Source organism: Theropithecus gelada, chromosome 7b (assembly GCF_003255815.1).
Source record: "Theropithecus gelada isolate Dixy chromosome 7b, Tgel_1.0, whole genome shotgun sequence".
Taxonomy (NCBI): domain Eukaryota; kingdom Metazoa; phylum Chordata; class Mammalia; order Primates; family Cercopithecidae; genus Theropithecus; species Theropithecus gelada.
In genome coordinates this window covers 37,508,479-37,579,875 of record NC_037675.1, presented here as the reverse complement: position 1 = coordinate 37,579,875, position 71,397 = coordinate 37,508,479, and the positions used below count along the sequence as shown (strand labels likewise).

General features: G+C 43.1%; 2 protein-coding genes and 1 long non-coding RNA gene across 5 annotated transcripts; 2 read left to right on the top strand and 1 right to left on the bottom strand.

Annotated features, from left to right (window-relative positions):
- Nucleotides 1–17,598: 17,598 nt before the first annotated feature.
- Nucleotides 17,599–21,300, bottom strand: LOC112628703. The gene is made up of 2 exons (XR_003120467.1): nt 20,899–21,300; nt 17,599–18,937 (listed from the first exon to the last, which is right to left on the bottom strand). It is a non-coding gene; the product is annotated as an uncharacterized LOC112628703 (long non-coding RNA).
- Nucleotides 18,928–24,188, top strand: NKX2-1 (NK2 homeobox 1). The gene is made up of 4 exons (XM_025391857.1): nt 18,928–20,028; nt 20,295–20,528; nt 21,208–21,593; nt 22,556–24,188. Exons 2-4 carry the CDS (start codon nt 20,452–20,454, stop codon nt 23,296–23,298), a joined length of 1,206 nt encoding a protein of 401 aa, XP_025247642.1. The 5' UTR covers nt 18,928–20,028; nt 20,295–20,451; the 3' UTR covers nt 23,299–24,188.
- On the top strand, nt 21,057–67,483 carry SFTA3 (surfactant associated 3). Of its 3 annotated transcripts, XM_025391859.1 has the most exons (5): nt 21,057–21,110; nt 49,124–49,214; nt 62,726–62,892; nt 63,504–63,633; nt 66,890–67,483. In XM_025391859.1, exons 3-5 carry the CDS (start codon nt 62,875–62,877, stop codon nt 67,018–67,020), a joined length of 279 nt encoding a protein of 92 aa, XP_025247644.1. In that variant the 5' UTR covers nt 21,057–21,110; nt 49,124–49,214; nt 62,726–62,874; the 3' UTR covers nt 67,021–67,483. The 3 variants fall into 3 exon arrangements, with proteins under 3 accessions (XP_025247644.1, XP_025247643.1, XP_025247645.1); XM_025391858.1 differs by lacking the exons at nt 21,057–21,110; nt 62,726–62,892 and adding an exon at nt 26,718–27,479 and having other exon boundaries at nt 63,509–63,633; XM_025391860.1 differs by lacking the exons at nt 21,057–21,110; nt 62,726–62,892; nt 63,504–63,633 and adding an exon at nt 26,813–27,479.
- Nucleotides 67,484–71,397: the final 3,914 nt, after the last annotated feature.

The following is a 71,397-nucleotide window of genomic DNA, read 5'->3' as shown; positions in this document are numbered from 1 at the left end:
GCCACTGCTAAGTAATCATGCTTTCTATCTCTGAAGACCATTATCATCCCTGCAGCTCAGTTTCCTCTGGCTTAGTGGATGAGACTTTTGTCCCATTATAATGCCCAGGCTGAAATGCAGTGGCTGTTCATAGGTATGATCATAACACCCTACAGGCTCTAACTCCTGGCCTCAAAGGATTCTCCTGTCTCAGCCTCCCAAGTAGCTGGAACTACAGGCATGTGCCATCATGCCCAACTCACAAGATATATGTTTGTGTGAGATTTAAAGGACAAAAATGAAGCAAAAGCCAATTTTTAAAGTGACATACACATTGTCACTTAACTTCTGGCTCACCTATTAGTCTGTAAAAGCTCCACCTTCCCATGAATTCTTCAGCTTCTCTAGTTCCTAGGCTAGGTGTGTCTTCAGCTCCATGACTAAAGGCACCAATTTCTTTTGTAGGGTATCCATGCCATCAAGATCAGCGTCAGTAAGAACTAACACAAATTTTAACTTATCCTTTCAGGTTTCAGGATGTGCCTGTTGGTTCTGGCTTGTCCTTTCTCTCTTGCACTTTACATCCCTTCCTAACTGCCTGTCCTGAGAAACTTCAAGCTCTAATATCACTTTACAAAGACTTCTTGACCGGTTTTCACAATTGAGATCAAATCCCTGTAACAAAGTTCTGTGTGTGTGCATGTATGTATGTGTGTTAAATATGTATCTGGGATATATGTCTCAATATTATCTATATTTATACCAATCAATCAGTCATCTCTCTCTATCTATATTTTCTAGTAGTCCTGCTTCTCTAATTGAATCTTGACTAAAAAAGCTTCTCATCTGATCCATGACCCACTTTGCTTCCTGTTACTTCATTGCAAAGTTTGAGAATATTGGTTAGTTTCTCTCAAAGTCTCTTTGATTTAATTCTCTGGTAATTTTGTTGTTTCTCAGAAGGGGCTTTTGCTTCAACATTCAATGACTTTTTTCAGTCTTATTGAATATATACTTTATTTAGCAGAAATTTATTTACTTTTCTGGCACATATTATCTTTGCTTAGTAAATTAGAAATAACAATCATTCCATAAAAGATTTAGGTGCTGGGGCTTATGTAACCATTTTCTCCAGCTGCCTCCTAGGAAAAAAAGATTGTCAACCCAAGTCCAATTTTGTCTGTTCTATGCTCATACAAATGTGACTCCATTAACTCTAGCTCTTGGTTTGAAGAAAATTGCTGGAGGTAAAAATAATTAGGTCACTGGTGCCACTTCCAGCTATGACTAACTAGTGACAAACATCTCCAACCACTGTAGGCAAGCAGAAAACTAGATAAAAAATATAAAACAACTTTTCAGACATTAGGTCACAAATAGTTCAGGACTATGGTCCCTGAGAAAAGAGAAACACATGACGAGAGCCTTACAATCACCCAAGCTTTCTGTCTGCAAGAAGAACCTGGACAATGACACAGGAAAGGAATCCCAAGAGTATATGGCAGTCTTGCTAAGTTGAGAAGACAGGGATCAGAGTTTGAGGAGGGTGAGGTGGGTGGAATGTGTGAGACAGAGCACTAGAAGAGAGCTATGCCAACAAAAGAGCTCCAGAAATATTCACAGTGTCCTCTTGAGTCTTTGAATATAAGTAGCACATAAATAGGATGAGATTCCAGAAGGCTAGGCAATGAATGAAACTGTAAATTAAAAATTTCCCATAGCTTACACTGGGCTGGGAAGTGTTTGGGTTCTAATAAGACAGAGTGAAGAGCTCTTGTTTGCACTGGTCATTCAGTAGAGATCCTAGAAATGTCACACTTTAGTAGTAGAGTTGAGCTAATCATATAGGGTAAGGCTAGTCTAGCTTTGTTCTAAAAGCTTAAAAGTAAGTCCTCAAATGACCAAGCTGATCAGCAAGAAAGTTGTCTGTCTGATCAAACAAAATCCAACACTCATTGAGGAAAGTAACAAAATCTTAACACTCAACGATGTAATATTCACAATATTTAAAACCCAATTTTAAAATGACAGCATGTAAAGAAGCAGGAAAATGTTACCCAAAAGAAAAAATTGGACAATAGAGAGAAACCCAGAAATAATGGAGATGATAGGATCAGTAGATAGGACTTTAAAATAGCTATTATAGGGCCTGGTGCTGTGGCTCACAACTATAATCTCAGCACTTTGGGAGGCCAAGGTGGAGGAATCGCTTGAGGCCAGGAGTTCAAGACCAGCCTGGGCAACATAGTGAAATCAAAAAATTAGCTGGACATAGTGGCACATGCCTATAGTACCAGCTACTCAGGAGACTGAGGCAAGAGGACCACTTGAGCCCAGGAGTTTGAGGTTACAGTGAGCTGTGATTGCACCACTGCACTCCAGCCTAGGTGATACACTGAGACTCTGTCTCAAGAAACAAATAAATAGGGCCAAGTGCAGTGGCTCATGCCTATAATCCTGGCACTTTGGGAGGCCAAGGTGGGCAGATCACCTGAGGTCAGGATTTTGAAACCACCATGGCCAACATGGCAAAACACTGTCTCTACTAAAAATACAAAAATTAGCTGGGCATGGTGGCAGGCACCTGTAATCCCAGCTACTCAGGAGACTGAGGTATGAGAATCACTTGAACCTGGGAGGCAGAGATTGCGGTGAGCCAAGATTGTGCCACTGCACTCCAGCCTGGGCAACAGAGTAAGACTCCATCTCAAAAACAAAAAACAAACCAAAAAACACACACACACAACAGATATTACATAAGTGTTCAAAGATTTAAAGAAAAACATAAACATAATGAGTGAAGAAATAGAAGACATGAAAACCAACAAATAGAACTTCCAGACAGGCAAAACAAAATATCTGAAATTACAAATTTACTGGAAGCTTAAAACAAGATTAGACGGATTAGGGGGAAAAATCAATAAACTTGAATGCATGGCGATACTATTCAAACTAAAGCACAAAGAAGACAAAAAAAAGAACAAATATTTGATGAACTGTAAGAAAATTTCAAGCAGTCTAGTATCCTTATAATTGAAGCCCACAAAGAGAAGGGACAGAAAAAATATTTAAATAAATAATGGCCAAAAACATTTCAAATTTGTTGAGAACTATAAGCCCACAAATCCAATATATTCAACAAAGTTCAAGCATGATAATCACAAAGAACCATGAAGGCACATAATATGCAACTGCTGAAAATAAAAACAAGAAAAATTTAAAAACAGTCAGAAAACGAAAGATAAGGATGACAGAAGCCAGGTCTGGGGCATATGCTTGTAGTCCCAACTACTTGGAAGGCTGAGGCAAGAGGATCACTTGAACAATGGAGTTAGAAGTTATAGTATACTATGATTGCACCTGTGAATAGCCAATGAACTCCAGCCTGGTAAACATAGCAAGACCCTGTTTCACAAAAAGAATACAGGTGAATTCTCATCAAAAATAATAAAGGCAGAAGAAAATAGAACAACATCTTTAAGTTTCGGAAATAAAAGAAATTTTCAACCTAGAATTCTATATTAAACAAAAATATTCTTCCAAATGGAACGCAGGAGAAAACATTGTTTGACAAACAAAAACTTGGTTGTCAGCAGACTTGAACTACAAAAATGTTAAAGGAAGTTCTTCATATTGAGAGAAAATAAAAGCCACACAAACGAATAAAGAGTGCTAGAAATGGCAAATATATGAATAGGAATAAAAGATAGTTTCCCTGGTTTTAAAATTTATTATTTAAAAATAATAGACTGTTTATTATGTATATAGAAGTAAAATGTATGACAATAGAAATATTGAATTATACTGTTATAAGATGTTTACATGATATGTGAAGTGCAATAATATTATTTGAAAGTAAACTATAAGTTAAAGATGTAGATTGTAAACTATAGAGAAATCATTTTTAAAAAGTTAGAGCAATTAACCAATGACAAAGATAAAACTGAATACTAAAGAAATACTGAACTACAAAAGATGGCTGAAAAAAAGGGGTAAAAAGAACAAACAACAGAGAGAACAAATATTAGACAAATGGAAGTATGACAGAATTAAAACTACTGTACTAAAAACTACTTTATATGTGGTCTAAATACCCCAGTTAAAAGGCATGAATTATCAGCCTGGATAAAAAAGCAAGACTCAAGTATCTACAAGAAAAAAATAAAGACACAGACAGATCAAAAGTAAAGCTAGACACAGAGCTGGGCATGGCGGCTCACACCTGTAATCCCAGCACTTTGGGAGGCTGAGGCAGGTGGATCACCTGAGGTCAGGAGTTCGAGATCAACCTGCCCAACATGGCGAAACCCTGTCCCTACTAAAAATACAAAAAATTAGCCGAGTGTGGTGGTGGGAGCCTGTAATCCCAGCTACTTGGGAGGCTGAGGCAGGAGAGTTGCTTGAACCTGGGAGGCAGAGCTTGCAGTGAGCCAAGACTGCACCACTGCACTCCAGCTGGGCAATGAGCGAAACTGTCTCAAAAAAAAAAAAAAAAAAAAAAGCTAGGCACAGTGGCACATGCCTGTAGTCCCAGCTACTCAGGAAACTGAGGCAGAAGGATCACTTGAGGCCAGGAGTTGGAGGCTGCAGTGCTCTTTGATCATGCCTATGAGTAGCCACTGCATTCCAGCCTGCTCAACATAGTGAGACATCACATCTAAAACAACAACAAAGATGAAAAGTTAAAAAAAAAAAAAATGTTTCTCATAATGGCAAAGTAGCTTCTATTTAACCAAATCTTTTTCAGATAACTATAAATTCCAGACAAAATATAAAAAGACTACCTAAAAGTCCCAGAGAATAACTAAAAGCAGACAAAAAGCATAAGAGAGTCAACGGTTAGATGAAGAGAATGGAATTGGAGAAGTGTCTCTCTTTTATGGCTTTTTCTTGAAGAGATTCCACACAGTAGCAAACTCACAGAGCCTCCACAATGAATCATTCACAAGGACCAGATGCAATCCAATGTTACTAGAAATATGAAGAAAAAGGAAAATGAGACCCATACACAATCAATACCAACCCCAAGATGATCCAGATGTTAAATTTAGCAGACAAGAATTTTAAAGCTGCTATTATAACTATGCTCAAAGGACATAAAGGAAAATATGCTTGTAATAAATGAAGAAATAGAAACTATAAAAGGAACCAAGTGGCCTGGAATGGTGACACATGCCTGTAGTCTCAGTTACTCAGGAAGCTGAGAAAGGAGGATCACTTGAATGAAATGAATTAAAAAATGAATTCATGAAATTCATTTCATGAATTTCAAAAATATGAGATTCAACTAAAGGAAGTTGAAAAACAAGAGGAGTTCAAGACCAGCCTGGGCAACATGGTGAGATTCCATCTATTAAAAAAAAAAAAAAAGAAAAATTTAAATAAGAATCAAATGTCAAGGCAGTAACCTGAGTACAATGGTAGGAGTGTGGTATTCACATCCAAAGTGACCTTGGAGGTTTCTGGAACAGAGACTGTCCACGCCAACCATTAAGTTTAGCTTGTGATGCTTATGATTAGATTCACTAATTTGGCATTGCCAGCTCACTTGATGGAGTTATATCCTCTTTATCTAATTTCTTAAGGTCTATCTCAGCTTATGACTCTCTTAAAATCATTAATCTTCCAAGATCTGATAATTAAACATTGTGTGGAATAAACTGGATCATTTTGAAATAACTGTCAACTCAACATTGCTGCTGTTTCAAAGTCCAACCACAGGTTTTTTTCCCATTAAATCATGTGATGCTGACCAAAATATCAAGATAAAGTACAACCTATACTGTGCTTCCAGCGCTTGGGCTTTAACTTTCACATAAAGGCACATTAATGATGATGAGGAAAGACCCATGAGCTCAGCTTTAAAATGTATGAGAGTTACTCTTTTCTGTTGCATGCATCAGGTTGATAAAGTCCACCAGTTTAAGCAAGAACCAGCTCAATACCTACTGAACTTTGCTTAACTTCTGTTGGAAGTTCTCCAACCTCAACAGAATGGAAGACATTGACTGAACAGGCATCAAACTGGTAAGTCTTTTTTTTTTTTTTTTTTTTTTTTGGAGACGGAGTCTCGCTCTGTCGCCCAGGCTGGAGTGCAGTGGCCGGATCTCAGCTCACTGCAAGCTCTGCCTCCCGGGTTCACGCCATTCTCCGGCCTCAGCCTCCCGAGTAGCTGGGACTACAGGCGCCCGCCACCTCGCCCGGCTAGTTTTTTGTATTTCTTAATAGAGACGGGGTTTCACCGTGTTAGCCAGGATGGTCTCGATCTCCTGACCTCGTGATCCGCCCGTCTCGGCCTCCCAAAGTGCTGGGATTACAGGCTTGAGCCACCGCGCCCGGCCTGGTAAGTCTTTTAATAGAACTTCCACTGAGTTCTGTGACCATGCATGGCAGCTTCTGCAGCAAACACTTAATGGTATCATGGTAACTAGGAATCAAATACCATAGCAATCAACCTGTGAGATACAATCATATATGAAGAGAATATAATTGGAGGAGTGTCTGTCTCTAAGAATTTCTTTCTTCTTGTTGAAGATATGTTGGGGAATATTAACTAGCTATTAATATATAGCTACAGACAGATCACTGTGGCGTTACTAATGGTTATATCCATTATACTGAAAACAAAATTCCTAGGTAGACTTTCAAGGCAAAAAGTAGATCTAGACAACTGATGAAAGAAGCATTTCATGAATTTCAAAAATATGAGATTCAACTAAAAGAAGTCAAAAAACGAGGTGAGATGACTTACTTTAACAAGTTTCCCCACTCCCCCAGAAAAAAGAGAAATCTATACAGCCTATTTAACAAAGGTGTTAATTTTCTGCTGGAAGGAGAAGCCAAGCTAAGCAAAGCAATAATGATTTCTGTTTGGTTAGCTAGTGAAGCAAGTAGAAGACTCTCTTTTGAGGTATATTGTCTAGAAGTGTGTTAAATTTTATTCTTGAAGCTTAATCAAGGCAGCCATACATGAAAGGACTGATCTTGCTGGTGAGGTATTTGCCACATTGGTGGAGTGATTGAATCTCTTCCATGCTATAACCAATCCAGTGTTAAGAAATACCTTTATTCAAAGGTAAAAATTTTGATGGCCATGCAAACAACAATAATAATATTCACTGAAAGATATAAACAATTTATTAATGTAAAATTCATCTCTGCATTTTTTTTTCTTTTTTTAAGACAGAGTTTCACTCTTACTGCTCAGGCTAGAGTGCAATGGCATGATCTCTGCTCACTGCCACCTCTGCCTCCTGGGCTCAAGTGATTCTCCTGCCTCAGCCTCCTGAGTAGCTGGGATTACAGGCATATGCCACCATGCCTGGCTAATTTTTGTATTTTTAGTGTAGACGGGGTTTCTGGCCAGGCTGGTCTGGAATGTCTGACCTCAGGTGATCCGCCTGCCTCAGCCTCCCAAAGTGTTGGGATTACAGGAGTGAACCACCGCACCGGACCGATATCTGCATGTTTAATGATCTAATAGGGGATAAAATAAATCTTTGCTTTATGTTTGCACTCATTTGATATTGTCCCTCAGATCACTGGGGCTGTTTTTCTTTTGATTCTTTATTCCTTCTGCTTCTCAGACTGGATAAATTCTATATTCAAGTTGGCTCTTTCTTCTGCTGTTGCCAGTCTTCTTTCAGCTCATCCCAGAGATTTTTCTTTTCCATTTCAGATGTTATAGCTCTTTAGTTAGAGAATTTTCAATTCTTTTTTTTTTTTTTTTTTTTTTTGAGACGGAGTCTCGCTCTGTGGCCCAGGCTGGAGTGCAGTGGCGCGATCTCCACTCACTGCAAGCTCCGCCTCCCAGGTTCACGCCATTCTCCTGCCTCAGCGTCCCGTGTAGCTGGGACTACAGGCGCCCGCCACCAGGCCTGGCTAATTTTTTGTACTTTTATTAGAGACGGGGTTTCACCGTGTTAGCCAGAATGGAATTCATTCTTAAAATAGCTTCCATTTCTCTGATAGACTTCCCCAATGTGTTCAGTTATTGACATAATATTTTAATTTGTCTTTGAATATATATATATACACATCTATTTAAATGTACTTTTCTGCTAATTCCAAACCTAGAGATTTGTTTCTATTGATTGCATTCTCTTCAGATTTTGGAAATTATCTTCTATGTCTTCACATGCCTAGTAATTTTTTATTTTAATCTGCCATTGTGAATAATACATTTTAGAGTCTCTAGATTCCTCTGTTCTAGGACTTCCCTACCTTAATCTCTCAGATATTCTTTCAGCCCCTAACTCCATCCTCTGACACTTCAAATAAAAAACACTAGACCTTTTTGCTTACCTTCCATTTGCCCTGTGCTGTGTGGTATGAGTATTATCCTCAGTGGAATATCCTCGTAAGCTTAATTTTTACCCAGTGAGTAGTTACATTAATGACTAGAAACTTCTTCAGTTTCTTTCTGCTTTTGACCATTTTTTGGTGCCTTCAAATAATTGTTTGTTTATGTGTGTGTGTGTGTGATATGTGTGTGTGTGTGTTGTCCAGAGTTTATAATTGTTATCTGAAAAAGGCATAGTCAGATAAGGTACTTTTTATTACTGGACTCAGAACTCCCGTCCAAGAATATACACTTAAAACAAGCTTTTTTGGTTATTCTTATGCACTCCAAAGTTTGAGAGCTGCTGTCTTAGATTAAACTTCCATGCTTACCTTTGTCTTTCGAGAAGTCATCTTCCTCACCACAAAGAAGAACTTAAACTCTTCAGGTACATTAATCACACTCCCTTAAATCTAAAAGTCATATAAACTTGGTAAATATACTCTTTCCCACAGTGTTTTCCTTATTACTACATTTTCCCAAAAGGACTGGAAACTATGTGTTGAAAATTAGAGAAACATTGAATATAGTGGAAAAATACAGTGTGGTCCCAAAACAATTAGTTGTTAGGTTTAAAATATGACACTTCTTAAGGTAAAAATGTAATCATACCAAAAGTACCCTAGAAAACTCATAAAATGGTAACAAAAATGGAGTTTATACTTTGATAGAGTAATTTTTGTGCACATTAAAGTTTGACATCTATGGAGCTAGACAAGGGAGTAATAAAAAGAAACTCCCCAAGCAGATGAGTAGGCATTGAACTATCTTGCTGTCAAAATAACTATAAAATTCTAAGATGTTAATTGGGGGATAGGTAGAGAATTCTTTAAAGGTCTGATTATTTAGGCAATGTCTCCTCTTGTGGTTTGGAATATGACACGCTGACAATCAAAACTTAGTTCTACTACTTACTAGTCATGTAATCTTCAGCAATTTACTTAACCTTTCTGGGCTTTGGTTTCCTCATCTATAAAAATAGGGAATATATTACCTCTCTCTTGTGATATGAATGCCAAAATGCCTGGAATGTATCTTGCCAGAAGGAAGGGTCCAGCCGAGACTATTCCTTTATCTAAGAGTGTTCCCCAAGCTTTGGTCTCAAAAGGCCCAGGCTAATGCATTTCTTACTATTGGTCTGGAATTCTATGTTCTCCTAAGACATAGTTTGTAAGATTTTAATGAATAACTTTAATTAAGCACAAGGTAACCTCTTAAAAACATATGCTGTAATTCTCTCCTTACATCCTTAAAAGAGTGCATCTTCATGGATAATTTATAAGTCTTAGGTAATAAAAAATAACCATTTAATAATGGCAGTTATATCCTCGAAGGGGCTCAAAATTGGGATTATAGTATATCTAACTCTGATATGTGCCACTGCTCTGGAAGCAATTGGTGGAAGTTCCACAATTTCCATATACAGTGAGGATACAATGATGGAAAACAATCTTGTGTGCCATTTGGGTGGAAGGGAAGCAGGGCTATAAAACTTCACTTACACAACCTACTACAAATTAACTTTCCATATCAGAGACTAGAGGGAGTTTGCGAAGACTGTTGAGGTAGAGGTAAAGCCCTCCCAATGCTCCACACTTTTGTGCTGTCCCTGGAAACAATGTAAGCCAGAAAATAGTGGGACAACATCTTCAAAGTGCTGGGGGGAAAAAAAAACCCAAAAACATTGTGAACCTATAATTCTATACCTAATGAAAATATCTTTGGAAAATGAGGATGAAATAAAGACATGCAAAGCTGAAAGAATTAATCACCATCAGACTGGTACTATAAGAAATGTTCAAAAGAAATTCTTTGTAAGAAAACAATACTAGATGGAAATATGGACCTACACAAAGGGGTGAAGAGCACCAGAAATAGTAACTATATGTGAAATATAAAAGAATTTTTTTTAGTATTTACATCTCTTTAAAAGATTACTGACTGTGTAAAACAAAAATAATAAACATTTATTGTGCATATATTTAGAAGTAAAATATAAGACAATAGCACAAAAACCAGAAGAGAAACAAATAGAAGTGTGCAGTTGTAAGGGTCTTCTATTATACATGAGGTGGTATAGTATAATTTGAAAGTAGACTGTGATGTTAAATTAAATCTCAAAGCGACCACTAAAATAACACATGAAAATGTTTTGTTAATATGCAAAAAGGAGATTTAATGAAATTGTAGAAAACGCTCAATCCCCCAAAAAGGCATAAAAAGAGGAAAAGGAATACATAGTTGAAGTCTCATATAGAACACAAACAACAAGATAGTATATTTAAACTCAACAGTATCAATAACCATATTAAATGAAACTGGTCTAAATAATCAGAAAAAGACTTCAGAACATGGAATATTAGCAGAGATTTAAAAAGATCATTTCATAATGATAAAATATTGAATTCAAGAGGACATAACAATCCTAAATGTTTATAAACCTAGTAACAGAGCTTCAAAATACATGAAGCAAAAGCTGATAGAACTATAAGGAGAATAGTGAAACCCACAATTATAGTTGAAGATTTCAACACATCTCTCTCAATAAGTAGACAAAATAACAATAAGGGCATGGAAGCCTTGAGTAACACTATGGAACAAGTTGACCGAATTGACATTTATACACACTCTACTCAACAACAGCAGAGCAAGCATTTTTCTCAAAGGTGCATATACATCCACCAAGACAGATCATTTTCTGGGCCATCAAACACGCCTCAATAAATTTCAAAGGATTCCTGTCATACCAAGTACCTTGATCATAACAGAATCAAATTAGTAACCAATAGCAGCAAGATTTCTAGAAAACTGCCATTTAAAAATTAAAGAACATAAGTCTCTATAACTCAAGAGTCAAAGAAGACATTTAAAGGGAAATATGAACATGTTTTCACTGATTTGAAAATGAAAATGAAAACATAACCTATAAAGATGTATGGGATGCAGCTAAAGTAGTGCTTGGAGGGAAATTCTGAGTACTAAATGCCTGTTTGGAAAAGAAGAAAGGTCTCTGTGTGGACTGAATTGTGGCTTCCAGAAAGATAAGTCCACACCCTAATCACTAGAACCTTTGAATATTACCTTATTTGGAAAAAGAGTCTTTGCAGATATAATTAAAAATCTTGAGATAAGATCACCCTGGATTATCTGAGTGGACCTTCAACGTCATCACAAGCATCTTCATAAGAGACAGACAAAGAGAAACACATACAAAGAAGAAGGCCATGTGGAAATGGAGACAGATTGGAGTAATGTGTCACAAGCCAGTGAATGCCAAAAGCCTCCAGAAGCTAGAAGAAGCAAGGAACAGAATCTCCCCAGAGCCTCTGGAGAGAGTACAACCTGCAGACACCTTGATTTCAGACTTCTAGCTCCCATAACTGTGAGAGAATACATTTCTGATCTTTTAAGCCTCTGAGTTTGTGGTAATGTGTTACAACAGCCACAAGAAGCTACTGTAGCCTCAAATCAGTGACCTCAGCTTATACGTTAAGAAACTAGAAAAAGAAGAGCTAATTAAACACAATGTTAGCAGAATAAAAGAAATAGAAATGAGACCAGAAATCACTGAAATAAAAAACAGAAAAACAATAGAGAAAATCAAGCTGGGCACAGTAATTCACACCTGTAATCCCAGTGCTTTAGGAGGCTGAGGTGGGAGGATTGCTTGAGGCTAGAAGTTTAAGACCAGCCTGAACAACAAAGTGAGACACTGTCTCTACAAAAAAAAAAAAAAAAATTTAAACTTAACTGTGCATGGTGGGGTGCACCTGTAGTTCCGCCATTCAGGAGGCTGGGGAAAGAGGATCTCTTGAGCCCAGTAGTTCAAGGCTGCAGTGAGTTATGATCTGGCCACTGTACTCCAGTCTGGGTGACAAAGCAAGACTGTGTCTCAAAAAACAAAACAAAACAAAACAAAACAACAACAACAAACAATAACTCCCTCTCTCTCTCTCAGTTATATGTTAATGAAGTTGTACAAAATGAAAAAAAAAAAGTGAGAAGTTTAGAGTAGTTAAAAAGTAGGTTGTGAGGGGATAGGCGGGAGGCAGGAAGAAATTAGTTTGGAAAGATAGGTTGGACTCTGTCCTGTGGACAGGATTGTGGACTAGACTGGGAGAGCCTAGGGTAGGAATAAGAGCTAGACGATTAGGTAGTAGATGATGGATGGCCTCGGTTGAGGCAGCGAACAGAGAGAAGAACTGGTGAGGAAGAAGTGGGGCTGGATTTGGGAAACTTCTAAGATGTGGAATGGAAATGACTTTATGACCAGTTGGATGAGGGAAAGGAAAAGGATATCGAGGTATTTGGCTTCAGAGCAGGTATTGAATTGTGTTCCCTTAAAATTCAGATGTTGAAGCCCTAGCCCCCACAATGTTACTCTCTCTGGAGATAGGATGTTTAGAAGGTATCTTAATCCATTTATGCTGATATAACGGAATACCTGAGACTGGGTAATTTAAAAACAACAGAATTATTTCTCACAGTTCTGGAGGCTTGGAAGTCCACGGTCGAGACACTGGTACCTGGTGAGGGACTTGTGGGGAGGAACACTGTGTCCTCACATGTGAGAAGAGCAAGACTGCAAGCTAGCCAAATATTTCATGAAGCCTCTTTTATAAGATCCTTAATCTCATTAAGGAAGGAGGATCCCTCATGACCTAATCACATCTTAAAGGCTGCACCTCTTAATACTACCACATTGGCAACACCGGAATTTTGGATGGCACATATGCAAACCCTAGCAGAAGGTTATTAAGGTTAAAAGAAGTCATAAGGGTGGGGCTCTAATCTGTTAGGACTGTGGCTTATATAGAAAAAGATCTCTCTCTCTTTGCTATGCGAAGACATATCAAGAAGGCGTCTCTGCAAGCCAGTAAGAGCGCCCTCACCAGCAAATAAATCCTGCGAGGCTTTGATATTGGACGTTGCAGCCTCCAAAACTGTAAGAAAACCAGTTTTCATTGTGTAAGCCACCCAGTCTGTAGTATTTTGTTATGGCAGACAGAACTGACTAGCTCAGGAGCTTGGTGAAGGAGTGGGGTGGCAGGAATTGGGAGATGTTCATGCCATTCATCTAGATCAAGAACATAGGACAAGAAGCAAATCGGGACAGTGTAAGTTCAGATTTGGATATGTTAAGTTTGGCAGAAATTCACATAAGGAGGTAAACAACTGAAAGTACAGATTGGAAGCTCTGAACAGAGGTTGGCTAGAGGTATGGATTTAGGAGCCATCAAAAACAGGTGGCAGCTGAAGCCACGGGGATGGGTATACAGTGCAGGATGGGAGTTCAACCCTGGTCTCTGAGAAGAAATGTCCAGAGATGGAGGAAGAGAACCATGATAGAGTGGTGAGTCTGCAGCCAATGAGACAATTTCAGAAAGGGGTGATTAACATTGGCAAATGCCTCAGAGCACTGGGCACATTTCTAGGAACATGTCTAAGTATTTTGAAATGGCCCTTAAAATCAAGGAGCTGGCCGGGCACGATGGTTCATGCCTGTAATCCCAGCACTTTGGGAGACCGAGCAGGGAGAATTGCTTGAGCCTAGGAGTTTGAGGTGGCAGTGAGCTATGATTACACCACTATACTCTGGCCTGGGCAACAGAGAGAGACCCTGTCTTGGGGGGAAAAAACAAAACAACAAAAAAACAGAAAATAAGGAGCTTATGGTCTACCTAAAAAGAACACAAACACATGGCAATTAGGAAATCATTCAAGTGGGATGAATTGCTTACTAATGTAACAGAAAATTGTAATAGAGATTCATCCATTTATTCTGCACACATATATTGAGCTCCCACTATGTGTCAGACATTTAGTTGTCGGAAGAGGCAATTGGGTTTTTTAAGAGAAGGGTATGACTTAGTTGTGGGGCTGGAAAGAATGATTTCCTGGCTAAGTGTAAAAGAACAAAAGCAAAGTAACATGAGCATATTGGCTGGGATGGGTTTGGGAGGGTGGAGAGGATCTGGTTTTGACCAGAGTCCAAAGAAGGGGGAATAATTTGGGGGAAAGCCTGCCTGAGTCAATTGGTGCCATAGAATGGAGAGCTGGAAGGCACCCACCGAGTGTAGCTAGTCCCAGAAGTTTTCTTACTCCAATATTTTCTAGGGGTTATGCTCCTACTGCTCCAACACAAGGCAGAAACTCCTTGTGTCAGGCTGTCAAGCTAATAGGGCCACTGCTCCTCCAGAAAGGACATGCAGCAAGTACAAGCTACTCCATTGGTCACCAAATATGCCTCCAAATGCCCTCCGACATGGATAGGACATTCTCATAACGAGATTCCGAGGCAAAGCATAATTAAAAGAGGACTTTAGGCATAAGAGCAGCTTCCAAGCCCTGATCTACACCTGGGCTCTTTCAAATAGCAGGTGCAAGGAGACTGGATGATCCAAAGAGTCAGTCATAACTTATATTGGCTTTGGGTGGACCAAGAGACTGCCTGACATATGGTCGGGTGGATAGTTAGAATGAGCGAATGCGTGGAGGATGTACTACCAGTCTCTGACCACTACCAGTTTTCCCTAGCCCGGGACCTAGTAGCAAAGCTTCCCTGAGACCGCTCTAAGGCTGCAGTTCTCCAGACGGCGGCCGGAAGAGGGCGCTGCGTCTCGCCTCGGTCTGCAACCTTCAGCCCACAAGTCCTAGGCAGCGAGGGGGAATCCAGCCTCTGTCAAGTCCCAGAAAACCTTGGGCCTCGGAGATTCCCCCTCCACCCTTTCCCCACCCCCATCCCACTGGCCTGGGATCGGTACTGCGGCCACCAGAAACTGCCTGGGGCAAGTGTTGGGGATGTCGGGGAGACGGGCTGGGGTGGGAGGTTGGAGAGGAGGAAAGGAGCGGAGGAGGGAACCCCAGCGCTGCTAGCAAGCCCGCGGGAAACGCGAACACCCAAGGCCCAGGGGCTCACACTGTTGGGCCTGAGATCTGTTGGGGAATGGGGGGCAGAAAGAGCTATAGGTTTCGACTACCTGAAGCTGAATGAGGCTGCACAGCTCCTGGGGCGAAAACTGCCGCGCCGCCACCAGGATACTTCCGGAATCTGTCCTTTAATTATCTGGAGCAGCTGCGAAACTTACCTTAGAGCCTCACGAGCCCTAGAGCGCCCCGGAGGGTGTCCCCGCCCCTTCCGACGGGGGCGTCTGGCGGATTCGCCGCGGAGGGCTGCAGCTTGGGCCTCGCAGGGTCGCCTGACCGTTTCAGGCCTGTGCTTCCACCTCCCGTCTCCGTCTTGGTTTAATCGCAGTTCAAAGGGGGCTGCTGAGCAACCGCTACTCTCTGCTTTGTAACCCGCTCCCCAGATTCCCTCCTACCCCAGGCCTCTTCCCGCCAGAGGGCGCCCCTGGAGTCGGTGGAGGAGGTAGGGGCTCTAAATACAAAAATTCAAGACGAGTTGAATCTTGGCTTGAACTGCGTGACAGGAAAATAGGCAAGTTTGGAGACCACAGGTGTTAACTTCTAGTGGGGCTTGACCCGACAGAGGAGCAGATTCTTCAACACCAAAGGCCTAAGGGCTGGACTCTCTTCGGCTGACTCTGGCCCGCATAGGCGCGCCCTCGCCTCGCATTCCCTCCGCAGGGCACGCCTGTGAGGGAAACTGAAAAGCAGAAGCCGCGCTCGGATGTCTCGGCGCCCCGCTCCCAGCCTGCCCACAGGCCACGACTTGAGAAAAGCGTTCCCAAAAGGAAAGTCCCCTCAAAGACTCTAGACAGTCAAGTCGGGAGAGGGAGCAGTAGAGGGATCATTCCTTCCACTGCGTCTGTGAAAGCCGACTGTCTGCACGCCCCGGGCTCCAGCGGTCCCTCCCGAGGCTTTCGGTTCTGGTGCCTGAGAAAGCAGCGCAGAGGGGGCCCTGCGAGACCCCTCCAGAGAGAAATCATCCCCCGGAGGCATTCCTCAGATTTTGGGGTTGCGAAGCAGCGACTCCCAACGCCCATTTGCACTCCTGCCTTCCGCTCCCTGCGCCAGGTTGCCTCGATGGCACTCGCGAGCCCAGCTCAGCCCGGCCTAGAAGCCTGTGCCTAGCTATGGGAGATCGGCGGTAGCAACTGAGGGGCCCAAGTGCTTCTTGTCGAAGGTGGGAGGCCTAGATTCAGTTTCTATAAATCCAAAATACAGAATCAGAAGGAATAACTCCTTCTGTTAGCGACTTTTGTGATCTACAAACTCAGGCACATGATCTTATCCTGAATTGTTTGGATCCCTAGCACAAACCAGGCCAGTACACAGGGCAGGTTGTGACCATTTTTTACACTCAGGAAACAGGTGCTAGGAGGCTGTGTTTCCTTAGCATTTCTCGAGGCACTGGAGGAGGGGGGGGTTCAAAGATAAAAATAGGGCTCACCCTCAAGGAGGGAAGCCAGAAAACACACACTGGTTTACTCTGGCTGTGATGGGCGTGACTCCAGGGTGTGGCAGGAGCCCACAAGGGCGGTACTGCACGGCTGGAAAGAGGCAAAGCCAGGGTTCAAACCTAGGACTGACTTCTACTCAGGGGCTCCTCTCACGACCTTGGAATGCTGGGAGATCAAGAAATGATGCAAAAACACACAAACCTCCATTACAACCCTCTCTATCTCACTGGATCCTGCAGTAACATCTGTCAGAAAGTAACTACATATTATTTGGGTGATTTATTGTGAATGTGTAAACTCCGTGTGAGTAGGAGCTGCACCTAGATTAAGGCTGAATTTTCAGGCCTAGCATAGTCCCTGGCACAGAGCCCTAGCTGAATAAATACTGTTGAGTGAATCAAAAATTGTGATAAAACTTGAAGCAAAATAACACTACCAAGAGACAGAGTCGCTCAGCGCCCTAAAGAGGAGTGGAGGACCACAAAGGGAGTTAGAAAAAGCAGTTGTGGAGGGGGGTGGTGAGACAGGTGGTTCCTCCTCAGTTCCACCCGGTCCAAGCTACAGACCCCAAATTAGCCTTCTGTATGAGCCCTCTGTTCTTGTCTAGCAAAGTGACACTGGAGGGAGAGAAGGGAGTTTCCCTGTGGCCACGCTGGTGTAAGCAAAGGCTGATGGCGATTCCGCGCATCTAGGGCCGATCCTGGGCCTGCGCCCCCTCAGATTCCCGGTCGAGCCGCAGCCAGCGAAGCAGAGCGTGGTCGGAATTGAGGCAGCGACAGTGTGAGGCTGCGCCAGGGAAAGCTCCGTGAGGGGCCAGTGTTGGGCCCTGCCCTGACCTGCTCCCCACTGTGCCCACTCCACCCCGGAGCAAGTTAGTTGCGGGATAAAGGAAGACGCGCAGACTTCGCGAAGTGGAATCGGGGTTATTCGTATTCATGGAAAAAAAATCATTGGTTAGCCGGGGTCTGCCCTATTTAGCATGAGTCTAGGAGGCGGCGGAAAGAAAGGACGCTCTTCGGTCAAAAGGAGGTGTTTTGGGCCATGGGAGGGACTCTCGAGGTCTTTGCTTGGATAAGCTCGGAGATACAGATATCCTTCTCTTCCCCACAGGTGCCTTAGTCTCCGGGCTTATTTTTGGCAGTGCAGCGGTACTGGGGAAGAAGGCAGAGCCGCGCGTTGAGAAGGTTAGGGTAGGAGAGGTGCTGAAGCCTGGGCGGCAGGGCGCTGCAAAGGCCCAGGCGAGGTGGAGACGAGAGCTTGCTGGTGCGCGCGAGAAGCACCCCTGCAGGCAGAGGTTGAAGCGCCGTTCCAGTTGGTCCCAGAGTGAAGCGGGAGTCTTTGCCCGCCCCAGCCACTTCGAGCTCCGCTCCAGTTCAGCTCCCAGACTCGCCACCTGCTGCGCGGTTCTTGGGGAGGGGGTTCCTTGTCCAGAACGGGGAGGGGGGTTTCCTCGAGAACTGCAGGCCCGGTTGCCCCGGGACTCTCAGAGCCGGAGGCCAGGGAGCTGCCAGCCACGTGCGCCTGTGGCCTGCTGAGAGGTTGAAAAGCTGCCGAGGGACGAAGACCCAGGGGCTGTGGAAGATTCACCCAACTCTTCCTTTTACTCAGGTCTGGGGACCTAAAGAGGGGATGGGGATCGTCATGATAATAACTACCGCAATCTTCAGTGCTGGCACTGAGCTGAAAAAACATTCAAAGCTTTCAAAGCACTTTGATGTGCTCCATCTTACTTGAATCTCACAAAAACATTGTGAAGATTGATCTCCATTTCTAAATGGTGTTGAGACTGGGAAAGATGTACAACATTCTACACTTGGTGTTTCTTAAACTTACCAACAACTATGAAATAATGGCGAGTCAGAGAAAGAAGCTGGGTGACAGGGAAACCCACCCCGCCTTTGCAATCAGACCCCATTCCGGACGCAGGCCCGGCCAGGTCGCGCCTGCAGACAAGGTCTGTATTCAGCGTTGCCAGTTCTCCTCTGTGGTTCGCTTAAGCCCGGCGTCGCCTCCCCTCCTTGCTTAGCCACCACAGTAATCAATGCTCAGTTAGTCCGGTCCTGAGAGCGCCCCCCAGAGAAGCCCCTGGGAAGGAAAGGCAAGGAGCGGGGCTTCGCGCTGGTCTTTCGCAACACAAACGGCGAGCGCGTCTCCCTGCGCAAACGTAGAGTGGCCTCCCCAGCACTGCCGTGGGGACCGCACAAAAACGCGGGCGCAGGTGGGAGGGCGGAGGGTGCCCTGAGCTTTCTTTCGCCTGGTAAAGAAGGTAGGCTGTGAGAAAAGCCAATGTTAGTATAGACGTTGGCTTTGTATTGAGGGAGTAAGAGCACTCTTCAAGGACAGGGCTGAAATCTTTAAAAACAAATAGAACTTTCTCTACTATAATTGCTATTAATAATTTTAAAAAGGGAGCCTGGATGAATTAAGTAGCTCAAAACTGCCTGTTCATCATCATCAGGAGCTCCCTCTCTACAAGGAGGGAAAAGAAAATGTGAAAACAAAAACTAAATTCGAGAAGCTCCTTGACCAGCGCGGTTGTCTTGCAGGTACCCGCCGGGCCCGGCCGAGGAGCGCTCTGCCCTCCCAGCCCCCGGCGCGCAGAGGAGGCTAAAACAACCAAAAAGAAAGCAAAACAAAAACAACAATAAAAACGTTTAAAATCCACGGACAAAAACCGGAGTCGGTCTCAAAATCCGCGCCGTTCAGGGCTCCACTCGGTAGTCGACTCGGCTGCAGGCCCCGGCCTGGTCCGAACAACGCGGGGGACACCCCCGACTCCGCTGGGGATCGCAGCCCACAGCTCCCCCTCGCCAGGCGCCCAAGGACCCTCAAGGCGCGGGGCCCACACTTGAAGCCTGGGAACGCGCAGACAGGAAACCCACTTCCTCCTAAGCAGTTTCTTGCTCGTCGGATGAGAGGCGCCCAATTGAAGCAGAATGATCCTCATCTACTAATATCCAGCGTGGCCACAAAGCGACTGGCCATTTACGCCACCACTTTAAACAAAGATATTTGGTTATTCCCGGGAAGCAAGTGCACTTTTGCATGGCTGAGCTGCGGGCGGAGGCGAGCCTCAGCCCAGCCTCCCGCCCGCTGAGCTTCCCGCACCTCGGCATTCGCCCCCTCCTGGCCAGCGCTCCCGCCGCCGGGGTTCAGGCTCAGTTCCGCCCGGCAACAGACTGGCGGGCACTCACTCCGCTCCCTGCCCGCGCCCTCCCTGAAGCATCGGAGGGGAAAACAGCGTGGCTCTGGGCTCGGGTGCTGGGGCTGTGATGTCCTCGGAAAGTCAGCTTCAGCCCCAGAACCCCGCGTGTCTGGGAGATGGGCGAGGGTCAGGGACACCAGGTTTGTTCGAGGTGGGGCAACTTCAGTGACGGACCCTCCCGTGAGACCCCTTCCCATCATCCCAGCTCGGGGGCCAGTGCTGTGTTTGCTCGGCCGGGGGTGGGGGTGGGGAAAGACCTGGGGGGAGGCGTGTTGGTGGGGGTGGCCCACTGAAAAACCACTGAGCTGCGGGGGCGGGTGGTGGCTCGGGGATCCGGGACAGCCTCCGGGAGGCAGTCGATCCCCTACTCAGCGCCCCCTCCGCCCGCTCGGATTCTCTCGGGTAGGGGGAAAGGGGGCGGGGAGCAGAGGTGTCCCTCTGACGGCGGCAGAAGAGAGGCAGACAGACTGACAGACACGTAGACCAACAGTGCGGCCCCAGGGTTCGTCCCCAGACTCGCTCGCTCATTTGTTGGCGACTGGGGCTCAGCGCAGCGAAGCCCGATGTGGTCCGGAGGCTGTGGGAAGGCGCGGGGCTGGGAGGCCGCGGCGGGAGGGAGGAGCAGCCCCGGCAGGCTCAGGTGAAACCCCCACCCCGTCCCTCGGCCCTCTTCTCCTAAAGACCTGTTCATGTCCGGGGAACCCCGACCGAATTGGAAAGTGGTTCCACTTTGTAACTCCGCAAGTTGGTTGCAAAGCAGCATTCACCTTCCTTCCTCCCAACCATCTCTCCTCCTCGGTTACTCCCCCACCCCACCTCCTGCCCTCCCCGCTCTCGGTTCCCTCCTCCTTCCCCACCCCTCCACCTCCTCCCCGCGCTCCGCTGGTACCCCACAAAAAATGGGGGTGGGGGTGTCCAAGGGAGGGGGGAATGCTTTGGGTCTCGTCTCTGCCTCTCTCTCTCTCTTTGAGACCTAAAAATCCTGACAAGTGAAACTTAAAGGTGTTTACCTTGTCATCAGCATGTAAGCTAATTATCTCGGGCAAGATGTAGGCTTCTATTGTCTTGTTGCTTTAGCGCTTACGCCCCGCCTCTGGTGGCTGCCTAAAACCTGGCGCCGGGCTAAAACAAACGCGAGGCAGCCCCCGAGCCTCCACTCAAGCCAATTAAGGAGGACTCGGTCCACTCCGTTACGTGTACATCCAACAAGATCGGCGTTAAGGTAACACCAGAATATTTGGCAAAGGGAGAAAAAAAAAGCAGCGAGGCTTCGCCTTCCCCCTCTCCCTTTTTTTTCCTCCTCTTCCTTCCTCCTCCAGCCGCCGCCGAATCATGTCGATGAGTCCAAAGCACACGACTCCGTTCTCAGTGTCTGACATCTTGAGTCCCCTGGAGGAAAGCTACAAGAAAGTGGGCATGGAGGGCGGCGGCCTGGGGGCTCCGCTGGCGGCGTACAGGCAGGGCCAGGCGGCACCGCCGGCCGCGGCCATGCAGCAGCACGCCGTGGGGCACCACGGCGCCGTCACCGCCGCCTACCACATGACGGCGGCGGGGGTGCCCCAGCTCTCGCACTCCGCCGTGGGGGGCTACTGCAACGGCAACCTGGGCAACATGAGCGAGCTGCCGCCGTACCAGGACACCATGAGGAACAGCGCCTCTGGCCCCGGATGGTACGGCGCCAACCCAGACCCGCGCTTCCCCGCCAGTAAGTGAGGCCGCCCCACTGTGGGGCCGCGGGCTGAGCTCAGGAGATGAGGCGAGAGCCGTCCAGAAGGCGCGGCGCCGGCAGGCTGCGCGCTGGGCATCAGGGAGGGCGGCCCGGCAGCGGCGCCAGGGACTTGGGTGCGGGAGCTGGGGATGCTTCCCGCTGCTCGGCTGGGGATCCAAGAACAGGCACTTGGTAGCGCTGGGGTCCTGCGGTCAGATGCGGGTACTCGGCGTTTCCTAGGCGCGGTGGACTGGCAGTTCTGTTCCGCGCAGAAGACCTCGGGGAGCCGAGGGAAGCGACCCCAAGCTCAAGGAGCAGGGGCGAGCAGAGCGCGGAGAGGCTAGGCCCGGCCAGGAGGGAGGCTGCCCTGTTGGGAGGCACTCGAGCGCCCGTCCCGGCCCTCTCTCCAGCGGAGTCTGGGCAGGTGGGAGGACTCGCAGTTCCAGAGGGGACTCTAAGGGGCCGAGCAGATGCCCTCACTGAGGCCGACAGGAGAGAAGCCAAGAGGCAAAGCGTCTGGGGGCTCCAGCTTTTGGAAGTCAACACCCCCTTTCCTAACCTCTCCAAATTGGGGTCTACCGTCGGACCCCAGCTCCCTGCCTGAGCCCAGTTCGCCGCCTGTGGCCAGCTAATCCCATTGCTCTGACCTGGGCTGGGCACGAAAGGAGCAGAAGCGGCCTTTCCCCCAATGCGTCTTTCGGTTCGAAAGAGGGAACTGAGACTGAGGGAGGGCAACCAGGGTTGAGGCTGTGAGCGCTCTAGTGCAGCCCTCGACGGCACGGCCTGGGGCAGGCGCTGGCAGTTCCCCGCGGATGGGCCTCTTGGGGCCCAGCGCTAGGCTGCCTGGGTCAGGAGGGCGCCGTCGGGTTGGGGCGGGCCGGGCGGGCCAATGGCGCGGAAAACAGGGGTGGCCTGGCTCGGCCTGGCCCCGGCCGACGCTGTGCGTTTGTCGCTTACAGTCTCCCGCTTCATGGGCCCGGCGAGCGGCATGAACATGAGCGGCATGGGCGGCCTGGGCTCGCTGGGGGACGTGAGCAAGAACATGGCCCCGCTGCCAAGCGCGCCGCGCAGGAAGCGCCGAGTGCTCTTCTCGCAGGCGCAGGTGTACGAGCTGGAGCGACGCTTCAAGCAACAGAAGTACCTGTCGGCGCCGGAGCGCGAGCACCTGGCCAGCATGATCCACCTGACCCCCACGCAGGTCAAGATCTGGTTCCAGAACCACCGCTACAAAATGAAGCGCCAGGCTAAGGACAAGGCGGCGCAGCAGCAATTGCAGCAGGACAGCGGCGGCGGCGGGGGCGGCGGGGGCGCCGGGTGCCCGCAGCAGCAACAGGCTCAGCAGCAGTCGCCGCGACGTGTGGCGGTGCCGGTCCTGGTGAAAGACGGCAAACCGTGCCAGGCGGGTGCCCCCGCGCCGGGCGCCGCCAGCCTACAAGGCCACGCGCAGCAGCAGGCGCAGCAGCAGGCGCAGGCCGCGCAGGCGGCGGCAGCGGCCATCTCCGTGGGCAGCGGTGGCGCTGGCCTTGGCGCACACCCGGGCCACCAGCCAGGCAGCGCAGGCCAGTCTCCGGACCTGGCGCACCACGCCGCCAGCCCCGCGGCGCTGCAGGGCCAGGTATCCAGCCTGTCCCACCTGAACTCCTCGGGCTCGGACTACGGCACCATGTCCTGCTCCACCTTGCTATATGGTCGGACCTGGTGAGAGGACGCCGGGCCCGCCCTAGCCCAGCGCTCTGCCTCACCACTTCCCTCCTGCCCGCCACACAGACCACCATCCACCGCTGCTCCACGCGCTTCGACTTTTCTTAAGAACCTGGCCGCGTTTAGACCAAGGAACAAAAAACCACAAAGGCCAAACTGCTGGACGTCTTTCCTCCTTTTTTTTCCCCCCTAAAATTTGTGGGTTTTTTTTTTTAAAGAAAATAAAAACAACCAAGCGCACCCAATCTCTTAAGGAATCTTTAAGCAAAGAAGGGCATAAAACAGCTTTGGGGTTGTCTTTTTTGGTGATTCAAATGGGTTTCCCACGCTAGGGCGGGGCACAGATTGGAGAGGGCTCTGTGACATGGCTCTGGACTCTGAAGACCAAACTTCACTCTGGGCACACTCTGCCAGCAAAGTGGACTCACTTGTAAATACCAGGATTTTTTTTTTTTTTTTTTTTTTTTGAAGGGAGGACGGGAGCTGGGGAGAGGAAAGAGTCTTCGACATGACCCACTTGTCACTGACACAAAGGAAGTGCCCCCTCCCCGGCACCCTCTGGCCGCCTAGGCTCAGCGGCGACCGCCCTCCGCAAAAATTGTTTATGTTTGATGTGAACTTGTAGCTGTAAAACGCTGTCAAAAGTTGGACTAAATGCCTAGTTTTTAGTAATCTGTACATTTTGCTGTAAAAAGAAAAACCACTCCCAGTCTCCAGCCCTTCACTTTTTTTTATGGGCATTGACAAATCTGTGTATATTATTTGGCAGTTTGGTATTTGCGGCGTCAGTCTTTTTCTGTTGTAACTTATGTAGATATTTGGCTTAAAAATAGTTCCTAAGAAGCTTCTAATAAATTATACAAATTAAAAAGATTCTTTTTCTGATTAAAACCCTCCTTTTTGTTTGGTTTTGATTTGGCTTTAAATGGCTTTGAGGGCGGGGGCTTGGGAGGATCTTGTCTCTGGTCTGATAAGATTCAAATTGTTTGGGTTTGAGCTCAAAGGATTCTGAACCGGGTAAGGAGGTAAGGAGGCCAGGCCGAGAGTCCTTGCCCCACAGGAAGAGGGAGTTTTGTTCTTCTTTAGAAATTGTGTGGAACCAAACCTGGAGCAGTCCTGAGACTGCAGTGGAGGACCGAAATACCAAACTACTTCCACCAAAAGGGAGAGGGAGAGAGAAAGAGAAAGAAACCAAAGAATTCATTTTCTGAGTCAGGCTTCTGTTGATAGGAGTTTCAGAAGTATCTACTGTGGTCTCACAAACCTGAGCCAAAGTTTTAAAACAGTGAGAGAGGACACCCATTTTAAATAACTCTGAGTGAGTTATGGTTTTTAGCGAATGGATCGCCTCTGTAGATTTGAACATCAAATCTTTATTTCTAATCCGTGGCTGAGCTCCTTCACAGAATTCGGTTGGAGGCTGTTTTCAAAAGTGAGGAAGTCATTCTGGGGTTTTATTTCTGCCCTAAAACAGGGATCCCTCTCGGGGACCAGCAGCAGACACCCACAGCCCCTGCTGCTTTTGGCTCCTTTGGCCTCCAGTGGAGTAACACTGGGTGACAGGCCTGAGGACGTCCCAGGAAGGACTTTGTGAGCTGAGATTCCACTCTTTGTTGTACCGGTTTTTCTCTCTGGGATCCTAAATTTTTGTAGTAATGAATCTTTCTCCTGTTTGCAGTTCTTCACCTCCCAGCCACTACCTCCCATGCCAAGCAAAAAAAAAAAAAAAAAAAAATCCTTTTTGATTCCTTCTTCCAACCTCTAATTTCCTGGTTTCCTCAGTGCTTAGGGTTTGTGTTGGGAGACCCATCAGGGATGAGAGGGAGGGGAGAAGGAATGGTTTTGAACATAGAAAAACTGTAGTCCCTGGAGGGGCTGTAGCCCCTTCCGGGTCACCCTTGCCAAATCTAGGGACGAAAGGCAGCTGAGCGAGCTGAGCGAGCTGCGGGCAGATGCCCCTCCCAGCACTTTCCTCTAGGCCTGGAAGTATTGGATTATGGGCACTTGATTCTTATTTGGCATGTACTCACTTCTCGCCTAGATTTTCAACTTTCTTTTTCTTCCTCTCTTTCCCTCTTTCATTTCATTATGTCTGCATCTCTTCCCAATCCCTCCCTCCCGCTCCCCCACCAACAGCTTGTGAGGAAAGCAGACTGGCCGGAGTCCTCGCTCCGGTCCCAGTAGTCCTCTTTGTTGACTTCCTGGAGGCTCCTCTGGGGTGGTGCCTTAGGACTGGGGGCTAGGCCGGGCTTTCTCCCTCAGAAACCTGGCCTCACTGCTGAGATACAGTTTCCAATATCCAGAGGGACTCGAAGATACCCAAGAGGATGGTTGGGTCTAGTGAGTGTGCTGGTTGAAAGGCGGGGAAGGGAGATTTTAGCAGGTCTCACATTTTAGAAAACAAACACAAACCCGTAAAGTTTGACCACTTGCGTTGGAATGGTCAGCTGTGGTTCCGGGACCGGGAGTGTAGGTGGCTAAGGCACCCAGCTCAGGCCGGCCGGGAAGGGGATGTGGATACTGCAGCTGCTGTTTGGCTCTAGGTCCGGATCCCACGGAATTGGAGCTTCGCTAAACCTGCCCCAGCTTAGCCCAAGCCCGGGCGGGGACCTGGCTGGCAGTGCCCGGCTGTGGTCCAGGCGGCTGCCCCGCACCCCATTCTAACCGGGAGCAAGCCTTTGGGAGTCACAATTTTAGTAGGCTGTGGTACCTTCGGTCTTATCATCTTTGCACTGGATGGAGTTTCCAACAAGTACATTCTTCTCCTCGACGTCTAGAGTCGGCATAGTTTGAAGTCTGTTTACTTGTCCCAGGGAAAGGTGAACTCAGTTGGGTTTGGGGACCGAGACAAACAGGACCTCAGTCTCTTTCTCCCCATCAATCACGATAGCTCCATCCGCTCCCGCTCCCGGCTGGGGGACTTGTAGCAGCTGCAGGAAGAGACCTAGAACGCATTCTGAAGCTTTTCATTAGGGAAATAGGTGGCGCTGGGAGCAGTGCAAGAGGGTTCCGCAACCTGGGGACACCCTCCGCCCCTACAGCACCGTCGGCTTCTGGAAAGCCGACCGTCCTCCTTTCCGGGAATCTCCTGCATCAACTCGTGCCCAATTTCTGGCCTCCCCTCTCGGAGAAATCGGCCTTCTGAGGATGCCCCTGGCGCTGAGGTGCTTGGAAGCTTCTGAGGTTTGGGAGCAAGTACAGTTCACCCCGAGATCACTGCGAAGCTTTGCCTCCGCCAAAGTACCCTACCAATCCCTAGGCCCCAACGGCTGCGAGGAGTGGGGGAGATTTTGCACACTGCACCCCCCCTTCCTCCTCTCCCCACCCCCACTTCGCCATGTAAACACGAGGACTTTCTCGAGAGCCTTGGAGAGCCGCTCTAGTGGCTTCGGGCCCTGAAACCCCAGACTGGGCTTGTTTGATGTTTAGCATCCCAAAGCGGCTCCCCACCCTGGCCCCAGCCTGGGAACTGGGAGCTGTGGGCAGGAGAGGAAGGAAAGCAGCTCTCTCAGCTAGCAAGGGGGTCAGGGACTGGGCCAAGCTCAGAAGAGGGGAGAAGAGCGAGACAGATACGCTCTGAGTAGGAGAGACAGGGATCCCGGGCTGTTGCGACTACCAACAAGGGCACACACTGCGGTCCTCAAGGCCAGGAGGCGGATGGGGGCAGGGAATGCCTCAGCCAACAGGGCAGCGGCTCGGCCCTGCTGCTGGCCCGGTGGGAAGTAGCCTGGGGCCCAGCGAATGAAATCCGAGTCTGGCCCCGGCAGTCTCCGCTAGAAACGCTCTGGGCGCGCACTCCTGGAGACACGGATGCCCCGGGCGCTCCAGACCAGTGTCCTTGTAGGAGGCTTCTTCCCGAAGCTTAGAGTTTGGCCTTTCATAGGGAAAGACTTGCTCGTGAGCCTTCTAAGGAATTTTAAATCTTCCTGGGCCAGGGCTGGGAGCGAGCTCTAGTGACAGTGTCTTGGTCTGGCATCCAACTCTCCAATTTTGAGGCCGCAGGGAGGAATTCTCAGACTTTAGAGGCCGCACAGCCTTCAGCGCGCTCACCGCGTCCAGGCGTCAGTGAGGGGCTATCTCGAGGCGCGAGTGCACAAAAGGTAGCGCGAATCTCTTCTCAGGCGATCCAGATAAGAGGAAATGAGAGCGGGGTTTTCTGACTTCCAGCTCATTAGGGACCAGGTAAGGTCAATGCTTTCTCTATTATGTCTTTATCTTAAAAGCGGGTCAATTTAAGATAAGGGAAAAAAAATCCAGGATCTGTGTGAACCGTGCTGATAAAGACTGACCCCTTTTCTGAACTAAAAGCAAGCCAGGCAGACATTCATTTTCTATAAACAAGAGAGTTGTTAGAAGCTGCCTTGAATTCTGATCGTATGTCTCCAGACATCGCTCTCCCTTCCCTGCTCCCCACCCCCCAATTATTAGCGCGAGGAAGCGGAGTAGACGATTTTATTTGTGGAGAACTAGGAAGCCCATTGGGAGATGAGAATCTGAGATGATATGGTTCTTAGGCATGGGCTACTGGCTTGTTTAGTTCAACTAGGACTTTCTTTTCGAATGGAAGGAAAGTGACAGACACGGGTATTGGGAGGGAGGAGGCTGAATGTTTTCTCTGCTGTTAGATTCTGGTTAGGAGACGCTGGACACCATGTTCCTCTGGCTCTCCCTGCCTTCCTGGCTGGCGCGTTCCTCCTCGTGCAGTTGTGTTTCTGAGACTTCAGGCCACCCTCTGTGGGGCCCAGTTTAGTAGCTTACCTCAACTTGGAGCACAGGAAAGTTTTCTGGTGCCCCTTCGGCCAGTTGCTCCTAGAAGGAGTCTTATTTTCAGTCACCCTCTCTGGAAAGTTTGTCCACCCAAGCTGAGGGAATTGGATATGGATGGGAGTAGATGAAAGTAAGTTTTACTGAAGGGGGTCTGCATGTGCCCTTATCCTCACCTCATGTAGCTGTGTTTCTGAACTTTCTTTAATGAATCTCAAAGGAATGGAGAAAGAGCAGACTCAGCAACTTGGCAGCACAGCTCTTGCCTCAGCTGAAGCCATAGCTGAAGTGGCTGGCTGTATTTCTCTCTGATAGTGACCTAATGCCCAACTTGGTGGGTATCGAGGCATGATCCTGGGCTCCTGTGCCTCTCCTCGTTTGATAATGTTTCCCGTTTGACGTCTGCTACCTAAGCATTTATTACCCTTGTTATGAGTTGTAGCCAAGTTTTGGAAAGGGTTAGATTTAAATCCATTTTGCTGTTTTATCTATTTTTGTTATTTGTAGGACACTTCAACATAAATTGATCACTGTTAGTGTTCTGCCTGAAATATAAATAAAACATAACATAAATGTGGCAGGCAAAAGCACTTGTTAAAGAAAACTCTTGCCTCCCACATAAAATCCACATCTGATTCTGCTTACTCTGTAAGTGATTGCACACAGATTTCTATGTATTTATATATATGTGTGTATAGAGGTATATGTACATATGTATCTATCTTATACACACGTATATATAAATATCGATCTATCTTACACACATATATTTATTTTATAAGACATTCAAAACAAAAAATTGTAGTATAGAATTCTCAGAGATTTTACAGAACCCGTTAGATGCAAGAACATTGAATAAATTCACTACCTCAATTAAGGTGTCTCATTAGTTTCCCTGAAAAATTCAAATAGACCAAAACCCTTTAGTTTTACCCACTTTAAGTTAGAATATTTATTTATTGCCATGTGAAACTCTGGATAACTAATTATGTTTTAGGAAATATTAAAATTTTTTCCTAAAGAATTTGAACTTGGTGTCTGAGACACAGCTGTGGATAAGACTTCTTGAGGCATTCTATAACAAAAAAAATATTGTCCCTTGCTGAACTTATCCACCTATAAAAATCATTGGTATAAATACTACTGCCCTGGGGCAACAACAGCAATAAACAAATGAAAACTGTTTCTGCTCTGCATTGGTTGCAAACATCTTCTTGATTTCAGCCTTTAAGCCTTCACATAGTAGTGGAAATAAGAATGCAGGTCTGAGTGTTGTCTGACAGCAAGGAAAAAGGCAAACTTTTTTTCCTCTCCCTTTTCCCCTCTATTTCACACATTTCCAGAGAATCCGGTCTTTGATTGTTAGACCTTGCTGTTAGTAACAGCAGGCTGTTGGTGGAGTGTTAAACATTCTATTTCTAGAGTATTGGTGATTGCTGATCATTCATTTCTATAAAATCAGAGATATCAGGCCATGAAGTATCTTTGGATATCCTTCCCCTGTCCCTGTGCTCTGGATCCAGTCTATGGTAAAGGACCCACAACAGGTTGGCCTCTACCTTGCCTGTATTCTCCCTCCTAATACTACTGCTCTAAAGGTCCAAAGCTCTAGGAAAACAAGACTTTATTTGGCTCGCGTGCTACTGATTTACCTGATCTTTCCAGCACACACGGGTACCGAGTGCGCGCGCGCAGAAGTAAACCTGGGAATTACCGTAATGACACGAAGAGGACCGAGAGCTAGTTCCTTTGAGCTGACTGCACGCTCTGCCATAAACCTGGAGACTCCAGTGTCTAAGGAACTGGATATACCTATGTGTAAAACGAACCTCGCAAAGTTATGGTCCCAACAGAGGCTTCCAGAGCATTAGGTCTCTGAAGAGACTTGCAGCGACAGACTTTTCTAGAGGAGACTCAAGCCGCAGAGGATTAAATCTCTCTCTCTGCCTGGCCACTTGATGGTGCCTCAAGGTCTGCAAGACCTGGGTTGCGACTAAGGGCCTGGGGGGCTGTGCAGTGACAGCTTCTTCCTTCCCTTCTGATTCTACTTCAGAAAGAATTGCAACTCTCAAACCACCGTGGTGCACACAGCACACATTCCTACCGCAAGCCACAGCAAACAGAAGTTGTAGCTAGTTCATTACTACCCACTGACCCGGCAGTATTAACTGAAATGTTGATTACTGCTCCCTGGCAGTACTGTTCCCTGGCAGGACTCCTGAGCCTGGGCCTGGGTGCAGTAAACTTTGGAAGTGCTGCGTTGTATCATACCTACAACTCACACAATAGAAAAAGCTCAGACATCTCTCTACACATCTACATAGTCCATTTACTTCATACTGAAATCAAACAGAAAAACTTTTTAGAAGTATTTAACAAAAAGCCAACCGACTTATGGCCATTATTTAGCACTGGGTGGGGGTAAAGAGAAAGAGAAACCCTTTGAGATATATGGTAGCATGCAAACATGTTCACATTAACCTTCCTGTATTAACCATTTTCTATCAATTACAATGCCACATCAACACAATTAGTTGTTGAAAATTCTCAACATGGCTAAATACTTAGATTGCATTGGTGGTGCGCCTGTGAAAGCTAGTTGGGGGTTGTGTATGTGGTTCTGCTCATTGGAAAGACAGAAGAGAGAAAGGGGGCTGGAAAGGGGACTGGGAGAAAAGAGAAACAACTGTTCCTGGTGAAAGTGTGTGGGCTTCTGACGGAGGCTGGGGCAGCTGAGAAGTGCTGGTTATATATAGCTAGGTCAAAGTGATGGGGAGGTGGGGGTGATGGTGGATGACTGTGTATATACTGTGCCTGTGGTGTTTAGGGGGTGATCCTAGAGGGAAGGGCCTGGGAGACGGCTGGGAGGTGGTGTGTGTACCATGTCTGAGCTTTGGGCCGGTAACACAATGGCAATGTAATTATCTGGCTGAAACACGCTCAAATGGCAAAAAGTTGCAAAATAGATCGACCTCCCAGAGAAGAGACAGAGCTGGTTACAGAGGTCTGCAGCCATCATCCTTTTTTCAATACATTTTAAACAAGAGGATCTAGCTAGTGATTCTGATTCAATACACATAATCAGTTTGCAAGTCTTATTTCCATTTGAAAACAGGGCCATTTGCAATCATAAGAGCCGGACACGCTGAAAGATACCGAGCGCATTCCGAGCAGATGATGGGTGACAGAATCTGTAGGCAAGCACTAAATATTTTCTTCCAGCTTCAGACCTTGGGCATCAGTCTTCGGTCCCGAAGTATTTTAAACGGAATATTCCTGTTGAATATATAATTGCTTAGAAAATGGAGACTCCATGGTTGGGAGGAAAAAACCGGCAAGAAAGGTGACAGAGGAACCTTGTTGATTGTGCTTCTCTTCGGTACTGGTTAACAGTCATTTAATGAAGAGTCTACCCATTGGGTAGAAAACTTGATGGAAAAATTGAATTGGTTTTTAAGGGAATGGCTGCCAGAAGGGGTTGCCGGGGTTAACATTCTCAGGCTGGAGCTGCGAATCCCTGGCTGGGTGTGGCCGGGACTGGCAGGGAGTCTTCGGGGCCTTCAGGGAAGCCCAGGGACAACTCTGCGACCTCCCAACGACGCCGCCAAAGACCTGGGGGCCCCTCGCGGCCCGGCTGTTCCAAATGGGTTGCCAAGTGTCTAAACTAGAAGTGTGGGCACTTGAAATCGCGAGCTGTCTTAGGGTCTCTCGCTGCGAAAGTTTGATTTCCAGGACCAAGAGAAGCAGCTGTCCCAGGCGCTTAGTTTCCTGCCCCGCAGCCTCATCCTCCCCCGACCCCCCACCTCTCAGTCTCCCCAGTCCCAGTCCTTACCCCGCCCACCCGCGGCCTCTCTCCAGACACCCAGCCGGCAGCCTGGCTCTCGGCCCCCGCCCGCCCCGCGTCCCCGCGTCCCCGCGTCCCCGCGTCCCCACGTCCCCGCGCCCCGCCCCGCCCCGCCCCTGCCCAGGTTCTTCCTCCAGTTCCCGCGCTGGGAACAGCCTCGGCCGCGCGCCCCCTGCGGACGCGGCCCCCAACCCCTCCTGGAGATCACACCGGCAAGTCTGGTGTGCGGAAGAGTAGAAACTTCCCGGGAATTTAGATCCCAGAATATACAAATATTAGTTCACTAGGTAACGACGATGATGCAAACTCCAACTTGTAGGGCTTTAAAAAAAAGCTCTTAACGCACAATCTTTCTTTGTACAAATAAACGAAACCAAACAAAGCCAGCGAGGTACTGCTGTTTCCCTGGTAAATTTTCTTAAGGAAAAGAGAGATTCCGTCTCTGCCCAGATATCAACATCTAACGAATTTTCTAGGAGACTGAAACTCAAGCTAATAATAGTATGTGCTTAATGCTAATTCCATTTTTATTTCAAAGGGGGGTAATTTATCAGCCTCTTCAAAGTGATGCCTCGTAGGCAGGTGCTGTGTTTTTGGATATCCTTGTAAAGCATTTTTGCTTCTGGGAAGATCTCAGAGGAACCAATAGATAAGATGTGTGTATGTCGTGGGATGGAGGTGGGATTCTTTACAGCTCATGGCCCTGCTTGTTCAATTTCCTGCAAAACTCATTCTAAAAGCCCCAGGGTTCTCTTTAATAGGGGCCAAATGGCAAGAACCCCAAAGAGTTAAATATTTCATTCTTCCTCCCTATACCTCCTTCATTGCGCCTTCCACCCCCAGCTATAAATTCTAGATTTTTTCTTTCGTCTCTGGAACCCATCCTGTGGATAATTGAGAGTGACCCAGAGGCACTAATCTGCCCTGGGGTGAGGTGGGGGTGGCAGTGGAGGTAAGGCCTCCCACAAGCTCCCTGGTTCTGCAAACTGGGAGGACAGAACTCCTATAACTGGCAGGAGGTGAGGGGGATGCTGGGACCCACAGGACCTAGTCTGCTAGGGGAAAGGGAAACAGGCTCCCATGACTGAGGACACAGCCTCAGACCAGACGTGGCTGGGTGGACAGGAATGTGGTGCCCAAAAGCAGCAGAGATCCAGGACAGGAAGTTGCAGTCATCTGACAGCCCCATAGAGATACATTGCCCACATGACTATTTCTAGAAGTGGTTGTGATTTGTGTAGATCCCTTCACACCCTCCCGGGCCCAGGATGCACAGGCGCTCACTAACCCAAATCTTCAGGTGCAATCCTGGTCAGAGAGAAGAAACTTCAGCCTGCCCTTCTCAGGGAGACCCCTTCTGCCTCCCCAGTGTAGGTGTGTGAGACCCTCATTATTACCCCAAGATCATGTGCAGAAGCATCAAGCATCTTATTCTTGTATTTACAGCCTGGTGCGACTTTATTATCTACTTTTCATCTGTTTCTTCATCCTTCCCTATTTTCCATTTCTTTATTGCAATGCCTATGTTTTCTTTGCTTTCTTGTCCAATTTCAGTCATGGCTGCAGTCCTACTTTATAGGTAATTCGGCAATGTTTATCCTAATGTCAGTACTAAAAGGAAAAGTAGAGAAAGTGGATGGGCTAAGTAATAAAGAATGAAAGCCAGTAAGGTCCATATGGGAGACCAGTTGGGGAGTAAGAAGACCAGAGAACAGCCAAGGTCAGCCTATCAGAGGACTAGGGAGAAAAATGATGGAAGCAAAGAGAAGCCGCAGCCTGGAGAAATTCAATTAATGTCAGTAGATGGGGAAGAATGAGTACAGCCGGGACCCAAGGCATATGCCTCCCCTGGAGGGGCATAGAGAGGGATAAGGAGGAAGCAGATGTGTGTATGGCAGTCTGTCTCTGAGCTGAGGGGCAAAACCTAGAAAAGCTGGCCTTCCCTTCTTCCAGGCTTTAAGAAGGGGAACTGTCCTGCCAGAGCAAATTAAAAGGCTGGGGAGTCCAGGGGTCAGGACCGGGAGTTCGCCTGCCGAACCCCAGCCTGCTCCTCCGCCCTGGACAGCTCCGGGTTCTGTACCCTGTGGAGGAACAGATTCAAGGGAACCTGGGGGCAGAGGGCAAGGCCAAGGGGAGAGGAAATAGCTTCTAGAAACTTCTGTGGAGACAGGCAAAACTCTTTTTCTGCACACGTGTCCCATTCCTCCTCCCTGTAGTTTGGAGAGGGCATTTTAGAAAAAGAGCCCCTTGGTTTTCCCCGACCCTGCGGTTGGACAGCGCCCCCTTTATTCTCCGCGAGCACGGCCTGGACAAAGGCGTCACTTGGAGGGAGCCTCAGTTGCCTGGGAACTCCGAGCGGAACCCACCCCGCTTCCCTAACCCGAGTCGTTTCCCAGGATGGAAGGCCGATCCTGGCTCCCCGTCATCAGGCTAGGCCGCAGGTTCTGGCTGGGCTGCACCCCCCAGGTCCCCGCCCCCAGCCCCCATCCCCTGCCCCGCTGGCCGGGCTCCGCAGGGCTCTCGCAGTTTCAGAGCCCGGGGACCCCGGCGCAGGAGGAGGCCTGGGCTTGCCCGGTGGCTCAGCGTGGAGAGAAGGAGAGGGGAGTCCCCCGCCCCCCACCCTCCAGGCTGCTTGGGGACTTCGAGGGGCTTGGAACCCGGGTACTCCTTTTTATGAAGTTCAACACACTGTGAGATATTTTAGCTGCAACACAACCCTTTTAATACCCAGTATGACACCGACTGTGTGAACGAGGCCCTTATTTGCTTGGTGAACGCCGGGGTGCACATCAAGACGCTTCCCTGCCTGGGAGGCACAGAACCCTCTCCATGGGCCCCGAGGCGGGCAACCGAGGTAGCTGAGAGGGACCGCGGCCCAGCACCGGCTAGTCTGGGTGGGAAGGCGGCCGCCCAGACTTCATGCGGTCGACACCCTCTGCTCGGCCCCAGCCTAGAGGCCGCCAGCATTTGAGTCCCCTCCCAGCCGCGGCTCCGCCGTCGGGGCTTTCCCCGGAAAGGCCCAGGCGCCACCTCGCGAAGTCAGCTTGGCCAGCTCCTGAGCCCAGATCTGTCACCCCAAAGCAAGGGGCGGCACCCGCGTCCTTCCTCGGCGACCTGCGCGCTCCCGTCCCTCCCGGTTAATATTCTCCGATAATTTCCGAGGCAAAGATTTCCATCTTTTGGGCGAATTTGTTTCATCTCTCTTGAATTCAGAAACAGAGCCTTCAAAAGTCTTAATGTGTGTTTATTTTTTCTAGCATTCAAATGAATGCGAAGCCACGGATCGAATCCCGTCACTCTTTGGGGGTTAGCTTCTCCCGATATTTCACACGGAAAACAAAACTGGGTCCCTCTTATTTGTACTTGTCCTTAACCTTTGCAGCAACTGCTGTAGATGCGGCTCTGTCCATTCTCTAATAGATTTTACTAGGGGCTGGTGACAGAGAACTGATTTCTTTTCTATTAGGGTTTAGCACATCTTTGTTGAAGGCCTGTAGAATGACCAGGGATTAGATTTGCATCTCTTAGACGCCCTGTGTGGTCTTTGTGCGAAGCTTGTAACTGTTAAAAATGACTTGTTAGGAAGCGTGTGGGCTCTCATCGCTCTCCTTTTGACAGAATGATTGTGAAATTCAGATTGGCCCTGTAGGATTTAGCCCGCAGATTCCACCTGAACCCTAAGCAATTAGACCCTAATCTCACTGCAATCATATTTGAGTTAGGATTTGTTGCACTTTGTTTACTTCAATTAAAAGCAGTGGAATAATTTTTTTTCCAGCTTTTAAAGTGAAATCTCCAGGCATAAAACCTTAGGACTTCTTAGAAATGCTTTTGGTAGTGATGGGGATTTCTTTTCCGTGTGGTTTCCTCCAAGTCCTCATGACCACCCCCTTCCTTCTCCTATTTAAGTGACTCCTTTTTTCCCCCTGTTGCTCGCCAAAGCATCTTCACAGGGGGCTGAATTCGCGGAGCTTGGGAAGAACCGCGTGGAGATGACGTCCAACTGGAGGGGCGCCCAAGCTCCAGCCGTCGCCCAGGGCCCGGATGGCGATCCTATGTCCCGCTGCCGCGCGGAGCTTTCCCGCCCCGGCCCACTGGCTGACTGGCCCCCGCGTGGGTTTGGGCAGTGGGCGCCAGTCGGGCGTCTTTCTTCCTGCGGCAGAGCAGGCGCTTCTAAGGCGCTGGCCGCCAGCCCCCCGATACGGCGACTGAGGGGGCGGCGTGGTCAGCCTGACCTCAGCGTGTGTTCCGGTAGCCTCCCGCCCGCGCCCGCAGAGCTACCCGCGGGGACCGGCTGCGGCCCTACTGCGCAGGGTCGGCTCTAGGGGTGGGGGCGAGCGCTCTTTTTGGCAGGGTCTTCCCCTGAGCCAGCACTGGCCCGGCGGCCGTCGCACCTCCGGAGAGCTGGAGACTTGACTTCTTCATCTCCTCGCTGGGCCCCAGAGGCCCAAAGCCCAGGATTCTGGGCGCAGCCTCCTGCCGGGCTGCACAGGGCCTGTCGCCCAGGTCGTCAGGATCTCTGTCGTTTAACCCCGATGCAGTTCTCAGAAGCTGCCTGCAATTACTGTCAAGTCAGGTCACCTTAGTAGTATTTCTTGATCTGTGGCATCTATTTTCTACATTTGTTTAGGTGGTACGACTTTGTCACTTTTATTTACCCAGAACATCTCTTCATCTGGGAGACTTGACAATGACTTTGGGTTATCGTTTATTCCATTTTGATTCAGGACCACTTATTTGCTCGTAGTGAGTTTGATTCGATTCCCTAAATTACTGCTTCACCTTTCTCAGTTAATATTCATGAGCGAGCGAACTGCAGGATTTAACAAGAGAAACGGAGGACTTCAATGCCATTTATTGTTGAAGGGGGAAGAGGGAGACACCGCTTTTTAAACTACTCAATAAACTTTTAAATAACAGGTGCTCTCATGGTCATTTGACTCAAAGAAGATATTTTTTAAAAATTCTTTGTATTTAATTCCGTAAGAATAAAGTCAGCCTGCAAGCTATCTCTATCTGTATTCCTGACTAAAAAATTTTGAGGAGGAAATACTTTGCTGAGACTAAGTACTATGTAAATGCAGAACTACTGTAACTGATTTAAGCAGGGAGTCCTCTCTTCCAATACTTTCTGAGGTGCAGTCTGCTTAAAAACAGATCCACCTCTTTAGATCGTTCTTATAGCTAGTTACTCTTAACTTTATTAAGAATCTTTAAGAATTCAAGGGAATAAATGAGAGAGGTTCTGTCCTGAGATTGGATGGTGGGGAGGTGGGAAAGCGGTTTTAGAGAGGAAGGGGAGCAAGGCCATGGTGTAATAATCTCTTTGAGATCTACCAGGAGAAGTCTTGGTCTATTGATTGAGGATTCCTGCTACAAACCAATCCTGTGTGCAGTTTAGTGCAGTTTTTCATTCGTGAATAGGAACTGTATCAAAACCCTAGTGTGACCATGACAATTGGGTAATCACACACAAGGCATCTGTACTAATGGAGAGATTCTGTAAATATGTTTCTAGTGAATACACAGATAACAGTCACAGTGGAAGGGTCAGGTGCCACAAATCATAGATTACTCTGCCAAGGGTTGCCAGCCATCTGAGGAAGGACATTAACTGCCTTTGCATTCTCAGAATACTCTCCTCAGTTCGTGATTTCACTTACTTGACCCTACTTCTGTTATTAAAAAGCTGGCAGGCACAATTAAGGGCAAGCAGGTTGGCTACCTACCCTTCTGGCAGCTCTCCAATATTCCCATTTAGCTGCCAGGAGACATGGAGAGGAGTGAATCACTCATGAAATCCTGTGGGAGCATCTAAAAGGTATGAGGAAAACCAGTGGCAATGGGCAGGTCCACCAGTCGGCCCCATCTCTAAGTCTGCTATCTCATATAATAAATCACTGGGAGAATTCACTCTGGGAAGGGCAAGGAGGGGAATGATAAGAGGTAACTTAGGTATAGGAGCTCTCACTCAGTTTCCTTGGAAAGTAAGTTTAAGTGCATTACTTGATAGTTCCAGTTTTGAAAACTGTCACAAATAGAAGTAGGATTCTCATTACTAATAGGGAACAAAAATCAGGAAGAGTTTCCCTTATCAGACAGTAATAAGGGGAAAAAATCAAGAGCTTTCAATGAAATTTGGAGGACTATCATTTTTTTTCACAGAGCAAACTTCGGGCTTTTAACAATTATACTAATAGAGAAATTATTACTACATGGATAAGATTCAGGTACTCAACTTTCAGAATAATGTGAAATTGAAATTAGATAAACATAGTTCTTTTCTTCCTCAAATTAAAACAAGCAGGTATCTTGCATACAGGGGCATTGTAAAAGCAAAACACATCTCTCTCAAATATTAGCGTTGTGTTCTTGAGGATGTAAAATCTGGGAATGTAACATAAAAGAATCGTAAGGCTGAGACAAGACATCTTGGGTTCCCTTTGTTGGTAGATAGGCTCTTTTCTCATACTCTTACATTGGAAGTGGTTTGGGGATCTAAAATGAACTACCACCACTAAAGGCAAATCCGTAACACTTATTATTAGGTACCATGGAAAGTAGGCTGGTTTCATCAATGAAGGGGACTGGCTTGTATGAGAGGCCTTGTGGCACTTTTTGAACATAAAAGAAAGGCACAATTTATTGAAGTATGAGTGGCCAGGATGGCTAGCAAAATGTATTTTTAGAAGAATATTATATTTTCTAATATGCCAAGGGGTCTTTAGATGTGAGATATTAAAAAACTAATTTTTCCCCAAATTATGTTATCACATTATCATATTCTTTGAAGAATAAAGATAGACATTAGTCATCTACATTACCAAGGGAGAAAAATATTTTAAAATCAGATGACAGATTTGTGCCTTGTAATTTAAACAATACTGAATGATGAACAATCTTCCAAGTTCATTTAAGCAGGAATGAGAGGGAATGTCTATACAAGTGAATTTAAAAAGACCTTATTGTACAAATATGCCTAAACCCCCATTTTATTAGCTTATAATACAAATCATTACTTGCTCTTGCTACTAAAAATCATTTTAATGTAATGGATTCATTTCAGACCTATAAGAAAACCAAAGCCCATTTTTTTTACACCTTTACGAAGAACTTCAAATGGCCCCACCCAAGTTGGAGACACAGATATACTTTTTCTTATTAAGTTAGAAAGTTGAAACTTATCCTAATGAATAAGAATAAAGCTTTTTCTTTTATGAGAGTGGAGAGAAAGTAGACAGAAGGAAATTCCAAGACTATGTGATTTGATAGGTGGTCACATTTTACATTCTTAAATTTAGAGCTGTAAACAACCATATTCTTTCTCTCTTTATCTGCTGTAAATCTGCTGTTAGTACCTTCTTATAGAGCCTGGCACATAATATTTGCTCAGTAAATACTTTCTGAATCAAGGAAGTTGGAAAATATTTTTCAGTACTTCTCTTGTTGTAATCCTTTCTGATACACAAAATGTAAAGATAATGAAGTATTATTAGCATTTTTCTTCTTTTTATGTAAACAAACATTATTGAAAGTCTAGATCAGTTTGATTCAAAATGACAGAAAAGAGGGCCAATTCTTTGTTAGTTAGTAAGAGAGGAGTCTTTTATATTTCTCTGGCTACACAAATTAAAACTATGTGAGGTGATGCTGTGCTGTTTAGAACAAACAAAATCCCAGATACAACACAAAATAAATTCTAACAATAACTTGGAAAATCCTTAGAGTTCATCTCTTTCTACATTCCAGACTTAAGCTTTCCATAACACACCCACCATTCAAGACCTTTAAGATTCTAAAGGGTAACCGTCTTCTAAAATGATGAGGGGGTCACAAATCCTATCCTTCTGTAGGCAGTAAAGGTGGGAATTGACAATTTCTTTTCATCGACCAGAAAAGAATTTAAAAACTAGTGTTAATTGTTAATGATAATGCCACATAGGGCTGCTCTGTAGAAGGTGATCTGATGACCAAGGGGAACTCATCACACAAGAGCAATGTCTACTATTACTGTCCTCCTAATTGCTGTCCCTTGGTAAACATTCCTCACATGTCAGTTGGGGCTATTGCCTTGGGGCACAATGGAGCCAATGTCGTGGAGTTGGACAGGGGGGATCATAAGATTGGAAGTGGCTTCAGGATTGAGATGCCCTGTGCCTTATAGTAACCTAAACAACTGAAGCATTTCTTCATTAACTTGGGGGCCTGGTTTAAGATTATCTACATGTCAGAGGAAGAATATGCTGGCAAAATCTTTTTAATTTTAAATGCAAATTATTTTACCAGTAAATATGAGGGTATCATTGCAAGTGGAAAGCGTGTGTTTTTGTATCAAGGGCATCCCTGGCTTCAGCTGAGCAGGCTCCTTTAGAAGACATTTGCATCATTGGCAGTGTCTGTTCAGCAAAATGTGGAAGACTGGACAGAGTCAAACAGCAATTGAACCTCAAATAAGCTAAATCTGAAATCTAAGTTCCATTAGTTTAAACTAAAAATTCTCAGCCAGTCATGGTGGCACACCCCTGTAGTCCCAGCCACTTGGGAGGCTGAGGCGAGGCAGGAGGATTGCTTGAGCCTAGGAGTTAAAGTCTGAAGTGCACTGTGATCATACCTGTGAATAGCCAATGCATGGTAGCCTGGGACCCTGCCTCTAGTAAAAAAACAAAACAAAACAAAACAAAAATTCTCTTTTAAAGCACTCACTTGGCATAAAAATTCTGATGCCACTTCATGTTTATACCTAAATGTGCATTTACAGTCTTAATGGGTTGCAGGTTATCCTTTAACTTATGTTCCTAATAAGAAATGGAGCCGTAAAAGGCAATTCTCTTTTTTAACATCTGGAACAACAGTGGCCCACTGTTTACCTGAGAATTCTCCTCTTCGTTCACATGAAGATATCAATTCATATTTCACTACCAACTTGATGCCAAAGTCAAGTCAATTCACTATAAAGCAAGAGTGATTTAAAAAGTGTACTTGTAGGCAATGGTTAATATAACAGAAACCTTAAAAAGAGGTTGGTAAAAATATTCTTTTGTCATGTGCACCCACTTTAGACCCATAAAAAAGCGCTGGGGGATATCACCCCAAGGCTTACAGATTTTGTGACAAGAAAACAAAATTGGTGGTCTCTTTACACTGATCCATTTATTTAGTCAGTAAACATCCACTCAGTGTTTACACCAGGCAAAGTAGTAGGCATGGAGGGAAAGATATGTCTTTAACCTCAAAGATAATGTGTGTGGAGAAACAGGCATGTAAATAGACACTTACAGTTCAATGCAATGGGTGGACCAATGTGAGGTCTGTGCAAGATGCCGTGGAATTCCAGAAGTATTTATGTTTGGCAGGAGGAGAAAAGGTGGTGCTTGAGCTCACTCTTCAAGGAGGAGTAGGGTTTTATCAGACATTGCAGGTGGAGGGAACAGCATGCACAAAGGCCCAGGGGCAATGAGAAGGCATATCATGTTCAGGGAATCATACCTAGTTTGCATTGCCACAACATAAAATGTGAGGAGAGTGTTAGAAGTGAAACTGAAGGGGTGGTACAGGCTAAACATTTCAAAGAGCCCTGAATGCCAGCCTAAGAAGTGTAGATTTTATCTTATGTAGCAGATGGAAAGCCAATGAAAAAAACTCAAACATAATCAGATGTGCATTTTAGAAAGGCCAGCCAGTCAGCAGAGTGAAGAATGGAATGGAAATGGGGCAAACTAGTGACAGTGAGACTATCTGGTGATTGTTTTCACCTGCCTGCTTGGTGTAAGTGTGCTAAAGAGAACCACCTTCCATCAAATAAATATAAATCCTCAAAGCCTGGCAAGAATGAAGGCGTAAAGATATTCTCCAAAGAAACATCTTTTTAAAGAAAAAGACTTCACACTGGGTAAAGATGGCCAATTAATTTGGTAAGACCTGCACATGCCTTTTACATACATACTTGTTTTGCTGAATTATATGACTGACACCACCTGAGGACATTTTTGTTACTGTATTAAACAAAAGAAAGAGTTTGTAGTATTGTAGAAACAGTATTACCAGGACTCAAGAATTGCCTGTAGTTTAACTTTACACCTTCGTCTTTGTAAGACCTTGGGAAAGTCACTTTACCTCTTTTAGCCTCCATTTCCTCAGTTGTAAAATGAGGAGCACAATGTAAATTATTTCTAATGGCACTTTATTTATATTATTGTATATTGGCAGCTTTGTTTGCACTTATTAATCTCTCCTAATGTTTATTTCTTACTCCATCTTAATGATTGTTTTTTTTTTTTTCTTTTACCATTTTAAGAGGGACAGAAATATTTGGAAGATAACTTTTAGAGGTGTTATGTGGGGTAAAACTGTGTGTTGACTGTACTCCACTTTATACAGTTAGCCTTTCTCCTGGAAAGAGTAAGGGTGTTGGTAGCCATTTTGAAACACTGGACTGCTCACGAGTCACATTTTATCCTTACATGAACAAAAAGACGACTATTTAATCACTTTTAAGGTCTACTAGGCTAATGAATGATTTAGCTCTAATTTTTAGATTATAGATTTTCCTGTCCAAAATGATTCTATTTCTCAAGACAAATAACTGCATGTTCTCAAAAGGCTAGTGTATGGATACAGTTGTGACCCTTAAAATCATAGAAAGTGTGCTGCTTCTAAAAAATAGCCTCCTTATTTTAAATTCTGCATTTCTTTGGAAATATCCTGTTATTTAATTTTTTTTCCACTTAAGGGCCTGTTTACATTAGTAATATATCTTCTAGAGCCCTGGGAGTTTATAGGGTTTGTACCTAGAAAACATCCCAGCACTATTACTATGCTTCAGAGACATACAGGGGTCCCAGGGCAAATCAAAATGTTTTTAAATGACATGTGTGAAGTTGATGAAAATTCATGACCTCTCTGTCAGAGCTGCTTGAGTTTAAATCATCAGAGAAAGGTGAGTGCAAAGAATTTTATTTAATACTTTTATTCTGGAATCCTTCTCATTCCTTGCTCATGGTCCCAGGTTTTAGCTCTGTTCTACTTAACAGTCTGATTACAAAAATAAAAAATTAGCAGTGTGTTCTAAATTGCTTTTCAGAATTTTCTGCTTAAACCACTGCTCAGATATATAACTTTTAAAGAGGGATTGAAATGTAGTTTGAGAATATGGTCACATACTACAGAACATGCAAAATACATGTGGAAGACCTCACGAGTGCTGGTAATTCAACTGGTTATACTTTATGATTTAGAAATATTTTCAAATTTGTCTTTAAAATGGAAAAGAAAACATTGCAGGGAAATTCACAAAAATAAAAAATCCCAAAATACTGTGGTTACTGAGATCAGCTGTTTTTAAGTAAAAATCCATTCAAAGCAAAATAAAAGGCATTGTGTGGTGTATGCCGGCTAAAACTGAGAACACAAGAGCATTGCAGTTAATTAGAACCAATCAACAGGATGCTTTGCAACATTTCTCACATCAGTGCACCATCTGATCTTCATAATACACATTTCCCACAGTCTTGATGCAAAAAGGACTGGAAATAAATATTTGACTCATCAAAAATATATGATGCTTTTTAACTGTGCTTTCTAATAATTATTTTCAAGTTACTGTTATGAAAATAAGATCTTGAAAATCTGCAAAGGCTGTTCTATTTGCATTTTAAGGGGGATAATCTTAGTTACCTTTTTTGTTTTGTTTTAATTTTATCTGTACTTGAACCTGAGAAAAATACTGATTTTTAAGAATAATATTTAGGGCATGAATTTGTTTTATTACATGTTTTATATATGGCTGTTGTACTTATGAAAGATAACTGAGCTTTTCTTGGGTAAACCATCATATTATGAATGATTAATTAGTACACTATAAATAATGAAGCACTACATTATAGCTGTTTTCATATTAACAGAACACTGAACTAAATTAACTGCATTAACATCTACATCATAAATGTTTTAAACGAATATGCAATATTTAACACTATTCTGTTTCCTGTTTCTACAATTTATTCAATGCCTGGTTCAACCCAGAAAAGTTTTGCTTTAGTTTCATTTATTATACTCACAAATTGTTCTACTAGGAAAAAATATTGTATAGATTTTGTCATATTTTTGTTAAGTTCATAATTTGTTCCTTATAGACATTTGTTTCCTTTTTTTTCTTCCCTGCATCTTACTTTTTCTTTTTTCTTTTTTTCTTTTTTTTTTTTTTTTTTGAGAGTCTTTGTAACCTTGTCTATATATTAAAGGTAGAGCTCCCTCTGGGCCGCTGAAGTGCTTCAAAACAGATTCACAAAACAGTTTGTTAAAAATATGTTTAACCTGAATCAGAAATATATACAACTTGACAATAGTTTGTCATCAAGTTTTGCTTCCTCTTAAAAGCTAATTTATGGATGTCTAGCAGGTATCGTTTTTAGAGACAAAACTAGCTGTGAAACTGTTGCTATTAAAAAGAGAATTATCTTCCAAATGAGTTGATGATCCATTCTTCTAAATTTATAAGGTACAACTTGCTGATGGAAGTAATTTACTCTTCAAACTCTGCAGTCATCTCTTGCCAAAAGAAAATGTTTGTTTATTCCGTTGTGGTCTATATGTTTTCTCCCTTTACATCACACAAGATGTTTTTCTCCTCCCAACCCCCAAAAGCCCATTGCTAAATATTGTCTTTCTTGAACACTCTGGTTTCCGTAGGAAAAAAAAAAAAAAAGTTTCAAGAAACTGTCTTCACGCTAGCAAATAAACTTTGTTCTTTGCCCTTTTCTTTGAACAGATTTGATCTACTTCCATTGCAGGAGGTGTCTCTTAGCTAGGTTCTCTTTAGAAAAGTTACTCTTTCTACTAATTTACAGAGACAGCTTTGATGACAAATACTTTATTTAGAGCACTCATCTTACAAACACAGAAAAAAGCCCATGTTAGGATGTAAATCTTTTTCTTACTAACTAGCCTTTTAAAGGCAATAATATTTGTGTTTATATTTTAAACATTTGATATATTTGCCCATTAGGATTGAAGCATTAGCCCCAAATGTTAACTGCTCCAAAGAAAAGCAGTTTCAACAAATAACCTGAAATTGGCTCTGTTACACCAGTTTGATTTATAGGAATTTAAATAATAATGGCCTAAAATGCATATTACAATAACTCTGCTTATCTATAATATCTTAAGCAAACAATGTAGGTAGAAAAGTCATTTGATAAAGATAATTGGTTCAGGCAAAATAGAACTCACATTCTTCTGCCAGATAATAATTCAGCGGCTATTCTAACTTCAGTAGTGCTTTATTAGACCCAGTTCTCATTCTTCTTAAAGACTTAAGAAAAAAGACACATTCTTTATCTTTAAACAATTATTTTAAAATAAGTAAACAGCAGGAATGGGATAAAACTTCTCTGTCAGATTTACTTGCTGTTATTCAATTTCTCAAAAATTTTCTTAGGGGACAGGAGTGTCATATGTTTAGTTTCAGGACAAAGGCACCTTTTAAAATGAAGAGCTTAAACAAAATCTATAAAGAAGTTTGCTTAACAGATAGTAGGCTAACTAAGCTTTTAGTTGTTAAAATTATCAAAACCAGGGGGAAAAAAACTAACATTTAACGAACTTTAAAACTAATGTGAGGCTAATTTTTAATAAAGAACATCTTTTAAAAATAACAGAAGCAATTATGAACAATTTCTGGAATTCGCTTTGGATAACATGTCGAGCAGGCACATTGTTTTACTATTCTTCTGTGATTTTCTTAACTTCCTAATTAAGAAAAATTATGTAACTTCAGAATGTATCCAGCTTAAGGAAACATTTTTATGCAGATGGTACCCAGTTAAAACAAGACAAGACAAAATCTTAGAGTCAAACAACATTAATTAACTCATTTGACAATTATGTATTATTGCTGCTATTATTATTTTGTTTGATTAATGACCAAGCTATTAAATAATTCAAATAATTCAGATTTCTAGCTGTGTTATAAAATGTTCTTTTAATAATTTAGCAATTAATTATAAACCCCTTGCATGTGATTCATGAATATTCACTTTTATATCTTGAGACATGTATTTAAATTTTACAGTTTATTAATTGCTTTTAGCTGCATGTTGTATTAAGGTGCAAATAATCTATTGTAAGTTGGTTGAGTTCATTTAAGAGAGTGTTTACATTTAATGTTGCTTTTTAATAGACAGAAATAAAGTTGCTAAATTCAATACAAGGCAATTGTTAATTTGTTAAAGTTGCAAAAATTTTGTTAAAATGTTTTGGCAATAAAAAATTTCATAGATATTAATAAATCTTCACTTTATGACTTTCTATCCTATACACTTTTTAATTGCTTTAAATATATAAATATATTATTTATTTTTAAAGGAATGAGCAAATTAGAATTCCAATTCACTCTAAGGAGAGAGAGTTTAAATTTTTCAACAGGATAATTAACTATTTGCTTGGCTTCAATTTATCTGTCTTGTACATACAGCGATTTGACAGAACTGACTAGTGAAAACTAACCAAAGCTAGAAATCAACGGAGAGAATAGTCAAGAATGGAAAAAGGAAGAGTTTCAGGAAATGATATTTTCCCATCAGTGGATAGGCATGCATACATTAAAGGCATAAAAGGCCGTGGGAGGAGAAACAAAAGCTGTAAGCTAAGGATCCTGCAAGTCTGAATTAACTAAATGGGGAAAAAAATGAAATCATTCTGCTTAAACCTGTTCACTAATAAAAGGAGAATCGCTTTTGTTAAATATGCTTGGTGTGATTATCAAGCAAAATTTTTTTCTCCCAGACATCTATGAATAAAACATGCATTTGAGCACTAGGTAAACAAACAATAAATGGATGAGTTCAGTTACAACATAATAACATTTTATTTGGAAAACATATATAATCATATTTGTATTGGCAATCCAAATTTAATGACTTCTTTCAGTAAAATCAAAGTGCCTCGCAAATAACATTTAATGCATAAGGATTGTTTATTCTTTGCCCATTTTTTTTTCTGTTTTCTCAAATAAACAGATTTTTAAGGTCTCTGCTGAACCATACATAAACTAGGTGAAATGTGATTTTTCAGAAAAGACTTTCTTTTGGATTTTCTTAATTTTAGGTTACAGATGCTATAAAAATAAATTTAAAAACATGTTTTTGAGATGGGGAGAAAATGTTTTCAGTCTGTGTAGCCTGGGCTGATTTGAACAAGACTCTGTGTGTAACCATAGTCTTTGGCTTATTAGCCATTTCATCAACACGACATCATCTTCTGCAAAATATGAATGAGGAGAAACCATTTACAATAAGAAAAGCAAACAACAGAATGAATTTCCTCTGTTGGTGTTTTGTGAGACTGTTAAACAGAAAATGGAGGGAAGAACTCTCTTTAGACGATATCACTTAATTAAGTAAAGCATCCTAATCAGAGTCCCCTCCAATTGTAATGACTGTAGGGAGTCAAGTACATTTCTGTCTATATTAGAGTATCTAACTGCAATGATTTATTGATATTTATTTTAGAAGTGCAACACAAAAGCAATAAAACAGAGGAAGCAGGGAGAGAGGGAACATGCCATTGCTTACTACAGTTACAACCAGAACACAACAAACTTCCTGATTTTCACGTGGGAGGTTTTGCTTTCCAAAATCAGAGCCCACCTTTATAAGAGAATGTTCCTTTCCCTCATTTGATTTTTCCAAATGTTCACTGTGGCGTTTCTTTGTCCATTAGATGAATCATTGATTCACTTTCCTCACTGCAAGAATCACTGCAAATGAGTGGATGAGCACCTGCTGTTTTCTGCAGTGACATTACTGGATTGCATTCTACCCTGATTTTAGTCTTAAAATACAGCTTCTCTGTATGAGAGAGAGATTGAGGAAGGAGAGTAAATATACAGTATAGGCAGACAGACATTGGCTGCCCTCCAAGTTGCACACAGCATAAACCTGTTTATCTGCTACATTTCACAAATCTCAAAAACATGTGAATAATCAGGCAAGCAACTGGATAAGTGATTCACACTAGGGAACCTAACCAATATTCTGATGAGAGGATACTATGATGCTAAGATGTTGAGGCAAATAGGCTTGTATTGTAGAAACTGCATATAGTAAAGTTGATTAGTTGTTCAAAGGAGAAAACAATCTGTACTAAAATGAAGTTGAGGCAGTATCCCACCCTGTGGTCTTTGGTTTGTTATATTTATGTGCAAGTTACCTGGATAATTGAGTTTAAAAATATACATTCATTCATACCATTCCAATAATTGGGGTCAGTATACATTGATTGGCCTTCATGTTAGTTGTCAAGGTAATTTATTTCTGGAGACCAAGATCTAAATATTGAGGGCTAGTGCCTTAAAACCCAAATTATACCAACACATCTATTTGAAATTAAATTACCAAACATGCTTAGAACCTATTCATTTTGAAGAAGCAACTTTTCTTGGAAGGCTACAGTCAATTTTTATTATTGTAGAAGATGAATTGTCTGAGAATAAGTGAACTAGGCATGTAAGGCTCTTGTTATAGCTACATCACTGCTTTCTCTATTTTTCTCTTTGTTTCTTCCTCATTTGCTGATCATTTAATCTCCCTTTGTCTTATTCCCATGATTATTGTGCTTTAGCATTTAGCTGTGAAGTGGAAGCTCTCAAAGGTTTTGAGGCTAACCCCAAAAGTATACATTGGTTCTGAAAATATCATGAGGTTGTTTGTGAATTTTAGGCTTGAATCACTTCCATAAACTATATTTGGTTAATTACAGCAAGATGAATTATCAACTTGCTTGATATATCTGTGTATTTGCTTATACGGTAGACCTGTCATCACAGGTCTATACCAGGAAAATGTAGGTTTCTCTACATTTGCAAACCCAAAATACTATTCCAGAAAGAAGAGCAATAATACAACAAGGCAATTGAATAAACATTGCACATCCTACAGCTTTTTTTCCCCTGCATTGCAGAAAGGCAAATTGCTAAAACTTTTTGATACTAGAAAACTTTGTTAAATTATGGTAACCAAAGACATCATCATCTTAGCAACAGAAAGTCTTGGAGAAGGTAGGTGACCTGGAAATTGATGTTCCAAACAATATTCTGCTACATTTGAGCTTCTTCATTAAAGCTTTGCCTCAAGAGAATGTATGTTGAGTCTACTGCCAATTGCATCTGCCAAATACTTTTTATTGTCTGAACATTTTCTCATCTTCTTGCTTTTCGTCTCAGGTTCTTTTTATTCAGGATCAGGCACAGAGACTGACTGAATGGCTCCAATTATCAGGATTTGAAAACCCAGTATCAGAATCTACCACTTTGTGTAAGTCTGCCCTGAGCAGTGTTTTCTTTAGCAACAGGACACTTACATAATATGGGATCATCTTTTCTTCTTTACTTCTCTCTGACCTTGTAAAATATGACAAAATTTTTTCATGATTAATAAGTCCACTGCATGGGAGATTTTGCAGGAAATGCAACATAAGAACTAAAAAGCATTCTTTAAAAGATATGTTCAGGTAAGTGACAAATGGAAGTTTATGGGTGGTCAAGGGTGTTACTAAAATTGTTGACAACCTAATCAATAGTCTGAAGACTCAACACATTGATTTTTTAATCATAGAAAATTATACTAGGCTTTCTGTGTGAGTCGGGTTTTGAGTATATGCCCACAAAGCTGAAGTTGGTTCTGTGAACCTCAATTAAGGTCAACCACAGATGTTTTATGCAGCCAAGAAGAACCTTTTAAAAGTTTTTTTTTTTTCTATTTTTTTTTTTTTTTTTTGAGACAGAGTCTCGCTCTGTCACCCAGGCTGGAGTGCAGTGGCGCGATCTCGGCTCACTGCAAGCTCCGCCTCCCGGGTTCACGCCATTCTCCTGCCTCAGCCTCCCGAGTAGCTGGGACTACAGGCGCCCGCCGCCTCGCCCGGCTAATTTTTTGCATTTTTAGTAGAGACGGGGTTTCACCGTGTTAGCCAGGATGGTCTCGATCTCCTGACCTCGTGATCCGCCCGCCTCGGCCTCCCAAAGTGCTGGGATTACAGGCGTGAGCCACCGCGCCCGGCCTCTATTTTTTTTTTAAAGTGATAGCTATTCTGATTAAGAAATCATCACCAGGGGCCAGGTACAGTGACTCACGCCTGTAATCCTAGCACTTTGGTAGGCCAAGGTGGGCAGATCACCTGAGGTCAGGAGTTCAAGACCAGCCTGGCCAACGAAGTAAACCCCCATCTCTATTAAAAATACAAAAATTAGCTGGGCATGGTGGCAGACGCTTGTAATCCCAGCTACTCAGGAGGCTGAGACAGGAGAATTGCTTGAACCCGGGAGGCGGAGGTTACAGTGAGCGGAGATCGCACCATTGCACTCCAGCCTGGGCAACAAGAGCAAAACTCTGTCTCGGGGGGAAAAAAAGACCAAAAACAATCAGTAGAGCTGGACATAATGACGCATAACTGTAATCTCAAAACTTTAAGAGGCCGAGGCGGGCAAGTCGCTTGAGCCCAGGAGTTCAAGACCAGCTTGGGCAACATAGTATGACCCTTAGCCAGGCATGGTGGCGCACACCTGTAGTCCAGCCACCTGGGAGTCTGAAGTGGGAGGATCTCCTGAGCCTCAGACGTCTAGGTTGCAGCAGGCTGTGATCATGCCACTGCACTGCAGCCTTGGTGACAGAATGAGACCCTGTCTCAAAAAAAAAAGAAAATCACCAAATCCTACATAATCTATATACCACAGGAATCTTAGAAATAATATGTGGGCTGCAAGTGAACTTTTTAATTCTCAAAGGCAATACAAAAAGGATATGAAGTTAAAAAAATAAAAAGTTGTTCCTTTCTTTTCCCCTAGTCTCCTCAATCCCATTCCCCAGTGGTGGCCTTAATAGTCTCTCATATATTTTTACCAATTTTTAAAAATTCATATGCAAGCACATCATCTTTTAAATCACAAATAAAATCATACAATATATTTACTATTTTAAGCTTGTTTTTATTCACCTCAGTGTATGTGACTGTTGCTCCATGCCCTACACATGGGTTTATCTCATTCTTCTAGAGCTGCAAAAGATATTACATAATATAGTATTATTTATATAACCACTACCATGTTGATAGATATGTAGGTAATTTCTATTTAATTTCTTTGCTTTTACAAATAATACTTCAGCAAATGTATGTATAGTTTTTTTTTTCTTCTATAAGTGTACTTGCAGAATCAATTCCTTGAAGTAGAATTGCTAGATAAAAACACATTTACAATTTTTGAATTATATTGCCACATTATTGACATAAGAAGTTGTAACCATTCATTTTTCACTGACAATTTTTGAGAGGTGAGGATTTTGACAAGCACTGAAACGAGTTCTGTGTTTGACACATCTGCCTTCTAGTCCATGTCTTCAAACTTGGCTAAACAGAGTTCAGTGGCAGCTGGGAGGCTTAGTGATTATCTCGTGGAAAGAAAGAATCCTCCTATGGCCTATGTGCTCGGAATAGCAGCTGTGGCTGGGAGGAGCAGCACTGGGATGGGGAGAGAAATAGCTAGGGAAGTACGGCTGCCATCAGTTTAGGACTGGGCTTGAGTTTTCACCAAGGCCACTTCCTAGAAGCCTTCCTGACACGGGTGGGGGCTGAAGAGCAAAACCAGGAGCCATTCCCACAGGCTGTCATGAGAGTGGAGAAGCAGCTACATTAGCACCATCTGCAGCCTCGCTTTCTGTGCACACTCTCCATCTCTGCTCAGATTCTAATCCATGTATGCATTTACCTTTTCTCCATAGCTCATCCTGGCTTTTAGGGAAGTGCTATTCTCAGTCACCTGTGGCTGCTCATCAGCAGGCAGGAGTTCTCTAGGCTTCCTCTCTATTTTACCACTTAGTTTGTCTCTGCGTGATTAACCCAGAAAATTTGCCCGACATTGACCCAGTTCCCGGATTTGAAGAGACAGCCTCATCCTTGAAACTTTGACTCCTTATTCAATACTTTTATCTTTATAAGTCCTGTTTTCATCTTGAAATAGAAACTGGGAAGTGCCTCTTAATCTACACCTAGATCGCAGCCTTTACGTTGAGGGGTTACTTGAATGTTCTCAGGGTTGCAGTTACACTAGAAGTTTGGTTTGTATTTAGCATTAACATGCTAGGCACTATGGTAGCCCCTGTGGGTGCAAAGATGCATAAAACACAGTTCATGCCTTCAGAAGTGTATACCATAGTGAGGAGGAAGCACTAACAAATGCAAGCCACTCTGAGAAGCGTTAGAACAGAGGTATTTAATTAAAAAATTCTATGAAGTCTCAATTCTGGAAAGTTATCCTACAGACATACAAAAGGACTTATAGACAAGTTGTTCACTGCAGCATTGCATGTTATGTGAAGAGTTAAGAAACACCCTGTCAACAAGGACATTTTATGAGTCCTATATACTGACATGGAGTGATCTTTGGGATATATTTCATATGAGCAATCAAGCTGCAGAAGATGTATGGTATATGTTGCTTTTTGTGTAAGAAATCTAGGAAATAAAAATATGCGTTAATGCTTGTATATACATAAAAACATTGGAAGAGCCCGGAGGAACACAGGGCAAGTGTTAACCTATAGGGGGCATCAGGGATTAGTGGGGTGGATAGGAAAAGGGAACATAATACAGCTTTTCAATGTATATGTTTTAATGTCATTTTAATTCTTGGGCTATGTGATTGTGTTATCTAGTCAAAAATAGCATATTTGAAACTTACATAGTAAAATAAGATTTCCCCCTCTTCAACCTCTGCATTTCCTGAGGTGTTTGGAAGTGCTTGGCTACATTTATCTGGGATAAAGAACATTACATGGGACTGGACAAGGGAGGCTCCGAACAGGATAAAGAAATTTTCTTAGAGTCCACTGAATTTTTCTTACCACATTCATAAATCCACTGTCTCATGGAGATGATTTTGAGCAGAGCTAGGAGAAAGAATAGATATTCTTCACAAAATTCTGAGAGATGGAATTTCTGGGTTTTTGTTTTGTTTTGTTTGAGAGAGAGTCTCCCTCTTGTCACCTGGGCTGGAGTGCAGTGCTGCGATCTCAGTTCACTGCAACCTCTGCCTGCTGGATTCACGTGATTCTCCTGCCTCAGCCTCCCAAGTAGCTGGGACTACAGGCATGTGCCACCTCACCTGGCTAATTTTTTGTTTTGTTTTGTTTTGTTTTGTTTTGTTTTGTTTTGGTATTTTTAGTAGAGATGGGGTATTGCCATGCTGGCCAGACTGGTCTCGAACTCCTGACTTCAGATGATCTGCCTACCTCGGCCTCCCAGAGTGTTGGGATTACAGGCGTGAGCCATGGCACCCAGCCTGAAATTTCTTATAAACAGGACACATGTAAGATATGGGAATAATTTCGGATGTTTCATTTTTTTAGCATCCTATAGGCAAGGCTGTGAGAGTGGCCACTTCAGGTTTCCCATGATGATGTGGTAGGAAAGGCATGATTTACCCATACCTTGAGTTGACCTGCTTAAGTCATGAGGTTGAGCAATGTGAAACTTTTCTTCCTAAAGCTTTAAATAGGCTGGGCATGGTGGCTCGCACCTGTAATTCCAGCACTTTGGGAAGCCAAGGTGGGAGAATCACTTGAGCCCAGGAATTAGAGACCAGCCTGGGCAACAAAGTAAGACCCTGTTTCTACAAGAAATCAAAACATTAGTGGGGCGTGGGGGCATGCGTCTGTAGTTCTAGTTATATGGGAGGTGGAGGCAGGAGGATTGTTTGAGCCCAGGAGGTGGAGTCTGCAGTGAGCCATGACCGGGCCACTGCACTCCAGCCTGGGTAATAGAGCAAGACCCTGTCATACACACACAAAAAGCTTTAAACAAAGGTCTCATGCTGATCAATGAATAAGAGAAATTGGCTGCCTTACCAAGTAAATGCCTCTTTTATTTAACAAAGATGTGTCCCATAAATTTTCTAGAACATCACATTAAAGTGATTTATAGAAAGGTTGTGGGATAGAATTAGATCTTGAGAATTCTCTGGTCTCTTCCGTAAAGTGAAATCAGGAAGTTTTGAAAGAAGGTGGTAGAGAATAAATAATTTGTGAGGAAAAATGTTTATGATGATTTCATGATTATAATGTTAGAAGACTGTTAAAGAGTGATATAATCATCACAGGAGCCACACAAGGACATAAAAGGCCCTTGGTGGATGAGGAGGACTTTACTTCCCCGTACATCTCTGCACCAAAGCTCATTACTACTATGACTTCCCTGACTTTCCAGTTCATTTTAGTCCTTTTTGGCCATAAGACTATACCTAGGTGATAAGCTCTGGTTATCCAGGAAGCATGGGGGTAGGTGAGCATGAAGGGGTGATTCCCTGCCTTCCATTCACCAGTTTCTCTCATTGCTTCCTTCATCCCCCACAAATTTCATCTCTCAGCTAGTCTCAAATTGTCCTGTGACAAGAGTCTGAAAAATCCTAGTGATTTAGGAATGAGGCTTTCAGATATGATAAAGTGGCCATATAACATATCTAGCCTACACCTAGTATCAGTTTCTTTTTTGAAGTACTAGTGAGTCATTTTATTTTTTATGTGATTATCACACAAATGTGAACATGTTAAGCAAGTTATTGCTAGCAATCAGGACCGCTTGTTACATAACATCAGTAAGAGGGACTCAGGTGAGAAACAACTCTGATTATAGGTATTTAGCCCAAATGTACATCAGTTGTAACTCCTTCAATGTATTCTTTTAGCAGCTAATTGAAATACTTTATCAGTGAAAGTCTTGACACAACAGTTACACAAACATACACATAAGAACATGGGGAAATTAAATAAGACTTATAATATACACCTTAACAAAATGATGGCTTAATTTGTACTCCCTTTGTAATTTTAACTAAATATTGTGGTGAGTAGTTCTTACTTTAAATCCTAAGTATATGGGCATTTATTACACACAATATGAAAATACTTCAGGAGGCTTGTGATTAACGCTGTGGTATTCAGGCACAGTTTATAGCGACTTTCAATCAAAGACAAAAGGCCCAAGCAGATGATGAAACACTTAAAAAAGATGTATGTATACAACCAAGGACTTAATTCAGACTTTCTCATTTTAGCGCAGTTCTAGTTCTTGGCTTATCAAGGATGGCCCCAAAGAAGTATTCTCTGAGCCTGGCTCAAGGACGCCCTATGGATTAGCCCCTAGGGTAGGTTGACCAGAAAAAGTACAGGATGTTCAGTTAAATTTAATTCCAGATAAAGAGTGAAAAATTTTAAGTATAAACATGTCTCAAATATTGAATGTAACATACTACATTTAAAAGTTAGTTGTTTATTGGAAATTCAAATGTAATTGGACATTTTTTATTTTCATTTTTTCTAAATCTGGCATCCCACGGGCGCTGAAGAATACTCAAATACCTCCTTTCCCTGCCCACCATGACTGAACTTGGATCTTTCAATCATATGGACACATGCTTAAACTCTTACGTACTCACTCTCTGAGATAAAATGCCTTACAGATTTGAAATCCTCAAATACAGAATTTCTTTTTTTTTTTGGAGATGGAGTCTCACTCTGTCACCCAGGCTAGAGTGCAGTGACGCGATCTCAGCTCACTGCAAGCTCTGCCTCCCGGGTTCACGCCATTCTCCTGCCTCAGCCTCCCGAGTAGCTGGGACTACAGGCGCCCCCTACCATGTCTGGCTAATTGTTTTTGTATTTTTAGCAGAGACGTGGGTTCACCGTGTTAGCCAGGATGGTCTCGATCTCCTGACCTCGTGATCCACCTACTTTGGCCTCCCAAAGTGCTGGCATTACAGGCGTGAGCCATTGCGCCCAGACCAAATCCAGAATTTCAATCTAGTTCCATGGTCTGGATCTCTTATTGGATATTGCCTACTACCTAAGCTTGTTCCCTCCCCATATAACATTTTGTTTATACCACATATTTTCAAAGACATTTTTAAACATTTGTTTTTGAAGAGAAACATCAATTGCCTCGCCGCTAAATGCAATACAGAGAACATTTGAACATCTAAGTTCTTCTCTCTCTCTCTTCCTGAACTTAAATGCAATTTTGATTTTTCTTTCTTTTTGTTTCAGACGGAGTCTCACACTGTCACCCAGGCTGGAGTGCAGTGGTGCTATCTTGGCTCACTGCAACCTCTGCCTTCCAGGTTCAAGTGATTCTTATGCCTCAGCCTCCTGGGTAGCTGGGATCACAGGTGCATGCAGCCACACCTGGCTAGTTTTTGTATTTTTAGTAGAGATGGGGTTTTGCCATGTTGGCCAGGCCAGTCTTGAACCCCTGACCTCAAGTGATCCACCTACTTTGGCCTCTCAAAGTGCTGGAATTACAGATATGAGCCACTGAGCCTGGCCCAATTTTGATTTTTCAAAAACATGTTCTTATGGTTTGGTGCTTACATTTTAAAGAGTAGAGAGATGTGAAACGAGATAGGAGAGTGCTTTTCAGACTAAGTTTGTACCTCTAGATTGGTCTCTTGGAACTGTGGTAAAGGTAGCTACTCAAAGGTTTAATTTAAGATTTTCTAAGTCAAACCAAATGCCACTACTACTAAAATACAGGAACTAAAGAAAAGGAACAGCAATTTGGTAGGATAAAGAATAAAAACTGTAGAGTTAGCAGATTTGAGATCAAGTCCTAGCTCTGTACCAGAAGTAGCTGTGAGATCCTAGGCAAGTCATTTAGCCTCTGTGACTTGCCAGTTTCCTCCTCAATACAACAGGGATAGTAGGGCCACCCAAAAGAGACATGCTATTTGTAGAAATGATTTGTAACCTTCAAGTCCAATCCAGATGCTTGCAGTGGTGATGATGAAGATGATGGTCAAGACATAAACATTATACAAGTAAATTATTAAAGATATTTAAATTTTGACTCTCAATTTTTTTACTACCTACTTGGTTCACAAGAACTATATATATATAAGAGTATTGTTCTTATATGGGTTGAGAAAAGAAAAAAGACACCAAAAACTAACCCAATTTCATATACTTTTAGAAAACAGCTACCTAAAATGTTATGTGTCTAAAAATGGGATGTTTAGAGTAAAATATTTAGGATCACATTGAAATCATGGATAACAGAGAAGAACACTGAGAAACATTTTGTTTAAAGCCATTTACTTTTATTTTTGGGTCAATACTCATTCGATACTCAGCCTATTTATTTTATAAAAAGCATTAGCAAGGCCTTTTCAGACTCATTTATTATTATTATTGCCATAATCAGCTTGGAGTTTTCAGTGCATAGTGAAGGCTTTGAGGAGATGTTGAGTGTATCTATTTGTTCAGTGATAATAGAGAGGATGGAGCAAGAGAAGAGGTGGGCTGTATGCCCTAGGGTTCCTTTTTGGCACTTGTGTCCTATGTTCAAGGAGAAGGGTGGAGGGAGCTCCCAGGCCAGCTCTGGTGAAGACTGCGGGGGTGCTGAGCTGTCTGAGCACTGGGTGCCAACTCTGATTGGAGAGTATTTATCCTTGTTGAATTTTACTTCAGGCTTTATTATATAACCAATACATACGTGTTATAGAAAACTAGTGAATATAGATAAGCAAACAAAGAGAACTGAACAGTCACCCCTAACTCTTCCCCGTCCAGAGGTTTGGAATGCTCGTGAGATGCTAGTTTGTGTTGCACTGTATCCCCACGTGAGTTGTGAGCTCTGTGAGGGAACAGAGTTCATCCTGCTCTGTCAGAATCCCCAAAGAGGCCTATTATGGTGGTCTGCATGGAGGTGTTACTCAACACACGCATTTTAACCAAGACATCTAGGTTGGCGCTAAAAGTCTTTGTCACCAAATCTTGAGCTCCATCCTTTACAGGGTCTCGAATTGCTTCTCTTTCACTTCCACTTCCCACACTTGGTCATAAAAGTAAGGGAGTTGGGGTTCCAGCGCTACATTAAAAGTGTCTACCTTTAGAACTCAGGATCATCTGAGGGACTGAGTGGAGAGGGATCAAGTGGGATAAGCCTGGCCCAGTCATCAAACTTTACTTGTTGGAGTGGAGCAGTTACCCTAAGTACCTCAGGTTGTTTGCCTTTGCCCCAGGTGCAGATTTCCATGGACTCAGTTCTGGATCCTGGGACAAAGAGGGGATGGTACATAAAAATCAGAAGACACATCTTCACCCAAGCCTCTGAGGCTTTGGCGAGGCGGGCAATATTGCTTTGGAAATAACTCGATGGAGAGAATAAATAGAAAGAGGCATTCTTCTCCACTGCACCATAAATCGCTGAGCAGCATTGGCCCATCTGTGCTCTGGGGTATTGGTGGCAGCGCCAGTAGAACATGCAGTGGTGGTGGCCAGCAGAGGGGCAAGTGGCCTGGTGCTATACAGGAGGCAGTGGTTTCCAGAGAGGCACAGACATGGTAGAGCCCTGAAGTGCAGTGGGATCTAGAAGTATTCCAGTTTACAGTAGATGTGGTTGTACCTGTAGGACACAGTGGTAATCAACAGAGCAAAACAAAATCATAAGAGTGGCATCTTTCCCAAGAATTATAACCAAGTACTTGCAAGATACAACCCAAGACATGTGTGTTGCATGTGTGTGTCTCTGTGTGTGTGGAGAAGGGCAAAAACTCTAGAGAGGGCTCCATTGCAGACATCTGACCTGACTTCCTCTTTCCTAAAACCAGTCCTAAAAGGCGTTACTAAAGTAACAAAATGATTGTCCTTTCCAGTCATTTGACTAAACTATTTTTGAACTCACAGCCTTCCTCTGGTGTCCTATAATACTTGAATTGGATTAAGGAATCTCTGACTCTCTCCCTAGAATTTCTGGGTTAATAATAATATTGACCTTGTAGGGTTGTTAAGAGGATTAAACAGTGTAATACTTGTTAAGAGCTCAGCACAGTGCTAGGCACATAGTAAGCACTTTTCAGTATTAACTCTAATATGACTGCTGCCTCAGTTCACCTCCCAGACAGGTCTCATTTTCTGCTTAGTGTGCTCACTAAGCTTAAATTGTGACTCACCATTAATGTCCTTGGACATATTACTTAATTTCTGGGTAATCTGAATTAACCCTACAAATATGGAGCCCACTGTGTGCCAAGCATTGTGCCAAGTACTGCAGACCCATGTATAAACAGCTCGAACATGCCCCTGCCTACAAAGCGTGCAATGTCTAGGAGGCAGGGGAGGCAGTGAAATGAGCAATTTTAATACAGAGCTGCAGGGAAATCAGATGTGCATATGCCCACTCATCCAACTTGTGTTGGACCAATAGTTAATAGACTCATCCAAAAAGTCAGTAAAGTGGAGAGTCATTAAAAATGTTATCTACATGCCTTAAATGTTCTATTTCAATTTAAAGAGAGTAGAGGTTGTTAGGAGACGGGAGCAGGGGAATGTGGAGTGGTTACTCAAGAGTACAGGGCGTTTTTCTGGGGTGATGAACAAGTTTTGAAACTAGACAGAGTTGGTAGTGACACAGCATCATGACTGCACTAAATGCCATTGACTTGTATATTTTCAAATGGTTAATTGCATGTTATATAAATTTCACTTCAATAAAATATAAACGTATATTATTTTGCCAAATTTTTGATGCAAGGCTAAGGACTTTTCCTTAAATATATGTCCAGTAATTGAAGTCCCGGTCATCTTTCTGATATAAACCACATCCATAATATATACACGTTTTATTTCTATTTTAATTTCTTTAAATTGGAGCAAGAACTTAGATACTGACAAATCTATGTCAGAGTAGAATCTGTTTAGATGTTTAATAATTTCTTTCCATTTCCAATTTTATATCCATGAGAGTAACTTTTAGAAGCTTACATTTATGTCTTTGTACATTATAGCAACAACTTTCTGTACTTATATTTTATCAATTTACATAAGATTTCCTCAAATAACATAGCTATAACCATAGTAAAACTATTATAAAATAATTTAGACCAAACACATCTGACTCTTGGTAGGCATACAATGCAATTCAACTGGTGAGAGCAGTAGTAAGATGAGTGTATAGACAGCAGCTTATCAGCTTTGAGCGTTGGGGAGGGCAGGGCTGTAGTCAGTGTGCTTTACAAATGAAATTACATGTATCAAGTAAGCTGGTTAAATAGAGGCCACTTTAAGAGCATTTGTAATACAGTGGATGTCCAGAAGAAGGATGCTTAACCTGGACTGGGGGTTGAGAAACGTCTTTCCAAGGGAAGTGACATAAGTTGAGATCTAAAGGTGTGGAAGGACTTACCCAGAAGAAAAGTCAGAAGAACTGTTTCAAGCACTGGAAACAACCAGAGAGAGAAGAGAGGAGTATTGGAGGAACAGCAAGAAGTATTGCTGGAGTGTGGCGTGCAGAAGGGGATGTGTTGAAGATGAAACTTGGAGAGGATCATGTTAACCATGTTAAGAAGCTTAGACTTCATTTTAGGGACAGTGGAAAGCCATGGAAAATTTTTAAGTAGAGGACTGACAAAATCAGACTTGTGTTTTAGAAAGATCCCCTGGACTGCATTCCAGGGACCAGAATAGAGATGGTGGTAGGGCAGTGGAGGGGTGAAGGGTAGGGAAGTCCAGTGACGGGGCTACCAAGGGAGTGGTGAAATGAGCCTAGTACTATAGGGATAGAGAAGAGTACACATCAGCTCTGAGAGGCAGGTAGAGGGTAGACTGTACGGGGGTTTAGTGACCAAGTGTATTTGGGGGTGAAGGAAAGAAGGAAGACCAGCTTTGGTGATGGTGTCATTTGCTGAAATAGAGAACGTGGAACAAGAGTAGCTTTGGAAAGAAGATGAGGTAAACTTAGAATATATTGAATTTGAGGTCTAATGAAGCTGTGGGATGTCCATTAAGTAGCTAGACATGTAACTCTAAAACTGGATCTCAGTTAAAGGGGCCAAAAAGTCATATAAGGTAAGGAATGGAAAGGATGCAATGAGTTTTATCAATGAGGAAGTCCCTGGTAACATTGGTGAAAGCAGCTTTAGAAAGCAGGTAGGCACATTAGCCCAATGGTAATGGGTTGGGGAGCGTGTGGGCATGAGGAAATGACCATGGGTACTTAATCATTTAGAGAATTTGGGATTTGAAGGGGAGGACGGAGTAGGGGAATTTCCAGAATAGCTGAAAGAAGAGTAGGGGATGAAGAACATATTTAAGCATTACTAAGATGAGTCAGTAGAAAGGTAAAGGCTGCAAACGTAAGGGAGGAAATAATGAGGGGGTTAAACACAGAAACCCACACTTAGTATGGAACGCTGTTGTGAGGGGATAAGTGAGTAAGCCCATGTAAAGCATTATGCTCTGCCGGGCACAGTGGCCCACGTCTGTAATCCCAACACTTTGGGAGGCTGAGGCAGGCAGATAGCTTGCGCTCAGGAGTTCAAGACCAGCCCGGGCAACATGACAAAACCCTGTCTCTGCAAAAAACACTAAAATTAGCTGGGCATGGTGGTTCACGCCTGTAGTCACAGCTACTTGGGAGGCTGAGGCATGGGAATCCCTTGAGCCCAGGAGGTTGAGGCTGCAGTGAGTGCTGACTGTGCCATTGTTCGTTCCTTTCATTCTCTATGCACTGCCCATTCCCCATTTTGTTTCATCTGTGCCCTGATATAGTTACTTTGGCCTGTGCCTTTTTGGCTGCATACCTGTGGTTTTGGATAGTTACCCATGCAATTCTGGATGGACATCTAGGTTTAGAAACTAGTAGAGACTGGTCTAATGACTTGCCTGTCCCCTCTTCCCATATATGGCCTCAGCAAATCCCATTTCTCAAATGTGTACTCTCATTTTCACTGTCATGTTTAGCTGCTCAGCAGAGGTGATGGGCTACTAACCACACCTGAGTCATCTCATGTACTCTTTCAGACTTCAAAGTATCTTAGCTTTCCATTTTTTCAACTAAGCTAAGATGGGAGGTTTCTGTTCATTGTGGAAAGAGGCTCTTTTCTCCTCATAGACGTATTCCAATGTTTATCTTTAATTATTAACAAGAATTATTAAATGCTTAGTTCATTGCTTGCACATGGTATTCAAAAAACTGAATTTTCCTTTCCTTAGTTCTGTTTGACACATTTCATTTCCTCATTGCTCACCTCTTAGCCATTTTTCTGCCATACAGGCCCTCCTCCTCATGCCCTCTGTTTTTTTTTTTTTTTTTTTTTTAGCATTTCGATATGTTTCTTTCCAATTATTTCTATGCTTTGGAAAATATAATTGAAAAATTGCTGCATGTTCTTTTTTCACTTGCTATTTTAACATAACTATTTTCCTGTTAAAATTATTAACTATAATTTTGATAACTGCTAGATATACCAGCTATACCAAGCTTCATCTGGCCATTTTCCTATAATCAAACATTTAGGTGCTCATGTGTTTATACATCTATTTTTGTTCACATTGTTTATTATTTCCCTACCTGAGGCTTCTAGAAGTGGGATTACAATGGTAAGCATTTTAAGAGGTATACAAAAGCTAGTTTCATATTAAGAACTGATATCACATTAAGAAGTGATACTGCTGTTTTCTCACCAGCAGACTACTAACTTTTCAAGTCCCATTGATATTACAGCAAAAAAGAATGGCTTTACGAATCTCATTCATTTTATAAGTAGCATCATCTTCATTTTAAAAATATAAGTCATCTAATTGTTTACAGTGTTATACACTGTTCAGAGAACTACATAGCTCTGATTCCTTCATTCCAAAAATGTACATTCCAAGGAAGATACACCGATGTGAAGATTCACCAAATGCAGACAAGAACTATTAAAAGTACCCCATGGATGGACCTCCAAATGAGTTTAGGGTAATTGCACTTAAAATATTAGGACCAAAGTACATTTATTTTATAGATGGAGGAGGGGAGGAGATGAGTGGGGACCAGCTGAGACATCCAGTCTTCACCTGGACATATGGAAAGAACAAATGTGTGATCTGCTCATTCCCTCCGAAGGTCTCTGTTGTTACATATTTCCTCCTCTCTTCCAGAGCATAATAACCAATGACTGCTCTCAGAAAGGTACTGTGACCACCACTTGCTTGGCTCGCCAACCTCCTCCCCCATTTCCCTCTTGATTCCTCTTTGCCATATCACCTTCTGTCTCCTAGCCTTGCCTCAGGTCCCTGACGAATCCTGCCCTTAATCTGTGGGGGTGGTAGGTGGCACTGGTTTGAAGAGCTTACTGGATCTCCCTCAGTGAGTCAGCCTGGAGTTGTGTTTGAAAACCACAGGCCCTGACTGTGGCTGTCAGACCTCCCAGACACCACCTGCTGCTGCCCGTCATCATCTTCAGGTGCTGGGCTCCCCTGTGGGCCTCCTCCTCCCGCCTCTGCTGCAGCGGTCCCATGGGTGCCCGCCCTCTCTGACACCACACGAGAAGCCATCTAGATTCCAGAAACAAAGTCATCTTTATTTGCCTCCTTCCCACTGAAGGTAAAAGCAACATTAATAACCACAACAAATACTTAGTGAGTGCTTACTATTATTCATTTAATTGTTGGCCCTTCCATCCCTGGCCATGATGAGAGATGTGCCATAACTTACTCCTAAAGAGACCTAAGGACACACGTGCACAAACATATTGGGTATATCATCACTGGCATCAAAACTGATTTTCCCTGTCTACCCAGAACAGGCCCAAGGGAGAGGGAAAAGTGGATACCCACCTGTGTCGCCGTTTGTGTGCCAAGTCCAGGAACAGTCCATACAGCCCTGCGGCATCCCACGACGCTGTCACAAAGAAGTTCACCCGAGGCCGAGGTGTTGTCATCAGAATGTTCGTTAAAGTAGGACCGCTGACCTTGTTCTTGGGCAGATACTCTTCCTGTGGAGTATCCAGCCTGTTTGCCTAGTTTCCTTGTTCTTCCGGGGTCTGATCTCTATCTGTTTTACTGTATTCCAGCTACCAAAGTGGTATAAGTAAAATTGAAAGAATTCTAAACAGCTTTTTCCCCCATGTTAGCTGCCTCACGTTAATGTGGTCTTATGGTCTGCAAATAAGTGTTTTGATGATTTGGCGACTGCAGTTATCCATACTAGCTCTCCTACCACTGACTACTGACAGCTAATTATTATCGAATACCCACCCACCCAGGGTGAGTTATAAGTTATACCAGGTGTTTTGCTTAACAATACTAATGCAATTAACTTTACTGTTTACTCTCTCATCTTAAAGTAATCAGCTGGTAAAATAAGATGGATTGGATAGGTACTTGAATTTTTTTTGTTTGTGAGGCTTTTCCCCTATTCATATTAAATTTAAACTGTTTTTCAAATTTATTTTGCTATTCATATTTCCTGTGCATGAATCATATAATCATGTCCTTTGCCCATTTATCCGTTGGGAATATTATTAGTGTTCACATGTATGTTTGAATAACTTTTCATATACTTGGTGCTGATAATTCTATTTTTCATGTATGTTGATTTTTTTGGTTTTTATTGCTAGTTATTTCTATTACTTAGAAGTTAAAAACTTATGTAATTATATTTGACCATTTTATTTCATTTCTAATTTCTCCATTTGCTCCAACTGTAAGAAAATTATCACTTTAAATTGAGACTAAAAGCCCTATATATTCTTTTAGGTCTCTATTTCCCACCATCCCTGATATTTTACTCTGACATTCTCTAGGCCTTACAGCCCAGGCCCCATAATTATTCAACACATTATTTTCACAAAGGTTAGATGCTTGTGTTATGACTTCAACTGAGCAGTCACCTTAGAGTCTACTACCTACCCATTTATCCTGTCTTTACAACTATTTGTCATGTCTTCTGTTGTCCAAGGGGCTTACAACATTCACACCCAACTTCAATCATTCACCTACTCATTTACTTATTCACTCACTCACACTTTCATTTATTCATTCATTTACTGTATTTGGCACACAAACTCTAGGATGGCCACCAGGGATCCTTGCTTCCTGGTGTGTTCACTCTTGTGTGTAGGCAGGACCTGGGACTTGCTTCTAACCAACAGAATATGGCAAAAGTGGTGGGATGTTCTTCCTGTGATCATGTTACATAATACAAGACGCTGTCTTGCTAGTAGACTCACTCTAGACGCTCTCCTTTTTGGCTTGATGAAGTAAGCAGTCATGTTAAGGAAGCTCTCATGGTGAGGAACCTTGGGCAAACTCCAGCCAGCAGTCAGAAAGAAGTCTGGATCCTTGGTCTTAGAGCAGCATGGAAATGAATTCGCCAATAACCTGAGTGAGCTTAAAAAGGGGTTTCTTCCTCAGTCAAGTCTCCAGATGAGAACACTGTCCAGGTGTCACCTTGATTACAGTGTTGTGAGACTCTAAGCAGATGGCCCATCTAAGCCATGCCCTTACCTAGAAACTGTAAGATAATAAGCAGTTGTTTTGAGCCACAAAGTATGCAGTAATTTGTTATGCAGAAATAGAAAACAAATACACAGTGCTGTGCTAATGATCATACGCATGATCTCTTAGTGCTTCAAGTAACGGTCTTAAGCCTGATACTAATATTATCTTCATTTACAGATGGAGAAACTGAGGCCCAGAAATTGATCTCCAGAATGCTTTGCTCTTAGCCACTATACTATTATGGCATATTTTATCTTTATGTATTGCATTATTTCATGGATTCAAGTTTATCAATGTCCTTTGACAAGTTTAAAAATCTGTCTGCTCACATGCACACGTATGTTCATTGCGGCACTATTCACAATAGCAAAGACTTGGAATCAACCCAAATGTCCATCAGTGACAGACTGGATTAAGAAAATGTGGCACATATACACCATGGAATACTATGCAGCCATAAAAAAGGATGAGTTTGTGTCATTTGTAGGGACATGGATGCAGCTGGAAACCATCATTCTCAGCAAACTATCACAAGAACAGAAAACCAAACACCGCATGTTCTCACTCATAGGTGGGAATGGAACAATGAGATCACTTGGACTCGGGAAGGGGAACATCACACACTGGGGCCTATTATGGGGAGGGGGGAGGGAGGAGGGATTGCATTGGCAGTTATACCTGATGTAAAGGACGAGTTGATGGGTGCTGACGAGTTGATGGGTGCAGCACACCAACATGGGACGAATATACATATGTAACAAACCTGCACGTTATGCACATGTACCCTAGAACTTAAAGTATAATAATAATAAAAAAATAAAAATAAAAATCTGTCTGCTAAAGCCTATCAAATGCATTAAGGAAAAATCCCACTTGGCACATCTCCCAAACAAGGTAGATGTTTTTATAGGTTCAACTCTATAAAGACATTTCATGTAACTGTTTTGTGCTGTACTTATACCATACATCTTGTAGAAATAATATTAGATTCATGAATAGGAAATATTTTTTATTAAAAGTGATGGGCTGGCTGGGAGCGGTGGCTCACGCCTGCAATCCCAGCACTATGGGAGGCCGAGGGAGGCGGATCACGAAGTCAGGAGTTTGAGACCAGCCTGACCAACATGGTGAAACCCTGTCTCTACTAAAAATACAAAAGATTAGCTGGATGTGGTGGTGCAGACCTGTAATCCCAGCTACTCAGGAGGCTGAGGCAGGAGAATTGCTCAAACCTGGGAGACAGAGGTTGCAGTGAGCCGAGATGTTGCCACTGCTGCACTCCAGCGTGGATGACAGAGACAGGCTCTGTCTCAAAAAAAAAAAAAAAAAAAAGCGACGGATTATGAACTATTTAGAAGAAAGAATAATCATGACAGACATGAGTCCTAAATGCTTTGAATTTATCTGGAATTAGAACATTCAGAAAAACATTAGTTAAAATGTGCTGCCGCTTGGATTCTGTCTTTAACTTTGCTGTAAGACTAAAACATTTAATCTGTGTCTTACTGTTAACATTTCTGATCAGGTATAGGGAAAAACATAATATAGAGAGATTTAGAAACACTTTTTTTTTTTTTTTAACTGCTAAAGTCCTATTTGGTTCATTGTTCTGAGGAGTTAAGGTGGAATTGTGATCCCGGTACCATGTCTTCTAATAAAAGTCATTTTTGCTCTGCATTTATCAGATGTTAATTATTCATACTGCATGACTGAGGATTTTGGAGGCAGAGAGAGATTCATCTGCAATATTTGGAACACCAGTGGAGGTCTACATCAACACAGAATTTATACAGCAGCTGGTGCTAGTCAGAGCTAATGATAGAATTTCAGTTTAATAAAAAGACCCCCAACTGAGCATACCATCTTGAAAAAAGTATACTTATCAAACAGCTTTCAATCAGTTCAAGAGAGACACCTTAATTGGGAAGAGGAAGAATTGCAGAGTAGTTTGTAATCATGCCAATTCCAGATCAATAACTGCATGTCTGTTCTTTGGTAGGCATAGCTTTTGCTTTATATTAAGTAATCACTTATATATTCTCTCTATTTGGATAAGGAAACCTTTCCTTTATTTGACAATGTATAATGATATACTCTTTTAATTCACCTCTGTGTCTTTGTAATAAACATGTGAAAAATTTAGACATGTGATGGTAAAGGTCAATATAATTATTTGTTTTTAAAATAAATTTTGTATCTAACAGGAAAACGGTGCTTATGAAATTTTTATATTTTCAAAAATTATTTTGTTGAAATAAAATGTTATGAGTAAAGTTAAATGATGGTGGTTTAACTATAAGAAGAGTATACTGAACACTGATAATCTGATTTGTATGAAATTACTTCGGGGAAGGCTGTGTAATCTAATAAGAAACAAAAAGAAGACAGTTTACTTTTTGCAGGAAGGATTTGGAACACTAAAGAAGAATATGATTCAGTCATTAAGTCTTAGTTTTCTTTTGTTAAAAGGAGATAGTCATTCAAACTGGTGGCTTTCAACCTGTTTATAGGCTACTAGTCTCAGTGGTGCCTTACAGGGCAGTATGGGGCAGGCAGGGCAGGTGCAGAGGGCAGTGAGGGGAGGTATGGCCCAATAGGGAGGTCGAGGCAAAGCCTGCAGGTGAGGGCTCTGCAGTTTCCTTTCTCATGTTAACCGGGGCATATCTTTTCTTTCTGCCTGCCTGCCTTTTTCCCCCTTCCTTCCTTCCCTCCCTCCAAACTGTATCTATTTACATAGACATACATTTTTGAATGGAAATATTGGGCTTCTATATAAAATTTCTTTTTGCAAAATAGGGTTTCTCTGCTAAAATACAGTTTGAAAAATCACTGGACTAGACAATTCTAAGTTTTTTTTCCTTCTATGTTTCAATTACTGTTAGGATTTCAAGATCCAGGAAAAACATAGCAAGGGAGATTGAAAATCTTTTAGGACACACAACAAACACCTATCTTCCATAAATGGTAGTTCAGCTAAGGGGCAAAGCTATGGGTGAAATGGCATCTTACAATGCTTTTAGATATACGGGACTGTCTTAGTCCATTTGTGTTGCTTTAAAGGATAACTAAGGCTGGGTAATGTATGAAGAAAAGAGGTTTATTTGATTCATGGTTCTGCAGGCTGTACAAGATGCATGACACCAGCATCTGTATCTGGTGAGCATGGCAGAAGAAGAAAAGGAGCCAGCACATACAGACCACATGTCAAGAGAGAAGAAACAAGAGAGACGGGAAGGTGCCAGGCTCTTTTTAACAACTAGCTCTCAGGACAACTCCCATGGGATCTAAGAGTGGGAACTCGCTGTTTACTGTGAGGATGGCACCAAGCCATTCATGAGGGATTCAACTCCATGATCCAAACACCTCACACCAGGCCCCACCTCCAACACTGGAAATCAACTTTCAAAATGAGATTTGGTGGGACTAAACAAATCTTAATAGAAACTATGATTAATAGGTTAAGTTTTGTGGGGTTTTTTTTTTTTTTGAGTAATTATGTAGAGCAGGGCCATGTTCACTTAGGCACTTAATCTACTCAGTGATGTTTGGGCAAAGGAAGACTATGACCCAATTTTAAAAATAAAAGCCTTTTGCATTTAGAGAATCATATGCTGTTAGAGCTGGTAGGATATTTGAAATCATTTTTCTCATTTTGTTGATTTATTTATTCATTAAATTGATAAATTTTTATTGAGTTTGAATATGTGCCAGCCATCATGTTAGGTGTTAGGGATACAGTATATTGTCCCTATCTGTATAGAGATTACGCTTTAGTGGAGGAGATAGGCAATTAAACAATCATACACACAAGCATATAATTACAAATTTGTATAAGTTCTATTAAACAAAAGAAAAGGGTACCCTGAGATCCTGTGTTGGAGTATACATGAGAACGCTGGGCTGTAGAGAGCAAAAGTGACTTGCCTCAAGTCACTGAGTGTGTGCTGTAGGGCTGGCACTAGACTTGGTCACATGTTCTCTCTGTCTCATTAGCTTAGCTGTGAAGTTTAGGTCCATAGTAAGGGTTAGATAGAAATCAGAAAGCCATGAACTCCCCTCTGGCTTGTGCACTACTTTGGAACCTTGGGCAGCCTGTGAGACACCTTGGGAGATGCCCAATGATCTGCACTAAGAATGGAAACTTCGAACTTTTGAAAATGGTTTTCTTCATTGGTTAAGGTCCCCATGCTTACGATGTGGTTGACTAGAGGCTGAAAATTGTCTGCAGGGATAGCAATGCCCATGATTAAAGAAGAGCAATTCCTTAGTAGCTACAGCAAGACTATTATTTATTTAAAACTTTCAGGCTGCAACCAGGTTCAACAGCTTTCTCAAATCTATGTTGCTGTGAAACAAGTGGTTTGTTCCTTTTACAAACTTTTGCCCAGATAAGTTTGCCAGACCTATCAATTGGAAGAAAACCTAAGTTAAACCATCATTATTAAAATTATTAGCTAAGAACCACTATGATGAAGCCATTCTCCTATTTGAAGACAGCCAACTGGCATAGCTTTCAGCCCATGTGGCTAATGGGGAGTGTGAGGTTATTTTCTCTGACAAGAATCTGAAGAGTAGAGACAGAGTGAGTCTGGTTGATTGCAGAGCCATAAACTTTGGAGATCCAAAAAATACACAGCCAAACTGGTATCCTTTCATGAGCATTGAGAAGCTTTGCCTGCCTACATGGATGCCATCTACCTCTGGGAGGCACCTGCCATCAGATAGTTAAGAACAATTTAAGTCCTTCCTAGTGTTTGCTGGGATAAGCGATTGACCTTCCTCAGTCTGAAGCATAAATCATAGTCAAGTGAGCACTGCATTAATGAATAGATGGGATTATAGCACACATGCTGGGGCTTCTTTTGTGCAAACTATCTTTTTTCTTTTCCTTTTGGCAAACCTCCTCCCTCCCTGTCTCCTTTCCTGCTGCCCCACCCCTGCCACAATCCATGCTACAAAACTAGCATGTATCTTCAAGTATTTTAAAAATCTATGCTCATATAATCCCATCTAAGCATATATATGTACAAAAAAATCTATATACATTCCCACACATAGAATTTTGGGGCCATTTTTTTGGAAAGCAGGGTTATATCATACACTCTTTTCCCAGATTTTTCATTTTCACAAGGAAATACAGTTCTACTTCATTTATTGTATGGATGTATTATGATTTACTTTGTTTCTAGTTTTCTACTACATTGAATAATGCTCATATTAACTCTCTTGCACATGTGTCCCTGTGTACTGGAACTTTCATTTTTATAAGATAGATTTTCTTAAGTGTAAATTCTGAGTCAAAGAGATGTGGATATTTAATTTTAATAAACATTGCCCATAGCGAGGGATAGTGGCACATGCCTGTAATCCCAGCTACTCCAGAGGCTGAGGAGGGAGGATCACTTGAGCCCAGGAGGTCAAGGCTGTAGTGAGCAATGATTGTACCACTGTACTCCAGCCCAGGCAATAGATTGAGACCCTAATGTCTAAACAAATTAACAATAATAACAAAATAAATGTTGCCCAATTGTTTTCCAAAAAGGATTGTAACAATTCTTATTTCCACCAGCAATGAGAACACCATTTTCCTCCAGCAGCCATACCAAAATGGGTATTATCAAACTTATATTTTTACCAGACTGATGAGTTTAAACCTCATTGTTACTTTATTTTCCATCTTCCTAATTACTAGCAAGTTTAGACACCTTTTCCCAAGTTTGTAGGCCACCTGGCTTTGCTCTATTGTGAGTTGTTTTCTTTTTATTTTGGGTTGTATGTTGGAAGAGCTCATATATTAATATTGTATTTTCCATCTGTGTTAAAATATATTTTTAATTTATCACTTGTCTGATTTTTATTACTATGTGAAACAGACATATTTTAACATATCTAAATCTGTGAGGGGTGTCCAATCTTTTGACTTCCCTGGGCCACATTGGAAGAAGAATTGTCATGGGCCACACAGAAAATACACTAATGCTAATGATAGCTGATGAGCTTAAAACACACACACACACACACACACACAAAATCTCATAATGTTGTAGGAAAGTTTATGAATTTGTGTTGTGCCAAATTCAAAGCTGTCCTGAGCTGCATGTGGCCCACAGGGTGCAGGTGGGACAAGCCTGCTTCTTTTACTTTTTTTTTTTTTTTTTTTTTTTAACAACTTCTAAGTTTACTGTTTTACTTA

Bases quoted from the DNA above. Each gene is read 5' to 3' on its own strand.
- NKX2-1 (XM_025391857.1), top strand. From the start codon at position 20,452: ATGTGGTCCGGAGGCTGTGGGAAGGCGCGGGGCTGGGAGGCCGCGGCG. The intron at 20,529-21,207 runs GTGAAACCCCCA...TTCCTCCTCCAG, and splicing joins AGCAGCCCCGGCAGGCTCAG to CCGCCGCCGAATCATGTCGA. The intron at 21,594-22,555 runs GTAAGTGAGGCC...TGTCGCTTACAG, and splicing joins AGACCCGCGCTTCCCCGCCA to TCTCCCGCTTCATGGGCCCG.
- SFTA3 (XM_025391858.1), top strand. From the start codon at position 27,438: ATGAGAGCGGGGTTTTCTGACTTCCAGCTCATTAGGGACCAG. The intron at 49,215-63,508 runs GTAAGTCTGCCC...TACCCAGAACAG, and splicing joins ATCAGAATCTACCACTTTGT to GCCCAAGGGAGAGGGAAAAG. The intron at 63,634-66,889 runs GTGTTGTCATCA...TGCATTTATCAG, and splicing joins GAAGTTCACCCGAGGCCGAG to ATGTTAATTATTCATACTGC.